This window comes from Tamandua tetradactyla, chromosome 20, assembly GCF_023851605.1.
Source record: "Tamandua tetradactyla isolate mTamTet1 chromosome 20, mTamTet1.pri, whole genome shotgun sequence".
NCBI classification, from domain to species: domain Eukaryota; kingdom Metazoa; phylum Chordata; class Mammalia; order Pilosa; family Myrmecophagidae; genus Tamandua; species Tamandua tetradactyla.
In genome coordinates this window covers 58139557-58211299 of record NC_135346.1, presented here as the reverse complement: position 1 = coordinate 58211299, position 71743 = coordinate 58139557, and the positions used below count along the sequence as shown (strand labels likewise).

General features: G+C 48.3%; 1 long non-coding RNA gene and 1 pseudogene across 1 annotated transcript; both read right to left on the bottom strand.

Annotated features, from left to right (window-relative positions):
• Positions 1-47094: 47094 nt before the first annotated feature.
• Positions 47095-68380, bottom strand: LOC143664625 (uncharacterized). Its single transcript, XR_013166551.1, has 3 exons — positions 68121-68380; positions 47747-47806; positions 47095-47382 (listed from the first exon to the last, which is right to left on the bottom strand). It is a non-coding gene; the product is annotated as an uncharacterized LOC143664625 (long non-coding RNA).
• On the bottom strand, positions 63980-64509 carry LOC143664624 (Golgi SNAP receptor complex member 2 pseudogene; annotated as a pseudogene).
• Positions 68381-71743: the final 3363 nt, after the last annotated feature.

Genomic DNA, 71743 nt, shown 5'->3' with positions numbered 1-71743 from the left:
ATCTGGTCACGGGTCTGCAGTGGCCAGCTACAGGCTACAACCCACCACCCCAGCTGCAATTCACAGAGTGAACTGGCGGTTGGGCCAGGTGGTACCCAACTCCAGAGGCCCTAAACGCAGGTGCGCCCCTGGGAGCCACCTGGTGGGTTCTAAGCATTAAGGTTTATCTGGAGACAGTGCATGCCCTGCTCCTGGGGGCGACTGCCCCGGAGTGCGGCCAGTGGGGAATGAAGGGGTGGGGTCTTTATGCCGCAGCCCCTGGGGTCCTTCATGGAGGCTTTCAGGTCCTGTGGAAATAATGTCCAAGTCCCCCAAAGCGGGTTCAGGCCTGGTGCACCTCCGGTTCCGAAACCCCTGGTAAGGCCAAGGGTTTTCTGTGAAGCTGTCCTTCTTTGCAGCTCAGAATGCCTCCTGTTCGTTTTGCTTGAGGGCAGTTTTAGGAAAAGGTTTCACTGCTGCCTAGAAAAGTACCTAATGCAAGATGGGTGGTGGTGGTGGGGGAAACATAAAAGCAAATCCACGTGGTCCTCTCTGCAAAGGGCTGCCGAGCCGGCGCACGCGCTGACACAGGCAGATAGATGACCCGCAATTACGCGCCAGGAGCCCCCGCTCCAGTCGGCCTGGCCCCTGCTCGCTCCCGCCTAGTCTCCAAGCAATCTCCGACTTTTTGTGCATCTAAAGCAGAGATTGTATACGATTTCTTTCTCTGGCAGGAGCGGCGTCCGGGAGGAGGTGGGGGGCCGTGGCGTGTTTATTTCTGAACAAAGGCAGGCGGAGAGGGAGCCGGAGCGCGGCCCTGCCCCCGCCGCCGGCTCCACGATTCCCTCCTGGATGCCCAGATCCTTTCTTGCGGCTGCAGAGGGGAGATTTTACTTGTGCGTGCCCTGCTCGGCCTCTACGCGGGGCCCGAGATGTGCGGGCTCCTCGGCCAGGCTCCCGCGCGCCCCGGCAGGTCCCGGCGGCGTCAGTGGAAAGTGGTTCCCCGCGCGCGGGCGGGCAGCCCAGGAGGCGTTTAAAAGGTGTGTGGGAATCGGACAAGGTGGCTGTCATCGCCCAGTTCCCTGACCCCCGAGGGACCCCTCTGAGGAGTCTCTCTCTAAACGAAGGCAGGATTTAAGGAGTCCAGTTCCAGCGAGGGGTCCCCTAATCCACCTGGAGGAGATGGCGGACCGTGGGTGTGAGAGGGGATGCCCGCTAGAGATTCAGCCTTCCTGGTGTCCAGCCACCCCATTCTCTCCCCAGCACCTGTTGGTTGCTATCTTAAAAGGAATGGACTGGGGTGCACCGGTGGTTCAGTGGTAGAATGCTCACCTTCCATGTGGGAGACCCGGGTTCGATTCTGGACCATGCACCTAAAAAAAAAAAAGGAATGGGCTGGCCTTAAGAGACAGCGCAAAGAGCCACAGTATGGAGCAATTTCCCAAATTCGGCCATCAGCTACCATTTGCAGGAGTTTTGTCACCTCTGTATACTACATTTACCTTTAAAAAGCAAACAAAAACAGGTAATACAATTACATAGCTCCAAAGTAAAACAAGATTCCAAGGTGAATGGGAGCCAGTATTTCTGCCACCCCAGCCTCTGCCAGCCAGCTCCCCACATCCTCCCACCCTGAAAGGCAAGGATGTTTATTAGCTTTTTGAAGACCTTTCCAGAATATCTTTACTGAAATGAAAGCAAGTATGAAGGCACACTGTTATTTTCCCTTTTGTGCAAAACACAGCATATCCTACAGGCTGCTCTGTGTTTTGTTTTTCTACTTAATGCTCCACTCTGCACAAATGGAATGACATATGCATAAGGGTATTCGCTGTACTACAACCGCGAAGATTGTAAATGACTCAGGTGTCCATTAACAGGGAGCTGGCTAAATCAACTATGGCATGTCCATACAATGGAATATTCATAGCCATATATATATAAAAACCAAGGGAGGATGATGAAGTACTCTACATTCTGATTTAGAAAGTCCTCCAATCTCCAACCTACATTAATTGAATGTGGGATAAATTCCCCAGAAATGGGACTGTGAGGTCAAAGATACTTGCCTTTGCAGTTTTGATAGATACTGTCCAATCTTTCATAGTTTCTGGATTTTTTAAGTCATAACTTGAAAGGCCTTTTTATTTACTTAGTTTTTTGAAAATACTATTTTTTAAAACTTAATAAATTTATTTTAAAGGGATCCCAGAAAAAGAAAAAACAAAACAATGTGAAAACGGCGTTGGACCAGTCGGCATCTTTCAATACCAGCAACACAAACCGATTCTAACAAACAGAAAGGGTGTTTGCAGCACGGAGAGTCCCCAGGGTGGCTCACATGCTTAGAGCCTGCAAACCCCGGAGGAGGCCCAAGATCTCTACACAGAACTGACCGAACAGATACCACTTGGCCTGGACTCTGTTGCTGCTGCCTCAGGAAGCCAGATGAGGCTGCTACTGCAGCCAGCACTGCCACCAACCATCCACAGACAGATTCTGGGTGGCCCTGCTCCTCTGTGACCCTGGCTAGTTGTGATAGGTGTGACTGACAGTGGACCCCGGCATCGGGAAGGCCCCAAGCGTGAACGTCCGGCATTTCAGCTTATGCAGAGGGAGGTGAGAGAGCCATCTCCAGACACAGGAAGGGATTCAGGTACTAGGGAGGCCTGAAAGAATAAAAGTCCTCCCAGAAGGCAGAGCTGCATCCCTGGAGAGACAGTGTGGGGGCAGGATGGGGGCACCAAATGTATCAAGCTGGGTAGAGAGAGGGTGGGGTGCTGCACCAAGGACAGGGGAATGAGCTGAGGGTAATAGGGACACAGAGTGGGTCAGGAGAAGCTGAGTACAGAGCTTGCACCTCCAAACTAAGCTCCAGAGGCATCTTCCTGGGACTGAAGGCGTGGGTGGGTACACCCGTGGCAGCAAGGGTCAGCAGGAGAGCTCGTGGGCTGTCTGCATGCACCTTATAAGTCCCCAGGGATACCTGGACCCCACTTTGGGGAACTTGAAGTGGGAATTTATTTTCCCTTTCGCCAGAGATTCCAGGCGAAAGCTGACCCTCATCCGCACGCGGCCCCTGGCAGCCACACTGCATCCCCGCAGCCTCTCCAGCGCCCCCAATTCCACACTCTTTCCTTTTGCTACTCTTTTCCTTGCTGCTCACCCTGCCTGATGGGAGTGTCCCAGGACCCTGCTTCTTCCAGGCAAAGTGGTAACTTGAGCGACCGGAGGAGGGATCTGTAGCCCCACTCCCCCACCCCCACCCCCAGCAGCCACCACCACTCTGGGCACGCGTGTTTCCTCCATTATTCAGGGCTCGCCCATCTCAACAAAACACACAGATCGGGGCTGAAACTGGCACGGTTTTCATCTGTAACTCCCAACCCTCCTCTTTTCTCATGATGCCTTTGCGTTTGATCTTCTGCAAATTTGCCTCTTTGTTCTGCAGACAGAATCATATTGCCAGGAGCTCCCGGGGTCCAAGGTGGCATAGAAGGCCAGGGAAATTCTCTTTAAGTTTAAAAAATAAAAAATAAAAAAAACACCCCCAGAGAAACAAGCAGGCCACCTCCATGTGGAAATGTCACAACTTACCATGAACAGCAGCTCAGAGCAAAGAACAAAGCAGGCCCCAAACCCAGTTGAGCCTGGTGGAGCGCCTGATAACTCTCTCCCTCCCTGGACCATTGGTTTCCTCTCCGTATTCCATATTCTAGACTTTCAAGTCAGTTAGTTATCATACCTGGCGCTGATGAGGCTGCAGAGACACAGGCAATAGCCGGGGGTAGCTCATGCTTCTAGAAATTTCCAGTGCCTGTTTACTTACTATTGGCTCAAGCAATGTCACTGAAGGTACCAGGCCTGAGGGAGCCAGGGGCTGAGCCCAGCTCAAATTACCTAAGCAGTGCGGCTATTGACTCACATCCTGAAGAGTGGGGGGTGGGGGGGGGTGGGGGGGTGTTGGGGGGTGTGGGGGGGGTAAAACTGCTTCAGTCGCTGCTGGATCCAGGGGTTCTAAAAATGTCTTCTGAAACAGCACCGTGCCCCTCCCCACTCAGAGCATGCATGCTTGCAGCCCCTTCCACTTGAAATGGAATCCCCTCCCACAGCTCTCCCCTCTCTTCATTCAAGTCCCTGCCTCAGAGAGTTCCCCCCTCCCTAAGCAATCACACTCTCTTGGCCACTAGGTCTCACCCCTACGCGTTATTTTTCTTCGAAGCACTTGCCACTTCCTGAAATTATTCTATTATTCACCTGTTTACAGCTATGTCTATTTGTTTTAGGGTCTGCTTCTCCCGGCCCGAGTGTCAGGTCCATGAGATAGGAACTTCGTCTTGCTCATGGCGGTCTCACCTAAACCGGGAACAGACCTGGCACATAGCCGGGCTTAACAAATTGATGCAGAAGGAATAAATGAGGGAACAATCTCCCTGTCTCCCCTGGCCTTGTTCTCTTTGAGTTGGCTCCATTCCCAAATGGGGTCACACTGTATAGTGACAAAACAGCTACAGGCGCTCATAAGTTGCATGGTCAATACTGCATCCTCGCTGATATTACGTCAACAATATGACATCATCCTTATTGCATCATGCTCACGCCCCTGGGTTCAATGGGAACAAAGGGCCCCTCCCCCAAATGTCCCAAACGTTGCAATTCATTGGCTCTGACTGAGTCGTGTGACCTTCCCTGAGCCAATCAGGCAAGCAGCGATACGATGCTCTGATTGGCCAGGGCTGAAGCCTAGTCTGCACCCTGGAAACAGCACTGGGAGGTGGTCATTTACCCAGGGGAAAATCCTAGAATCAAAGGAAGGGGCACAAGACACATCAGGCGTCGCTGCAAGCTCCTCAGACTGGCAAGGTTTTATACCAGGCCCTGGAGAGTCCAAGATAAATAACATTTTAATAAACAATTGCAGAACGAGGACGATTCAATCCTTATCCACTTAAGAAAGTGGAGCAGACAGAGCCGGCTTATCATAGAGCATGTTTGACTGAGGGAAGAGGGGGCTGTGGGGACACATGGTAGGGGAAACCCCGCGTCCTTCCACTGAGCTGGGTGGGGTGGGACGAGGAGGTTTTTGGTAGGTCAAAATGGACATAAGAGCTTGGGACCCCTTGAGCCAGTGTTCCATGAATTTGCTCCAAAGAAACAAATTCTATTGCTCAAGAATGGTCGCTGCACCATTATTTGTAATAGAAAAAAAAAAAAAAACTGGAAACAGCCCAAATGTTCCCCAATAGGGGACTGGTTAACTAAATTATGAAGCATCCACTTGATGAAATATTCCAGCGCCATTAAAAATGATCATTATGAAAACTACAGAGCAGCAGGGGAAAAGACGTGTGTTCTGCTGCGCAGGGTAGGCACGGAATACAAAACTGTGGCGTGGGAAGCACCCACTAGGAGCCCGGTCTTGCTCATGGAACGCGCAGACTCACGGGAACTGATTCCTGCCCCCCCGGGAAGCTTCTGGTCCAGTTGATGGGAAAAGGCATGAAATGTCAGCCGGGTGAGAAATGCAATAACAGAGGTAGAGGGACGAGTTACTCAGGGTCCAAGAAAGCTGCCTTGGGAAGTGCCCTTGGAGCCAGATTTTATGGGGAGTGACTACAGGGGTGGGAGCTATGTAAACAGGTGGGCATTTAAAAAGGGCTCTGAGGCAATACACAAAAAACAAAAATAGCGCCCTGGGGTAGAAATATGGGTGATTTTTCCCCTCTTTTTTTTTTCTGTGTTGTAATTGTTTTTATAATAAAGGCAAGCAGAAAACACAGCTCAGATAGGGGTGAATAATTTTTACCACCAACATCCAGATCTGTAAATCATCGATGATTTCATAAGCACTTTATCTCCTCAACTGAGCAAGGAAGTAGGGAGATATTTATTGAACATTTTGCATGTTGCTTGGCCCTGGGCTTTGCAGTGAAGGGAAGAGGCACTTAACATTTCTAGTGGGAAGAACAGGACATCCACTTAGGAGACAGTGAATATTTTTTAAAATATTAAAATAATAGTGCAAGATAATTTTGGTGCCCACAGGCACCCCGTAGAATAGACCTGGGTGAAACTACAGGAGCAGATACAGCCAGAGCAGACGAAGGATATGCATGCGGCAGTCTGCATGCGGTAGAAGAGACACTTCTAAGCCACAGATTGTGCTTGTCTTTGGGTAAGGGATAGGACGTCAAGCAAAAAGAACTAGGAAAAGTGGGCAAACATCAGTTCAGAAGGCAGATCAGGGCAGAGGTTGTGAAAAGGTTGCAGGCAGTGAAGGTCCTTGTCTTAGTTTCCTAGAGCTATCATAACAGAACCACAAGCTGGGCACGCTTAAAACAACAGAAATGTAGGTCTCGCAGCTCTGGAGGCTACAAATCAGAAATCAAGATGTCTGAAGTGCCATGCTGCCTCAGAAGTCTGGAGGGAAGACTCTCATTCATGTCTCTTTACTGGCTTCTGGAGACGGCCGGTGATCCTTGTGTTCCTTGGCTGGTGGCAGCATCACTTCAATCTCTGTCTCCGTCACATGGCTTGCTCTGTGTGTATGCGTCTGCGTGTGTGCGGAGTCCCTCTTCTTATAAGGAACCAGTCATACTGGACTAGGGTCCACTCTCATCCAGGTCAGCTTCATTTTAACTCAACACATCTCTAAAATCCCTGCTCCCAAATAAGGTCACCTTCAAGGGATGAGGATTAGAACTTGAACTTATCTTTTGAGGGGACATAAGTCAACCCATAATGTTCCCCCTTTGGGGGAGGTTCCAAGATGTAGGCTCAAAGGCCTTGGACAGGACCCAACAGCATAGAGAAAAGAGCATGGTGTCACATTAGGAGACCCCACCCCATGCCCAGATCTACCATTAGCCAGCTGTGTGTATCATTCAGAGCTCTTAGCTGCCAGTGGTCCAAATCCTGCTAAGAACCCGGCCAGTGAGGACAATGCTGCCAGCACCCTGACCCTGGCCATCATAGCTTGCATGGGACACAAGCCTGCCCACTGCTGCCAGCCACCCGGAAGATTCTCCCTCACCCTTCTCCTTTGCTCACTAGCTCCTGACCCAGGTCTGTGGTCGGAACATCTCACTAGCTGGGCGTGGGCACAGGCTCATAGCCCAAGCCCACTGAGGCAACCGTAAAGTTGCATGTCTGGCATAAGAGAAGACTTTCCCCAAACATGGGAAGGGATTCAGATACACAGTGACTGTCCAGCTCCATAGCCAGCCACTGACTCTCCTCTCCATCCCCTCATTTGAAAGATGCAGAGGGTGAGCCTAGAAGGCGGACTGAAGGTGCATATTTAATCTCACTTCCTTCCAACTCCATTCAAACTATATCCATTGGTTATTTTTTTTAAGCAGGCAGAAAATGTATTAAGTACACATGCAAAGAGGAGCATGCAGGCACTCTCACAAGAAAACAGAGGCAAGAGGCCCTGGCAATCTGCTTTAATTGCTTAGCTTTTCTTACCACCCCTCCCCCTTCCTTGTTCGGGGCTCTCTCTCTCCTACCTTCCCTCTGGATGGTGCCTGGCGGTAGGTAGTGCATTTGGGTGGGTCAGCTGCCACAGTGTGTTTTGCATGGGGGTAATCCCAGGCAAGATGTCTGTGCAGTTCAGCTCTTCCTGACCTTAATTAACCTTTCTTGCTCAAGGGTTTCTTCACGGTATCTTCTCTCCCTTCTAGGTCCCTGCTCTAGCCTGCCTCACCTTCCCCTCAGAGAGCTCTAGCCCTTTAATCGTAAGGGTTGTTGAGGAATGAAGGTCTCTCTTCTGTAGCTGCTTCCTGCTTGTCAGGGGGTGCAGGCCATTCCTGAATGGCCTAGAACTTTCTGGCTCTCTGGTTAGATTGAGAGGGGAGGAGTCAGGATGGGTGGTTGGAACAGCTGAAAACTCTTGCATCAGCATTAGTTTGCCACAACAGCCTTCTAGTCTGGAAGAAACAGACTTAGTGAGAAGCTTTAAAATGCAGGGGCTAGGGCTCATCGATAGCAAGAGGAGGACAGAAGCGAGTGGCCTCAGGAGAGATATTACCCATGAGAGACTGGGGAACAGGGAAGGGAGTGACCATCCTTCAATTCCAAGAGGGAATCCTAGCCGGGCAGCTCATTCCTACTCAACTAGGGAGCGAGAGGACGCATATTAACCACTGATTTTTTTTTTTATTATTAGCCACTGATTTTTAAGGACATAAACTTGTTAGAGAGATAAGAGGGGAGGAGATAGCAACAAAATTTTGAAAGTTGTAAATAAAGGGAGAACTGATAGCTGACTGAGTAAACTTGGGAAGATAGCATGGTATACCTTTTCATTCTTTAGAAGAGATCCAAATCTGTACACCTGGAAATGGGAATGAATGGGGGTTTACAAAAAAAAAAAAAAAGAGTGAAACAAAACTCTTGAAAAACAGCAAGACTCTAGATCCCTTCCCTTACTCCAAGCTGTTAGGTAACTGCCCCTGCTCTCCCCAGAAAAATCTGGGATTTACTCTCTAGAGTCAGGGAAATAAGGCACAGTTAAGATCTTAGGGACCGTGTAAATATATCTCAATGAAACAGCACTGAAAAAGAAAAAGATCTTAGGACCCATACTGAAAAGAGGGGATACAGAATACCAGAACTCCCTTCTTCTACTCAGTTCCAGAATGCTGGCAGTCAGACCTCTCCTCCAAAATTCCCTCTTCCAGGAATCTGATCAGCCCCAAATGAAAGTCCTCTAGATTCTGACACTAGCAGATTCTCAACAAATGGCCTGTTAAGATCTCAGAGCTTCCAATTAGCATTTTGCTATTAAATGGGGATTTGGGATTATCAGATATCCAGGGAACTCCTTGATCATAGAATAGAGTAGACAAACAGAGTGAGGGATGTAAAGAAACAAAGACCACACAAGGTGAAGAAAACTTTTAAAAATTGTTATCAATAACCTCAGAGAGATAAGAGGAGGTACTACATCAATGAAGCTCTAATAAAAGGAACATTCAGAGGACTAAAAGAGAGCATTTGGAAATTAAAAGCAGAAAGCACAGATTTTTTTTAAATGAATAGACTGATTAGAAGGGAAGTGTGAGGAAATCTCCCAGAAAACAGAGCAAAAAGACCTAGAAGAGGAAAATAGGAGAGAAAAAGTAGGAAAGTTGAAAGAATAATTCTAGAGGTCCAACATCTGAATAATAGGAGTTACTGAAAGAGAAGATAGAAATAACAAACAAGAGGATTCAAGAAAATTTCTCAGATATGAAGGACAGAAGCTTCCAGATTGAAAGGACTCACAACTGTGCACCCCAATGGATGAAAAAGGCCCCACCGCAAAGCACATCATTGTGAAATTTCAGAAGCCTGGGGACCAAACAGAGAGTTACAATGTAAGATGTAGAAAATGTAGATGTAGAGAAGAACAATCTCAGAATTCTGAAGGAAAATTCTTTCCAAACTAGAATTCTATACCCAGATAAACTATTCATCCTATGAGAGGAGAGGAAAAGACATTTGCAAGCAGGCAAGCTCTCAACAAATTTAACTCCCTTCTTCCAATCTTTCTCAGGAAACCACTGGAGAATGTGCTCCACAACAACAAGGGACAAGGAACCTCAGGACATCTGCTGAGCCCCAGGTATGGAGTCAACCAGTCCAGATTGGAGACAGTTTGAGAAGGACCAGTGCAGCAGGGGTCCATATCCCTCATTGCCTTTCCTACCAAAATGAACAGGGAGGCACAGTGAAAATCAGCAGAACCACTCCTCCTACTGACAAACTCTGGAATGATGCAAGTACATGGCTGAGATTGAGGGAGGCAAAGAATTATGTTTCTAACGTGAATGGCCAGGCTGAAGCTGGACCTCTTGACAAGAGTCCTTTCATGTGCGATCTCACAGAGCACCATGCAGAAGAAAACACAAGTTAAGGATCTCTCCTCTATGCATGCACCCCTCAGTATGTACAGACTCTCTGGCAGTGCCACTGAGCAGTGAGCAAAAGTAATGATCTCCCTTCTCTTAAAGAGCAGAAACATAAAACGTATTAGATCATTTCAAATCATTCTAAGTGTTTTGGAAAAAAATCAAACAGGTTAATGGGTCCAGAGTGGCTGAGGAGGTTAGGCCAGCCTTTCTGAAGGGGTAACATTTGAGCTGAGACCTGCATGAATAAGATGAGCCAACTGTGCAAAGAACTGGGTAGAAGTGATAACAGATGGGGGAACAGCATGTGCAAAGGCCCTGAGATGGGAATGAGCTTGGCATGTTGAGGAAGCCAAGTGGAGAGAGAGGACGAAAGCAGTAAGGGATGAGTTAGGAGGAGGGTGAGATAGGGGCTGGACCAAGTTAGACACTGGGGGCCATGGTGAATGAGTCTTCAGGGGAGTTTTAAGCAGGAGGATGCCTCGACCTTATTTACTTAATGCCACTATCAATGTCTTTGGGCAGAGATGGCTAACTGTCTTCCAATATCTGTTCTCCCTTTCTTCCTTCCTATGGAGCTCTGAACAGAGGGCTTAGCTAAACAACAAACAAACAAACTACATTTCCCAGCCTTCCCTGCAGTTAAATGTGGTGGTGGCAATAAATTCTGGCCAGTGTGAGCAAACGTGTGTGGGACTTTTGGGAAGTCTCCTTTAAAAGAAGGGGATGGCACCTCCCTAACACAAGGTGTTAATAATAGGGTAGTATATGGGAAACCTGTATTTTATCATGATTTTTCTGTAAACCCATAACATCTCTACTTTAAAGAAAAAAATGTAAAAAAAAAAAAAAAGTGGGATGTACCCTCTCTACTGTTCCACTTTTCTCCTCCCAACCTGACAAGATGACTAGAAGTTCAGCGGTCATTTTGGATCACAAGGTCAAATCGAAGCCATGTGCATGAAGGGACAGCAGACAAATAGAAGGAACCTGGGTGATGACCACAAATGGCTGTATCAGCTCTGGACTGCCAAGCTCCAGATTTATTTAATACGAGAAAATAAACCCATCTGAGAATGAGCCATCTCCTTTCAGCTCACCTTGAGTCATCGCCAGGTAGGGCTGAGGTCTCACATCTGACCCTTGGAATCACTGATAGTTTGGAGGTGCGGGCTTCCCTTCCACTCAGGCTGCAGGCACCTCAAACACTCCTGCTACCTTCTCAATCTCAGAGTGTAAGATATGAGGCTTCTGCAGGGAGGAAAGGACTTCCCAGAAAAGGGCATCCTTGCTAAGGCAGGGACTCCGTTCTCGTTGAGGCTTCTCTCTCCTGGCTCCATGTGGAGTGAGAGTAGTAAATGAGTAAAACGACAAGTGTTTTTCCATGTTTAAACTTTTGTATCTTGATCCCTCACTTGGCAACCGGAAACCCAGACTGTGTGTGTGTTTTTTTTTAAACACACATAGAACTCAGCTTCCAGAGCTGCAATTTGAGCACTCCAAGCTTCACCAGAATCATTTGAGGGTTGGCTCATTAAAAATGCAGATTCCCAGGCCTCTCCCCGCCCCCCCCCCCCCGGATTCTGAATCAGGAGACGGACAGAGCTCCTGGCGTTCCCTCCCAGCCTCCAGGCCTGGCCCGTCCACCGCATAGCTCAGGCTCATTTCTGGACATCTTCCTCCCCTAACAGCGGATGCTGCAGGTTCCACCTCCAAAACCGCCCAGGCTCTGAGTTTTGGGGGCTGTCACTTCCCATCTATTCTTCTCCATTCCAGAAGAGCATCCTGGGGGGTGTGAGGGGGATTGTGTTGTTTTGTTTTTTATCATATCAATCAGAACATGGAATTCCCCACTTTGAAACTCTCCAATGACTTCCTGTTACACTTGGAAAGAATTCCAAACTCAGTGTGGTGGTCCTACCCTTCCCCTGACATCCTTGCTCCCGCGGCTTGGGTCACTTCTTCTTTATACATTTTTATTGCAAATCTTCACACACATACATTCCATACATGGTGCACAATCAGTGACTCACAATATCATCACACAGTTGTGTATTCATCACCAGGATCATTTTTTAGAACATTTGCATCACTTTAGAAAAAGAAATAAAAGGAAAAAAGAAAAAAACTCAAACATCCCATACCCCTTACCCCTCCCTCTCATTGACTGCTGGTATTTCAATCTACCCAATTTATTTTGCCATTTATCCCCCCTACTATTTATTTATCTGTTTTCTTTGGATGTGTATGGTGGGGGTCACATTTCATTCTTTTTCCATGAGAGGATCCCCTTATTGCAGCACCATTTGTTGAATTTTTGTTTGGTTTAGTTTTTCATTTGTTTGCTAGGAAAGTGAATAGGCCAGGAATAGAACCCAGGTCTCCTCATGGCAGGCGAAATTTCTACCACTGAACTACCCTCGCACCTCCGCTATTATTTCATTTTTAATCCATTTATTTTACTCATCTGTCCATACCTTGGATAAAAGGAGCATCAGACACAAGGTTTTCACAATCACACAGTCATACCATAAAAGTTATATCTTTATACAACCATCTTCAAGAATCAAGGCTACTGGAACACAGCTCTACAGCTTCAGGTACTTCCCATCAGCCTCTCCAATACACCATAAACTAAAAAGGGGATCTCTATATAATGTGTAAGAATAACCTCCAGGATAACCTCTCGACTCTGTTTGGAATCGCTCAGCCACTGACGCTTTATTTTGTCTCATTTCTCTCTTCTCCCTTTTGGTCCAGAAGGTTTTCTCAGTCCCTTGGTTCCGGGTTCCTGCTCTTGCCCGGAGTTCTGTCCCACGTTGCCAGGGAGGTTTACACCCTGGGAGTCATGTCCCACGTAGGTGGGGAGGGAAGTGAGCTCATCTGCCGAGAAGCCACGTCGGCTTCAGTCACTTCTTTCTGTCCCTGGAAACTTCTGAAGTCTGTTCCCACCTTGGGGTCTCTGCCCTGGCTGCTGCCTCTGGCTGAAAGACTCTCCTCCACTTTCTCATCACAGTTCAGGTCTCACCCGGGCACCACCCTTCCTTCCAGAAGCCACTCCTCTCCTGTACCTCAGTTGTATTGTCTGTTCTGCAATTGGCACTAACCAAATGCTACATGTTCATCAATTGGCTCATCTGTCTATTCTCCTCCTTCCCCCACAGGAAGATAAGCAGGACCCGAGCAGGTGCATCCATCCCAGATCCCCTCAGCTCAGAGTGACACCTAGTAGGGACTTTATAAATATTTGCTAAATGGATGAACAAGGATGTGCAACACCTTTCCACCCCCGTCTCAATAAATCCCTGCAGCAGGGGACTGCGGGGGTTGGGGGGGCTCAGAGGTGAGGCCCCAGCTGACCACTCGTCGGAGGTGGGGGAGGACCCGTGCGTGGCGCTTCCCTCCCTTTAGCTCCCAGCCCAGGTGCCTCCTCCCAGCCTCCCTCCCTAAGGAGGCAGCTCTCCCTGTCCCCTCCCCGTGTGGACAGACCTGCATGCCCAAGTAGTAAAAAAGGATTCTTTGAACTGCTGCCTGGCCCGGATTCTGCCTGCTCTTTCCATTCAGAAGATGTTTTTTTCTTTCTCCCCAAGCTCCTCCTGGTGCTAAATCATTCTTCCCAATTAACAGGAATGCTCATTACCAACCCAACCACCTCCCATTAAGCAAGAAATGTGTCTCTCCTGCGGAAGCTCCCCTCTGCACCCCACATCACTCCCTGGACGTGGAGGGTGGGGGCGGGGCTTGGCAGCAAGGGTTGGGGTCTGTTTCCAAGGAGCCCATCAAAGCGGCTGCAGGCGCCGGTCCCACACCCCACCTCAGCCACCAGCTCAAATGCTACGCAGGATGCCTTCGCATCCGAGACGGTTTTGTGTTCCTGCCTCCAGAAAGAAGTCTGCAGGTCGGATTTGTGGCTGTGTTTTAAGAAGGTGATTAGGGCAGTGACATTTGTAAAGCAGCAGGAGACTGGGACTCATTTACCGACGGAAATTCTCTCAGAACTCCGTCCTTCCACATCCCTTCATGTGGATGAGAGCTTTTACAACAGCCCGTGGATGACCTGGGCCTCCGGTCTGTTCTCAGGCCTCCGGGGCTCTCGGCTGCCCAGCCAGGGACTTAGAGCCGGCCTTGAACCTCAACAGGTGTGTGCAATGCCTCCACTCACGCAGCGCCTGTAATCGGCTGCTCACGAGGCAGTCTTTAGGGAAAGGGAAAGTGATTAGAAACCTGGAATGAGATGGACTGTCCTACAGAATGTGTGTAATAGATATTAAATAACAACGGCAATAATTTTGCCTGCATCTGACGAGTTGTCTTAAGGAGGTGTCAGAAGCCCGATTACAGACCGAACGGTGAAAAAAGTAACATTCGGCCGCTTTAAAAATCCCTCTTTGGCTCATTAGTGGGGTGTGTGCCTCAGAGAAGGGGAGCTTTCCTTCAACTCTGGAATGTCTAGCCCTGCAGCAGCCCCACCAGCTCACTTCTGGGTCCAGGCAGAATTCCTGAGACTTTCTCCTAAGGGCCAAGGGGAGCCCTTGAGATCCCAGTGGAGGGAAAGCGCCTATTTAATCTACAGGAGTGTGTGTCTCGTTATTCATTTATTTATCAAGCTCCCACCATGGGTGGGGCACCCTTCTCCAGGCTGCGGACTCACGGGGAAGACGAAAGCCATAAGTTCCCTGCCTTTTCGGAGGTCGGGGGGCTGTAGGGGAGATGAAAACAAACCAGCCCAAAGATACTACAGATAAGTGGCATGGAGAAAAGCTAAGCAGAAGGTGGTTATTTGCTGGCTGCCGAAATGCAATATACCAGAAACGGAATGGCTTTTAAAAAGGGGAATTTAATGAGTTGCTAGTTTACAGTTCTACGGCAGAGAAAATGTCTCAATTAAAACAAGTCTATAGAAATGTCCCATCAAGGCATCCAGGGAAAGATACCTTGGTTCAAGAAGGCCGATGACATTCAACGTTTCTCTCTCAGCTGGAAGGGCACATGGCGAACGTGGCGGCATCTGCTGGCTTTCTCGTGGCTCTACAAAAAGGGACTCTCTCCAAAATGTTTCTTCTTTTACAGGATTCCAGCAAGCAACTCCACCTTCAGTGGGTGGAGACACACCTCCATGGAAATCATCTAATCAAAAGTTACCACCCACAGTTGGGTGGGTCACATCTCCATGGAAACAATCAAAATGCTCCCACCTAGCAATATTGAATGAGGATTAAAGGGCATGGCTTTTCTGGGGTCCACCACAGATTCAAACCAGCACAGTGGTCATGGAGAAAGACAGCGGGTAGGAGGCCACTTTGGCTGGCACGTTCAAAACACGCCCCACTAAGTCACTTGACCTCAAAGTACAGACCAAAACCAGCAGTTTCAGCATCCCTGATATTTGTCAGAAATGTGAATTCCTAAGCTACACCCAGGCCTGAGGATGGATGGAGAACTGTGGGGCAGGGTAGGGGTGTGGGAAGAGAGATAAAGTTCAGGTGGACAGCTAGGCAGCCAGCTAGCTGTGGGCAACCATTCCAGCCTCACTCAGAATGGTTTTGCATCTCTGAGCCTCCTGTTTAAATGGGATTCCTCAGGTGTAATTCCTCAGGCTGATATTTGCAAAGCACCCGATGTAAAGTAGCCGCTCCCATCTGTAGTAGCTGAGACGGAGGCGGCAAATTTCAAGCCACCCTCATGGTTCACTTTACAGGGTGTCTTGAGCACCTGTTAACCACAGGAAGGAAGGAAGATGACATGATTTCCATCTGGGTTGATCCTCGTGGACGGGAGGTATTTCTGGAGAACAATACAGAGAGCAACGCACAGCACAGCAATGCACACACAGCCCCGATGCACGGACCAGGACAGGGTCACCGCAGGCTTGTCATTGCTCTCTGCCCAATTTCCTGCCTGGCATTCTCTTCTTGGAAGCAGCATTCCAATTTTCCTGCTCTCTCAGACACTGTGGAGCTCCTCTCCCCTGGCTGCAGGAACACACAGGGGACCAGGCCTGGCCATTGACCCTGTGCCAGCCCTCCCGCAGGCCAAGAGATGGGCTTGGGGATGGGCTGTTGAGCATTAGCCCCACGGCTTTGGCTGACCCATTGGACAAAGGTTTCTCTTTCCACCAGGCTTGCTAAACCAGGGGTGGGGGGCCCAGGACTGCTGGAGCCATCTTGCCACTGCTTGGGGTGGGTCTCCTGAGAATGGCGCACAGAGGATGGCAGAACTTAACCCATTGTAATTGGGTTTCTGTCACTGGCAACCAAAGAGTCCTGACAGATGCAGAGGGTTCCATGTGGAGGGATAGAACTTGTGCCTCCGTGAAGGTTCTGAGTCAGTGGTTGGGAGACACGAGGGTATAGATTGGGTGTGGTGGTTTGAAGATGTTATGTACCCCAGAAAAAGACCATGTTCTTTTAATCCACTCCTGTGGTGCAGCCCTATTTAGGTGGCACATTTGGATTAGATTATTTCAGTTGAAATGTGAGCCACCCCATTCAAGGTGGGCCTTAATCCTCTCACTGGAGTCCTTTCTAAGAGGATAAAGGACGCACAGTAAAAGCTCAGAGAAATCCCAGAGAAGCTAAGAGACAAGGGCACACCCACCAGAGAAGCTGAGAGAGGGAGCCAATGAAGGCAAAAGCTGAAAACAACGAAACCCTGGAGAGAAGGACAAGCCATGTGCCTTGCCATGACAGAGGAGTCCCAAATGCTGGCTGCATGTCTTCAGAGTCCAGGTATCGTCCTGTTGATGCCTTGAATCGGACATTTTCATGGCCTAAGAACTGCAAGTTATTAGTTAGTAAATCCCCATTGTAAAAGCCAACCCACTTCTGGTACATTGCATTCCGTCAGCTTTAGCAAACTAAAACATTGGAGAACGGTAAGAAGTAAGATTGTGTATTGCTATGGGCAAGTGTTCGTTGCTTCTCCAACATCCATTCCTTCCCCCCTCCCTTCCTCACAGAATCCCACATTTTCCCAGCCACGCATTTGGAAGGAATTGACCCCATGTGCAGCTAGAGTGGTGGGCCCAGTTTAGCTTAGCCGGTCAGGCTTTCCCAGCTCCCACGCACTCGTTTCAGCATGACCAGGAGGAATGAGAGCCAATTCTGGGGCTTTAATTCAATTCTGGAAATCTTTCCTGCTGGGCATTAACAAAGAAGCATGTGGCCTTGGAAGCCTCTGGTAGCTAGCTGTCTTCCAACCACAAGGAGAGAGAGTCTGCTGAGAGTGGAGCCTGTTCAAAGGCAGAGTCAATAAACAGAAGGACCGATCATGTGGTTGGAGTCCTGGATCAAGCTGCACCTGAAGGAGGAGCTACCCCTGACTCTGGACTTAAGTCAGTGTGGCTCCATTTTCCATCATGTGTAACAAAAGAATCCTGCCTACCTCAGAGGGGATGCAAGGCAAGGCTTTATCCAGCTTTCCACCAGAGGCAGAGGCCAGCACTCCACCCCTTTAGTTTGTACCTTGCATCCTCCAAGAAAGCATTTTGTTTTTCTAAAATTCTCAAACTCTCAGAATGCAGGGGGCCTCTCTAGGAGCTTGGAACTGAGACTCCTGGACGGGCCCGGGATTGATGGAAGGCTGCAGTGCAGCTGGAGTGAGCCAGGGGCCCCAGATGCCCTGGAGAAGCTAATAACTCCCCCTGGATCCTCTTCTGGATCAGCCTGATCTGGGCAAGGACAGCCATCAATCCCACTTACCAGACCTCTTATTTCATCTTTTAGCCAGCTGTCTGGGTGTCACTCCGTCCTTAACACAGAGTTATGAGAGATTGAGTGACCGGGCCTGGGCCAGCTAAAGAATTCCTGGGTCCGAGGCTGTCCATTCATCAGGGATAAATCTCAGTGGCTTCAGGGGATAGGGTAGAAAATGATTTATTGGACCCAGGGAAGGGGGGCTTTGCTGTCAGCCACCAAAATGTCAAAGTCTAGGAGAGGGGCTTGGTGACGCGGGGTGAAGAGAAGACTCTGCCTTCCTGACTTCTGCAAGAAGAACCACCTCCAGGAAGCTATGGTCATACTTTCAGTCAAGTCATCAGTTTCTTTGGTAATCACGTGGCTTCCAAGGCAGGGGAACCCTGGAAGGTAAGGAGCCCAACACTCCCCCAAAGAAATCCAAAGAATGTTTTTACAAAGTTGCATTGGGATGTGTCACCACCTGGCTTAAAACCCCTCCCTCAATGGCCACTCCTTACAGTTAAAACAAAATCCCAACTCCTGACCCACGCTTATAAAACCCTTCTTTATCAAACCTTCACCTCATCTGCCATAGCCCCATCACCCTTTCCTCAGCCCCTGCCTGGTCTTAAAACACTTGCTCACTTCTGCCTCAGGACCTTTGCATCACTTCCCCCTGCCCCTGGACACACGTCCCCCGGGGTTCTGCATGGCTGGGCACCTCTCTGAGTTCAGGGCTTTCAGAAAGACCTACCTGGATCCCCCAATACAGTGGCCCTCGTCAGGCTCCCACGGTCACCTGGCCCTGTTTCATCCCCTTCCTCGTGCTCAGCATTTACCAAAATAACCTTATTCCTTCCTTTCACTGGAGGTCCTGAGGGCAGGGCTTTGTCTGTCTTAGCCATTGCTAGGTCTCCAGCCAGCACGTGACGCATTGCTGGCACATTGTAGATACCCAATAACTAGAGGTTGAATAAATAAACTACTGTCAAGCTGCATCCCAGGTATGGGAGGTAAGCAGCTGCTACAGAGCTGAGCTCCAGGACAAGGCATGTCAGTGGGGGGAGTGGGGAGCTGCTAGCCAGTACTGGGCACTTCTGTCCCCGGTACTGTGGGACAAAGGCTCTGCAGTGTGGCCACAATCAAGACCCCTCTGTGAGACCGAGGACGGGCTCTGTCGGTTCTGGGAGGGATGGCCAGTGTGTCTCGCACTGGAGGTTGCCATGCAAACGCTTCTCTGTGCACAGCCAAGCTCCCCCACCTCTTAAAGTTAGAGACAGAGATGTGGAGATATGAAAAGGTTGTGGGAGTCGATGAAGTATTGACCCATGGCTATGGTGCCCTCGGCCCGGGGTAAGGAAGGGCTTTCCGGTCACCTCCACTTGCCCTCTGCTTTCTCGCGTGACTCACTCCTCCAACCCCTCACTTCTAGCTTTGCTCCTCTCCAACCTGATTCCATCCATGTGGCTGGGGGCAGTCTGCACAGGAGGCTATGAGAGAGAAGGGACAAGAGCCATGCTGCGGTCATCCCAGGAATCTGTCCCCAACAGGGTGGCCAGTGTAGAAGTCACAGGTGAGGAGTTGACAATAAGCACATATCGAGCACTTACTGTATGTCTGTCAGACTCAGACAACCGAGCGCTCCCCCAAGGGAAGGTGTTATTAGGATCCCATTTTATGGACGTAAAAACAAAGGCTCAGGGAGGTGATGTGACATTTCTGGAAACCCACAGCTAGTAGGAGGCAGTTCCCAGATTTTATCCTTGGGGGACTGAACCCAGAATTCAACCTCTGAACCACACTGTCATCCCCGTAATTCTAAATGAACAAATGCTGCAACATCTGTGAATTGAATGGTTGCTGGGTGCCAGGCATGTCCTTAAAATTATCATTTCAGATTGGGAAGCCAAGGGGTTGAAGGGGTAGTGCCACATACCCAACGGGACCCTGAGCTGGTAGCAAGGGGTGAGCCTAGGGGCAGGGTGGCCTCCAGCCCAGCCTCTCCAGGACGACCTCCTTACACATCTGTACCATCCCAGCAGTTCCCAGGGTTGAAGGAAAGGCAACGTCCCCTTTCTCTAAGCCCCAAGGGGCCAGGCCCTGGGGAGGGCTTCGAGGATACCCAACGACCTGACTACAACAAATGCTGGCAAAGGGAGGCTGCAAGACACTCTGGGACCACAGTCACCAAAGGCAGATCCGGGGGGCAGGCTGGGTCTCCTTCCATCGCTCACACGGGCAAGGGCCTGAACTTCCCTGGGCCTCAGTTTCCTCATCTGAAATGTAGAATAACTCTTCTACCCCCTCCCACCCTGCCCTGCCCACGCACAGAAGACTTCGCTGCTGTGTGGGAAAGTGCCCCCTACACGTTTGGCTTTACCGTGAAGATGCTGATTCAGCATAAGCAAGCCCAGCCTTAAGGAACACGTGCTGGGCAGACTCAGAAAAGTTAGAGTCAGTATTTACTGTCTTCCTCCCCCTCCAACTAGATCCTCTTAAACGCCTTTCAAATGGAGAGGAAATTATAAAACTTTAATTTAAATGCAGTTTTCTAGGAATGTGCCAACTGTAGGCAGTGGCTTAGAGCTGAGCAGGTATCCCAGAGCCAAAAATAGGCCAGACTGGGGATTGCCCTTTGGCTTGCTGTGAGGACCTCTCCCTGAGGCCTCTGTTTTGGCTCTCTCCCTCTGTCTACTTGCTCTGCCTTTAGCTATTGCCAGGGAACACGCGGCAGAGCACAGGGGTGGGCTGGGGTACGTATCTCATGGTGCTTTTAGGCCACGTGGGCAAGACAACCTGGCACAGGGAAAACTTAGCTCTCCTTCTTAATTCCAGACGGATGGCCCATGCTTCTCTGATAATGGCTCCCCCATGCAGCTCATTAAAGCTATAAAACTAATCCAGCAATATCTCTGTGTTGGCATTAGTCAGCTACTGCTGCAATGATGCTGCGAAACAAACAACCCTTAACTCTTCATGACTTAAAACCACCAACATTTATTTTTCTTGTCTATACTCTGAGGGTTGGCCGAGGTGGCCCCCCTTTGGGCCACAGCTCTGGTTCAGGTTTGTTCCATGTGTCTTGCATTCAGTGACTCCCCAGGGACTGCTCTTCTCACAGTGGCTGGAAGAACCATTCTAAGCCACACAAACATTTAAAGCCACAGCTCGCGTCCTATCCCCTAACATTCCAGTGGCCACAGTGAGTCACATGACCAAGCCTAACATCAAGGGGGGAGGGGGAAGGGGAGTACCCTCGGCTCATTCTTGTGGGAGCCACGGCAAAGTCATGTGGCACCCTCGAAGTCTAAGCCCCTATGTTAAATCAAAAGCAGAGGAACCGAAAAATAAAAACAAATAGTCCCCTGGCAGAGGGCATGACTGTATAATTCCATTACAGGGAAGGAGTAGTTCCAAACAGGCTGGAGTAAATTTAAGCAGATTACTGCCTTCAAGTCCATTTTCCTTTGGGGGAACTCACCCCTCTGCTATCTGGAGAGGAGGCTTTGCTTATAATTTGGGTGCGGCTGGCCCCACTTCCAGATCTAGAAAACCTGACACCCCACCGCATGGCCACAGTTGATTAAAGGATAGGCATGTGACCTAATTCAGGCCAACAAGAGATGCTGCATCCCATAAAAGAATCCCCAAAATTCCTCCCTTTCTCATTGAAAAGAACAAAGAAACATCGAGTTCGAGGAGCTTCTAGCAACCAGTTTATGACCCTGGGGGGAATCAGCGTCAGGATGAAGTGTGAAAAATACTGCAGGGAATCAAAAAGAAATCAGATCTTTGGAGAGATGTAACTTAGCTTGATCAAACATGACCTGAAACCTGATCTATCACTTGACTTTTCACCTACATGAACAACTACATTCCCCTTTTAAGACTCGCTGAGTTTTCTTCCCCATCATTTGCCACCCGAAGATTCCTACGTGATAGAGATATCAGAGAGGAGACAGAAGAAGAGAACTGAAGTCCCTAGCTCTCATCGTCCCCCCACACACCACTGTATAAGCCCTAAACTGGACCTCAGAGCATCACTGGGATTTTGGTCAGATCTGCTTTGCATACTCGGGGCTAGCCCGCTCCCCTGACCTGTCTGCTGTCCCAAACAGTCACCCTCCTCATGGAAATCTGTTTTCCTTCTGCCTGCAGCCCTCCAGTCTTTAGCTGGCCCCAAAGCCCAGGGAGTCTGGAGCCGCTGCTTCATACATCAAAGAAGCTTTTGCGTGGAGGGAAAAATGTAGGTCATTTTTCAATGTGTATGGTTATCTTCAAGCAACCCTGAATGCCAGAAGCCGGACTGGGGAGGCAGGGGTTGATAAATGGGGATTTGTCTCAGAAGGAGCTCGCTGCCTCTGCCTCCTCTCCCCTCCCAAGGTGGGGTTAAGATTGGGAGGGGGGGGAGTGAAATCTGGAAAAATGCCATATGCGGGGATCCCCACCCTCACCCACACACACTATAAGCAGCCATGAGCTTGCCTGTCTCTGGCCCCGGAGCACTGTCCCCAGCCTTTAGCCACCGAGATAAAGAGAGAACTTTCCTTCTCCTTGTAGTCATCATCGCTGTTTCAAAACATCTTGCTCGGTGAAACACAGGCTCAAAAAGGCCAGGCCATTAACTTATTTATTCCGAACGCCTCAGCCATCCCCGGCTGCTGGGGAAGTCAAAATGCAAATCTGTGCCCAAAGAAAAATCGAGAAAATTAGTGCCGGGTGACAAGGAGAAGGCTAACCGTCCTGGCTCCGGGCTAGGCAGACCCGTGGAGCCCTCGCAGCCGCCGGCTCCTCCTCCCCGCTCAGCCCCACCCGGAACGGGCTGGGCGCTCCGTCCGCTCCTGCCCCTCCTCGCCGGGGGCCCTGCCCGGGCCCTCCCCGCGCCGCCCCCCGCGCGGCCCCGCAGCGCCCCCTTCAGGCCAGAGTCGGCCCAGGGCTGTGACTCCTTGAGGGGCAGGGGGGAGGGGCGGGGAAGGGAGGTGGGGGGGACAAAGACAAACGCCCACCGACGGATTAGGAGGCCACCGGCGAATTTCCACCAGTGACCTCAAGGTCGGATTCGAACCCAGGTCTCCCGAGATGCGCGTGAAGAAAATGCCTAAATTAAAATGCTAATTACTGTCCTCAGCAATCCCTTACCAGACAGTCGCGCTCGCTTGTATCTATTAACACCTTCCGGCCGCAGCCCCCGCCCCACCACCCCCACCCCCACCCCTGCTCACCGGGAGACAAGGGTGATTTAAAGATTCAGGTGCCAGGGAAAATAAAGCTGCAACTACGCCATGGAGCTCAGCCAGCCTAGGTATCACCCCACCTCTCTGGAAGATGACATGAGGAGAAGCCCCACCCATCCACCCAAGGGCTGCAAACGGGGGTCGGGTCCCCAGGTGGAGCCTTTGGGCTTGGCTAGGCAGGACATGGTGAAACCAGCCAGACCAACCTGGTAAGGCAGGTTTTCTGTTTTAAACTACCTGCAGAGGTATTTGGGCTCACACAGCACTCCCGCGTTTTCTTAGTTAAACATCGGGGTTTGGAGAGGGCAGGCGATGAAGCTGCGAAATCTAGGCACCAGAGACCTATGTGAGAGTCTGTCCCGGACATTTAAGGCTCTTCCACCATCCCTGGACTCCGATCCTACCCCCAAGATTCAGATTGGAGGGACAGGAGGGTTTGCTGCTAGGGAAAGCATGGCCCTTGGGCTGTCTGCTCCTTGGAGAGCCACAGGACCCTGGCCTCATGGTTTCTCTCACGTCACACTGACCTCCAGGAATAAGGTAGAGCTGGTCTCAGGGGAGTCCTGGGGGCCTTGGCAATGTCCCTGGAGGTTCTGCCCTGGTTAAGGGATTAGGTGGCCAGCAGTAAAGAGGGAGGGGATAAAAAAGGAGCGGGGAATACAGAGTAGAAGAGAATTCCAGAATGACAGAGAAAGAGCCCTGTGCCGGCACTCTCCTCTTTGTTCACTGAGGACCCCAACCCAGTGAGGGCAGCGGCAGATTCAAACGCTCCTTCCTGGCCTCACAGTCCAACCCCACGGAGGGACGACTTCCAGGGGCTTTGAGGGCACCCAGCACCCCGTTATGTTACTGTCCCGCTTACATAACCTTCACTTCTGAGAAGAGCTTGTCTGGAATCCCTGCGCTCATGCGAGCTGGGACTGGGTCTGCCTGGCATTCCCCAAAATATGGCTCCTGGCACACAGAAGGAGCCCCGTGATTGCTGACTGAGCTCTGAACAAATAAATTACTGGCAGGATGTGAACAGTGTCATACCCGGTGAGGGGTGTCCTGGGGCCAGCTCCTCCGGGGAACCAGTTGTTAGAGATTTAAGATTGGCAAGCCAGCTGATAACCGGTAGCCAGCCGTGGTGGGGGTATTTATACCACAGCACCACAATCATCAGATGCAACGAATCAGGGCTTTTTGTCCTACCTTCCCCACCCCAGTCCACCTCCCACCAAAAGCAAACCTTCCAAATGCAGGAAAAGTTCAAATACTCCCTGCATTTTATCCCCTCACTCCATTTGCTTTGATGCACATGCACAGCCCCTTACAGTTTTAGCGAGCCCCAGCACACACCCCCTACCTACCTCATAAGGCCAGGCCCCCTGACCCGCTTCCAGAGACCGTACCTGAAGGGTTAATTCCCCCTTTGCTTCTCACTCCCTTCCTCTCAAAGCACCACCTGCCAGCCCCAGGTTCTGGCCCCAGGCGGGGTACAAACACCCCCAGTGATGAATGGCCCCGAGAGAGCAGCTGATGGCAGCCTTCCCCTCCCTCCACCACCTGTTCTGTCCCAGCTGGAGGGAGGGGAGCTGGAGGAGGGGCCTTCCGTCTGAGTAGGAGTCATCCATCCTAAGTAATTAGCTGCCAAAGAAAACGCAGACCTGCCATATGGGAGCAGAGGTCCCCCCCAACCCGCCCAGCTTCTCCAAACTCCTCCTGCCCCAGGCTTGCCTCTGGAGGCCACTGGGACAGTCAAACTAAGGAAGCTGGGAAGCCATCTGCCAGGGCCCAGATGAAAGGCTAAGACACTCCTTTCAAGGCTGCAGCTGTCAGGTCCTGCCCTCACCCAGCCCACATCTTCTCGCCAAGGCCGGGGCTCTGGGCCTCTCAACCGTCCCCTCTTAGCAGGGGAATGTGAGGTGTGCTGGCAGACATCATTGGATGCCTGGCCAGTGTCCATTTCCCTCTTACCTGATGTTGTTCAGCTTGACTCTTGGCAGCCCCGTGTCCTCTGCCTGTGATTTGGTTAGGGGCGGTCAGTGGATGTGGTTCAGTGACAGCCAATGACACATGAAGGGAGGTCAAAGGTTTCTTTGCTCCTATGAGAGAATCAGGGGAGAGTTGCTATTCTATCTCTGGTCATTATGGCATCTGGATGCAACTCCTGGAGCTGCAGCAGCCATACTATGACCATGAGGTGTGCTAGAGAGTGGGCGGGGCTGAAATACCAACAAGGGCAGAGCAGAGGCAGGAAAAGGGTAGAGATCTCTGACAACATCACTGGAACTCTGATTTCCTATGCCTGGAGCTTCCCTCCTGCAATCTGAGATAATAAAGATCCATTTGGACTTGGATTAGTTACCTGCAGCCAAAGTCCTGCTGACTGATGGAGAGTGAAGGCTGAACATCATGTCCCTGAGTCAGGATCTGATCTTGGACCCTGTAGGTAACTGGGTTTTGATCTTGTGCCTGACACCCACGCCCCATCCTCTTCTCATTTGGGTGATTTCCCTTGTAGCAGGTGCTGGAGGTGCCCCCACCAGAATATAGACCAGCCCAGCGTCCAACCACTAGCCTGACTGCCAATACCTGCATTTCTTTGCCTGAGGACCTTTCTCTGTTGCCTGCCTAGCCAGGGGCAGCCTCCAACCAAATCTGATGGAAATTGATGTATAAATACTTGCTCCCAGATTTCCAGGATTAAGCTCTAGTGGCTTAACTTTGCTTGAGAAAAAGTAACTTTCCTTGAGAACATTTGTTTATTGACTGCTCCCCAGTCCCCTTTTACCTCCCAAATAAACTACTTTCACCTAAAACCCTGTCTCAAGGTTTGCTTCTGGGGAAACCCAAAGTCAGTCTGCCTCCTTCCAGTGCATTACTGATGCCTGTTGTGTGCGGGACCCTGTTCCAGGACCTGCAGAGACAACAGGAAACAGGACGTACTGGCTCCCTGCCTTGGGGTCTCATGTTCACATGCCTGGAATAGGGATGGCAGGCAACAAACAAGCAAATAATATAATTTAGATGGTCTGAAACACAATATTAAAAATAGAACAGATGATGGTAGTGACAGGGGAGGGTTTGCTTTTGATGGCGAGAAGAGGAAGGAGAGGATCTCTCCAAGGCCCAGCCAGGCAAAGAGCTATGGGAAGGGGATTCCAGACAGTAAGTGCAAAGGTCAGGAAGCAGGAGTGAGCGTGGCAGGTCTCATGAAGAAATACAAGCCAGGGAGGCAGAGGGCTGGTAAGCCAAGAGGAGGCGGAGGTGCAGAGCATCTCAGTTTGCCAGGGCTGCTGTGACAAATACCACACACTGGTTGCCCTAAAGACGGAAATTTATTGACTCTTGTTTGGGGAAGTCTAGAGGTTCAGAATCAAAGGCCAAGCTTTCTCCCAGAATCTGTAGCATTCCAGTACTGGCTAGCCACCATCCTTGAGGTTCCTTGCATGCATCTCTGCCTCCTGTCACATGGCCATCTCTCTTTCCTTGTGTCTGCTCTTCTGGGTTCTGCTGACTTCTTTCTCTGGTTTCAGGCTTCTGTCTATTAGGACTCCAATACATGGAGTACAGTCCACTGTGATTGAGTTCGACCACACCTACAAAGGATCCTAGGAAATCCTATTCGTAGATGAATGCATACCTCAACTGATACAACATTTTCAAAGGGTCCTTTTTATAATGGGTTCACACCCACAGGAGCACAGATCAAAATTAAGAGCATGTCTTTGGTTGGGGGATGTGACTCAATCTACCACAGTGAGGTAGACGGCTCCACAGGGGGCATGAAAAAGAGTTCAGAGGTGGGGGAGTCCACTGCAGGGCTGTCAGCCGGGGGACAACTAACCCAATCCAAGGCCCCAGGGTGCTGGCTGGATTCATGTAAGAGTGGATTAGAGGGTCCAGGTGGGGAGATGCTGGTACCTGGATCTCCTCTGCGTTTTGTAGGGAAGGGAAGCTTCCATTTGACAACCTGTTCCCTCCGTCTAGGACCAGACTCTGGGCCATGTGTGCTGTTCCCCCATCCCCGTCCAGGGCTGGGGTGAACCCCAGACCAGTGCCTGAATCCTTGCTAGCTCTGGACACTCACAGAGTGCACACTGCCCCCACCCCCACCCCCATGCCAGGGATCCCCCTTGCGCTCATGGTTGGGTATCACCCATGGACTCCCAGCCCCCGCCCTTGCCCCCACCCACCCACCCCCCTGCCTAGTTACCCCCTGCCCCACTTATAAGCAGGTATCATTGCAGATCCCAGCTCCTCTCCTCCAGGCCTCCCCATCCCAGCCCCAAGACAGGATGAGCCATGCTCACAGAGCCCTGCCATGCCCTCAGTCCTTGAAGGGCCTGGGAGGGAACAGCCCCTGCCAGGGCCAACAGCCCTGATCATTCAGTGGTGCTGTGGGCTCGTGCAGCAACTCTCCTTGAGTTTCTTAGAACACACTGCCCACGTTACTTTCCATTCGCTATCTGTTGTGAAACCCTTGAGAGGGCTGAAGGCTTAGCCCTAGTTTACCGCGGGCTGTGCAGGCAGAAAGTTTGCACATTGTTCTGGAGCACAGAGTATTAGAGCCTGCGGTGACGGGATTCTGAAGTAGCGTCACAACGACAAATCGGCACTGTTAGGGAAAGACCGGGACGCTTTCTATGGAAACAAGCTGAGAGTTCAGAGCTGTGCATCTCTGCCGTGAAACACACCGTGCTGCAGGCCCACGGGGCTGAATGCGGCGGGGAGGCAGGAGGAGAGCTTCCTCTCAGTCTCCCCCGGGCGGTGAACCCAAGGAGAACTCAGAAAACGTTCTGCTCCTTGAGGAGAACTCAAGGGGAACCAGGAACCATGTTCTGGGTCCAGGGCAGGAGCAAGGATAGAGAGCAAAGGAAGGAGAGAGAGAACAGGGATGTTTCACCTCTCTCTGCTTCAACTTCCATATGTGTAGAATGGGGAATATAATTCCCATCTCACAGGGCAGCTGGGGAGATCATGGATATGAGCTCATTTAGGGAGTCTGGGGCATAGACTCCTCGATATCCCCCAATGTCCATTCTCCCCTCCCTCTGATTTTTAGCTGGGCCTATGGCTAGCTGGAATGAAGACTCTCTTCCCAGCCTCTCTTGCAGCCGTTCTGGCCACATGATTAAGTTCCAACCAGAAGGCTTTGAGCACAAATATAGTGTGCAATTCTGGGAAGTGTCCTTAAAGGAAGGACACACCCTTCTTTGTCTCTTTGCAGCCATCTTAGACCATGAAGTGGAAGCTACTTGAAGAAAAAAAAGATGGTTGAGGGCGGGCCATAGTGGCTCAGTGGCAGAGTTCTTGCCTGCCATGCCAGAGACCCGGGTTCGATTCCCGGTGCCTGCTCATGCAAAACAAAAAGAAAAAAAAAAACTGGTTGAGCAGCAGGAAGGAATGATCCCTGCTGACTTTAGGAAGCCCCCTTCTCGCGATGGAGCCACAGAGAAATAAACCTCCACTCTGGTGAAGGCACCGTTTCATCTTTGCATGTTTTCTGTCACTCACAGCTGAACCTAATCTTCGTCCCTTTGGACTAGACCCTAGATCTGTCTGTGCCCCAAGCCCAAGCCCATCCCCCTCACCCCACGTCTCTACTGAGTCCTGACTGGGTGGGTGCTGCTTGAGAGGTGCCAAAGACAAGCCCAACAAAGACAGGGGGACCGTGGCTGGGACAGCCCCTCCATGGCTGGCGCTGATGCCTGGTCCACGCAGGGTTTTCAGGGATGGGCTGGAGGTTATGGGGGTTGAGGGGGACAAGAGAAGAGCTCGTAGGAGGGAAAAGCTGAGGACACACGGGCTGGCTGGCTTAAATCTAGCATGTGGGAAAGGAGGCCGTGAATCCGCGACAAGAGGTCTAGCGAGTGGCGCCCTGGATCCAGAACACAGACAGGCAAGGGCTCGTCCTTTCCCACACCCGCTGGTGGGCCACGGAGTGGATGTCTGTGTTTCTGCAGCGCAGCCACGGTCCATCCTTTTCCGTGCTTACAGCGCCCCATTTTCCCCCCTGGGAAGGGCCCCCATCCCCGCTTCTGGGACTTGCCACGTGTGTGACTCAGGCCTGGCCAGGCAGAGCGCGTCTATTTCCCCGGCCCATCTTGATTGGTCAGGGATGAGCATGTGACCCAGGCAGAGCCAATGAGCTGCTGAGTCGGGAACGGAAAGTCCAGCCCCTCTCCTGCCCCCTGGCTTTGAACCTTGGGGGTGTATGCAGCCTCAGGACTAGGCTAACGTGGAGATGCACCGCCGGGATCGAGAGACAGAGCAGGGAGTTGGATCCAGGCCTGAAGCCCATCACCCCCAGACAGAGACATTATAAATACATTTCTTCTCATCACCATCCAGAAATACTTGCCTATGCACATTCTAGCCTGTCTGACTGAAATGCTGTTCCTTCTCCAGCTGGCAAAATCCCCTTTTAATGTCTTATGGCCAGTTTCAACTGTCCCTCCCCTGCAAAAGCCAGCTTTGGCCCCCTGCCCCAATTGAGCATGGATCACACTGAATGCTAACCATTCCTGGTCTCCACCACCCTTATGGGGTCCCACCAGGCCAGGACCCCCGTCTCCTTCCACCTGGCATCCAGCACCCACCAACCAGTAGAAGCTCACTCAATGCTGGTTGAATAAATAAATGAATGACTGCAGAGAAGCAAGCTAATCGTTCATCAAGTTTATGGATGACATGAAATTGGGAGCAGTTTCTAGCCAGAGGTTAGAATCATAAAGCAGATTGGCTTTTGCAAATGAGAACATGGCAAAGCAGTATCGGAATTGGATGACGTTCATTAAGTAACTGGTTTGAAGAAGTCGTAGCCGGGAGTATGTGAGAGCGACGGATGTAACGGTTCTTGTGTACGTCCCAAGATGAGATGCGGGTGGCAGGCTGGACGCAGAGAGAAAAGAGTTGGCCAGCAAGTATGAGGCTTAAAACAGGTCTCCCCGTTGAAGTAGATTCGTGGGCTTGTAGCAAGCGAGACTCTGGTGAGTCCTTCTGCCTCAAGCCACTCCTAAGTGTGTATTTGGGGAGACATAAAAGATGACGATGAAGCAAGAAAAAAAAGCATATAAAATAGTTAAAGGAAAGACAAATCAGATTTCTGAAGTCAAGTAAAAATAAAACAAAACTGGGGTTACTGCATCCGGAGGGAAAAAAGAGAGCTAAGAAACTTCCCCAATTTGACTTTAATAAGGGAAGCCATCCATCCCCTACCCCCACCCCCCCGGAGTGGGGAAGGCATCCCGGCTCTCTCCTGGAGGGTCCCTTTGCCTCAGAAAGAGAGCGAAGAGCAGGAGGTGGTATCCGCTGCCTCCCTGCCCCCACTGCAGCCTTCCAAGCTGCTGGCCCCCCTGCTGTTTATGCTTTTATCGTTTGCAATGAAAGACGATGATGTGTGTGTGCTGTATTGATTGTGCCTCTTAGATTTTTATGTCATTGTGGAAAGCGGCAATTATGATCGCCGGCTCTGGAGGGTGCAAACAGCCCCTGGAGAGGATGTGGCAGAGCCAGGAAGCCTCAGGAGGCAGCCCTTGGGGACTGGGCTCAGTTGCTGGAGGTGGGGGAATGAAGGGACGGCAGGAACCTGGTCTTTTGAGTCTGAGGAGGGGCAAGCATTCCTAATCACTGGGACCCTTTAGCCTAGGCTATAAACACTTAAGAGCCTGTGGTATGCCAGATGATTGAGTGATTGCAACACGCCCCTCTGAAAGCCCTCCGGTGGCTTCTCTTTTGCATTTAGAATAAAATCCATTCTGCTTACCAAGATATATACCGTCTGCTCCCTGCCTACCCCTCTGATCTCACCCCCCCCCCCCCATGTCTCCCCTCCTTACTTCCCTCCAGCCATCTGGCCTTCTTCCTGGTCTGCCTGCCCAAACTTGACCCTGCTTCAAAACCTTTGCACTGGTTGTTCCCTCTGCCAGGAATGCTTGTTCCCTATACAAGTACCTGCACTTGTCCTAATCAGATCTCAGCTCACACATCACTTCCTCACAGAGCACTGTGCTGAAGACTCCACAGTCATGTCTGCATCCGCCTCTGTAACATCACCTTCTTTCCTTCTTATCACTTTTCCCCCACTTATAAAATGATAATCTGTCTCTCCTATGAAAATGTAAATATAAGAAGAATAGGAATATTTATGTCTTGTTCGCTGCTTTGCCACCAGCGCCTAGAGAAGTTTCAGGCACACCACACAAGTATAATGAATATGGATAAATATTATTAGTTCTAGTTAACTATAGAGGAAACTGAGGTTTAGAGAGTGTGTTAGTTAGGACTTGTTCTTACCTGTAAGTACCAGATTATCCACCTACTATCCAGAGGTGGGCGCTTACTGACATTGGTCCAACTGGTCCGTGACATTCTCATAGGCCAAGAAGCTTTCCATCTTTCTGCCCAGCTTTTCTTAGCACATTGTCCTTAGCTTGTCCCTCTTGGTCACAAGGTGGCAGCTGCTGCTCCTGACATCACATTGGCATTCAAAGCAGGAAAAAGGGGAGAAGGTAAAATTCTGACGTAGCTGAGTTGATCCCCCCTTCTTACTGGGCCTTTTCCATTCACAGAACACCCTTCAGCAGACTTCTGCTTCCAGCTCATCAGCCAAATCTTAACTGAACTCTCTAGGCTCCATGGTAGAGGAAGGGCAAAGGAAGAGTGAGTTGAATTGAGCCAACCTCAGTGACAACCACAGAGAGGTTAGGTGACTTGCTTATGGCTGCCACACAGCTATAAGCAGCAGAACCAGGGTTTGGGCCCATGTCTGATTCCAGGGTCCATGCCCTATTCCCCTGGTTCTTCCTTCCTGGCATCTAGGTCAGAGGGAAAAAGCACTAGAGCAGAACCAGAAATGCCTTCAGTTCTTTAGCCTAACATTGCAGGTCTGTCTAAGCTGCCCTTTGTGGATCATCTCCCAGTGTTCCTCTCTCTCTCTCTCCCACAACACACACCAGAACTCCGGCCACAACAGTCTACCCAGGGCTTCCTAATCCCACCTGATCTTTCTTCCTCTCTCCCTTTATGCATGTTGTTCTTTGCCCAGAGCCCCTGATAACCTCATACAATCTGCTCATCCTTCAAGACCAGCTCAAATGTTACCTCCTTTAAAGCTTCCCCTTTTCTCACTCATTTATTTGGCACTTACAGTGTGCCCATGACAGTTCTAGACGCTAGGGACCCAGCAGCTAACAAGGAAGGCAAGTTCCTGCCCTCATAGAGCTGACATTTGAGAAGAGGAGATGAATAATAACCAAGCCACAAAATAAACAATGTATTTTATAAAGACTGAGTGTTGTGACAAAAACAATACAGGGTGATGTGCTAGAGAGCAATTGAGGGGCTATGGCAGGGAGAACAATGATGTTCCCCCAAGATAGTCACATCTAAATCCCTGGAACCCATGAATCTGTTAGATTGTATGGCAAAGGGGAATTAAAGTTGCTGATCAGCTGGCCCTGAGCTGGGCCTAACATAATAACAAGATCCTAACATTGGTTCGATTGCACAGTGGCATCTTTACAGGCTGAGGAATGCTCTTTCTCCCCAGTTTTTCTTAGCTCATGACTCTTAGCCTGACCCTCATGGTTACAAGGTAGCTGCTGTTGCTCCTGACATCACTCTGGCATTCAAAGCAGGAAGGAGGTCCAAGGATCCTTGTTGGTGGAAGGGGGAGGAAGAGAGAGAGAGAGAGAGAGAGAGCATCAGCAGCAGGACTCAGCCCAACATCTCTGGCTTTGAAGATGGAGGAATGGGGCCACAAGTCAACAAATGTGGGTAGTCTCTAGAAGCTGGAAAAGGCAAGGAAATGAGTTCTCACCTAGCGACTCCAGAAGAAATGCAGCCCTGCCTAACACTTTGATTTTAGCCCAGTAAAATCTTCCAACCTCCAGAACTGTAAGGTAATAAATGTGTGTCTTTTAAACTGCTAGATTTGTGGTCTTTTGTTTCGGCAGCAATGGGACACTAATACAAGGATGTTACTTTGTTGGAGAGAAGGCTCAGAGAAGGTTTCTCTGAGACGGTAACAATGAAAGTGAGATCTGAATCTTTTTACATCCTTCTATAGTCACATTATTACTGTCTTTATAAGAACCTCAAAAATAGAAATCTTACTCGATTTAGCTTTGTAGACCCAATAACTGGAGATCCAGCAGGGTCCAAGTCTCAGTAATTTTTATCCTCACGGCATTTTTTTGTTTCATTTTGTTAATTTTTAAAATGCTGTAAAATTGAACTTTCTGTGTGTATGTGTTTAGTCTATGAATTTCAAAAACATGTATAGATTCATGTACTCATCACATATGGGATAAAAAACAGTTCCATCACCCCATTCAATCCCCGCATGCTATCCCTAACCCCTAACCCCTAACAACTAATGACCTATTCTCCATCACTGTAGCTTTGTATTTTCAAGAATGTCACCTAAACAGAATCCCACAGCACGTAACCTTTGGAGACTGGCTTCCTTCACTCAGCCAAATGCCTTTGAAATTCACCCAAGTGTTTGCATGTAACAATAGTTTGTTCCTTTTTACTGCAGTTTATTCATTCACCCACTGAAAAACATTTGGGTTGGGTTGTTCCCAGTTATTGGCAATTGCCAATAGACATTCATGTTTATAAACATTCATGTTCATGCTTTGTTTTGTTTTTTAACATTTGTTCCCCCTATTATTTATTCCATCATGTTCTACTCGTCTGTTGACAAGGTAGATAAAAAGAGCATCAGACACAAGGTTTTCACAATCACACAGTCACATTGTGGAAGCTCTATCATTATACAATCATCCTCAAGACACATGGCTATTGGAACACAGCTCTACATTTTCAGGCAGTTCCCTCCACCCTCTCCATTACATCTTGAATAACAAGGTGATATCTATTTAATGCGTAAGAATTACCTCCAGGATAACCTCTCAACTCTGGAATCTCTCAGCCATTGACACTTTGTCTCATTTCCCTCTTCCCCCTTTTGGTCGAGAAAGTTTTCTCAATCCCTTGATGCTGGGTCTCAGCTCATTCTAGGATTTCTGTCCCACGTTGCCAAGAAGGTCCACACCCCTGGGAGTCATGTCCGACGTAGACAGGGGGAGGGTGGTGAGTTTGCTTGTTGTGTTGGCTTAAGAGAGAGGCCACATCTGAGCCATAAAAGAGGTTCTCTTGGGGGTGACTCTTAGGCCTAATTTTAAATAAGCTTGACCTATCCTTTGTGGGATTAAGTTTTATATGACATGTTCATGTTTCCGTGTGAACATAATTTTTCATGCCTCTATACCTGGGAGCGAGATTGCTAAGTCATATAGTAAGTCCATGTCTAATTTTATAAGAAACTGTCAAATTATATTCCAGAGTAGCTGTATCATTTTATATCCCCACCAGCATCATGTGAGAGATCCAGTTGCTCTTCATCCTTGGCAACACTTGCTATTGTCAGCATTTAAAATTTTAGCCATTCTAATAGATGGAGAGTGGGATTTCATTGTGATTTCTATTTGCGTTTCTCTAATGGCTGACAATGTTGAACATCTTTTCATGGGCTTCTTGGCCATCCCACGATCCTCTTTGGTGAAGCATCTGTTCAAGTCTTTTGCCCAGTTCTTAATTGGCCATTTTCTTACTGCTGAGTTTTGAGTGTTCTTTATATATGTTGGTTACTAATTCTTCATTGGATGTGTGATTTCCAAATGTTTTCTCCAAATCTGTAGCTTGCCTTTTCATTCTTTTAACAGTCTTTCTCAGAGCAAAAATTTTAATTTGGATGAAGTCTAGTTCATCCTCTCATAGATTGTGCTTTTGGTATCATGTCTTTGCCTAATCCCAGGTCACAAAGATTTTCTCCAATATTTTCTTCCAAGAGTTTCAGGGTTTTATATTTTGTATATAGATTTATGAATTATTTTGAGTTAATTTTTATATGAAATAGAAGCTTTATATCAGATTCATTTTTTTGCCTAAAATAGAATCATTCCATTTTAATATCCATTGTGCTTTTTATTATATTTCTTCATGCAGTTTTTTAGTGATTGCTTTAGGGATTATATCAGACTTACTTAACTTTTCCCAAGTTACTCAGAATTAATATTTTATCACTTCGTGTGGAATATAGAAACCTTACCACAGAAGGTTCTTTTCCCCACCCCCTTTTATGTTATATATATCTTCTATTTTGTATTTACATCCATCAGAAAAACACCAGATATTTTTTAAAGAACTCCATAGAAGAATAGTCTATTATTTTTGTCCAACTATGTACCATTTCTGCTTCTCCTCGTTCATTCCTGCCAGTCCAAGTTTCTTTTGGTATTATCTCCCTTCTGTCTGAAGAATGTGTAGGTCTCTCATCCACAAATTCTCTTAATTTTCCTATATCTGAGAATGACTTTTATTTCACCTTCATTCCCAAAGGATATTTTCTCTATAAAAAAGAATTCTGGATGATCATGAAGATGAATATGCAACTATGTGATGATATTGTGAATTACTGATTATATATGTAGAATGGAATGATAATTAAAAAAATAAAATTAAAAAAACTTAAGAAAAAAAAAGAATTCTGGGTTGGCAGTTCTTTCCTTAAGCAGTTAAAAAATGTTGTTCCACTTCCTTCTGGTTTTTGTGGTTTCTACTAAGAAAGGCACAGTCATTGGAACCATTTTCCCTTAGAGGTAACGTGGCAGTTTTCTCTGGTTGCTTTCAAGATATTTTCTTTGTCTTTAGTTTTCAGCCATTTGAATATGATGTACCTGGGTCAAGATTTATTTGTGTTTGTCCTGTTTGGGATTTGCTGAGCTTCTTAAAGTTTTGTCTTTCAGCAAATTGGGATAGTTTTCCACCATTTTTTAAAACTTTGTTATTGTATAATATAACATATATACATAGAGGGAAGTGCCTGAAACTGTAGAGCTGTGCTCCAGTAGCCATGTTTCTTGAAGATGATTGTATAATGATATAGCTTTCACAATGTGACTGTGTGATTGTGAAAACCTTGTGTCTGGTGCTCCTTTTATCTACCTTATGGACAGATGAATAAAAATATGGATTAAAAATAAACAAATAATAAGGGGAACAAATGTTAAAATAAATTGAGTAGATTGAAATACTAGTGATCAATGAAAGGAGTGGTAAGGGGTATAGAAAAAAAATAGGGGAAACAAAAGTTAAAAGATATTGGGTAGATGGAAATACTAGTGGGCAATGAGAGGAAGGGCTAGGGGTATGGTATTACGAATTTTTTCTTTTTTCTTTTTATTTCTTCTGCTGGAGTGATGCAGATGTTCTAAAAAATGATCATGGTGATGAGTCTACTACTATGTGATGATATTGTGAGCCGCTGATTGTATGCCATGAACGGAATGTTTGTATGTTAAGAATGCTTGTGTTTGTATGTTGTTTGGTTTTGTCAATAAAAGAAAAAAGTAAACATAACATATATACAAAGCAAAGAAAAAAGAAAGCAGTAGATTTCAAAGCACTCTTCAACAAGCAGTTACAGGACAGATCCCAGAGTTTGTCATGGGCTCCTATACCATCCTCTCAGATTTTTCCTCTGAGCTGCTGCAGAATATAGGAGGCCAAAAGGAATAAATTTTTTTTTCATCATCACAATCAATTTTTTTTCTTTTTTGTGAAAAATAACATATGTAACAAAAAAAAGCAATACATTTCAAAGCACAGCACAAAATTAGTTGTAGAACAGATTTCAGAGTTTGATAACTACCATTTTTTTCAAATATTTTTTTCTAGACCCCTTTTTTTCTCTCCTCTTCTCCTTCTGAGACTCCAATGGTTATGTCCCGCAGGTTCCTGAAACTGTTCGCTTTTTAGAAAGTCATTTTTCTCTCTGTCCCTCAGATTAGATAGCTTTCGTTGATCCATCTTCAAGTTTACCAACTATTTCCTCAATCATTTCCATTCTGCTATTGAGTCCTTGGAGTGAATTTACTTCAGTTCTTATATTTTTTCCACTCTGATATTCCATTTAGTTCTTCTTTCTATCTTCTGTTTCTTTGCTGATGCTCTCTGTGCATTTAAGAGTGTTCACTCTTGCATGTTGAAGCATTTTGACAAGAGCTGCCTTACAGTCCTTATCTGATAATTCCAGCAAGTGTGTCATTTCAGCATTGGCATCTATTGATTGTCTTTTATCATGTGAGTTGATATTTTCCTGGTTCTTTGTATGCTGAGGAATTTTGGTCTGTATCTTGGACTTTTGTTGATATTATAAGACTCTTGGTCTTGTTTAAATACTACAGGGAATGTTGATAGTTCCTCTTAGCAGGTGATTGACCCAGTAGGGTTCAGCTCACAAGTGCATAGCAGCCTTCTTTGGGTTATGGTTTCAATGTCAGTTCAATTTTCAAAGATTTTGCAGTGGTATTTGAAGTTGCACGTATACCAGCCTATGGCCAATCTGGGATTTAGGTGGTGGTTTATTCCACAGTTCAGTTCTCAAGTCTATGTATGCCAACAAGAGTCAGATCCATTTATATATGGTTTGGGGGAGACCCCAGGATGTCATAAGCTCTTCCTCTCTTTGCTCTCCCCTACACTCTCCAGTTCACTGAAGTTCCCCTTTTCCATCCACTCCTTGAAAGAGCACGTGCTGGGCCCAAGCAGCAGAAGGGCAGAGAGAGGAAAGGAGCAGCGATCCACACCCCCATCCCACCCCAGACACTGGGCCCTTCTGCTTAGAGGGGAAGTTTCCCCTTCCTCAGAATTGTAGGCTCCTGCCTGGACTCACTGCGGCTGCCACATGATTGATTGAGGGCCGGGGTATGAGAGAAAGAAGAAAAGGGACCAGAAAAAGAGAAAAGAGAGAAAAAGCAGGAGATCTCTGTACTCTCTCAGCAAATCAGGAGAACTCTTACTTGGTACAGAGCCGGAGGGCTTTTCTTGAAGCTCTTTCCATATCTGGGGCTGTGTGGAATGCAGGGGATATCAGAGGGGAAAAAATATAGTTACCACCACCCACTCAGTAGCACTGTGATATCTGGTCTTCTTTCAGGCTTCAAATAGCTGATTCGTGCATTCTGTCCAGGTGGTAAGCTGCATTCAGTGGAAGAGACAGGTGGAGTATGCTTACTTCATCCTGGTTGGCACCGGAACCTCCCCCATAATTTTCTAATGAATGCAATGCATGTATTCATTGGTGTCAAAGGTATTTAGTGAGCACCTATTATGTCAGGCATTGGAGAAGAGTGTTTATGCATCAGGCTTATGACCAGGCACCTCAGAATTTGAACCCCTCTTTCCTGCTGCGCGATGTTAGGCAAAAATCCAAACATCTGCAGCGTTCAGTTTCCTTGACCATAAAACAAAAGGAATCACAGTAGTTTTGCAAGGATGGGATATGATAATATCCATAAAACTCTTTATCACGGGACCCAGCACATAGTAAGCGTCCAAGAAATGATAGCTACTCTTTTGGTGTCATGATTATCATTTCTCTTGCTTCAGACTGGGTCCTGAAGTTGCAGAGCCCAGAGGTGGACTCTGCCTATAGTAGGCAAAAAGGAAAGATAATACTGGGTTGAGGGGAGGTTCACACCTGAGCTCACTCTGGACCCCACAGCAAGAGACAAGCCACAAGAGACAAGCCGCCCTTTGGGCTTCCACTGTGGAAGGCAGGAGCCATCACTGCCCTCCTGTGAAGACCACACCCAAAGGGGAACTTTCCAGAAGGAGGGAAATGGGGACAAACAAGCAAGGGAAGTGATGATGCTGGAAAGCCCTTCTCTCCCCGCCCCACCCCCAAATTAAAAACTCTTCCTCTTACTACTTATAAGGTCACAGATAATTAACCTAAACTTCTCTGCACCTCAGCTTTCTCACCTATAAATTAAGGATAATAATAGTATGAACTGAGGATTTCATCCAGTAACAGTAGAAAAGGACCATAACTCAAGACCAGGCACTGAGCTCGTGCTCAGTATAAAATATCATTATTGAGTGGGGCTGCTCATTCAATCCTCACAACTCCTGGATGTCACTGACCCGATTTCCAGGTAGAGAAATTTTTAGGGGTGGAGTGATTTGGCCAAGGGTGCACCAGGTCTAAGCCGGGTGGGACTGCTTTTAAAGCTGATTTCCTTCCCCACAATCCTGACTGGTCATCGAGATGGGAGGACATCAGAGCATTGCCAAAGGTGGGCTGGGCACCCAGGATGCGCAGCAGACAGAACTGCAGTAGGGGTGGCATTTGGGGATGGGGTCTTGTACACAGAAGAAGGTGGGAGACTCCTCCACCCGGAACCCTGCAAATGTTAGAAGCCGGGATGCTGCACACGGAGTGCGTTCGCTCACTTGTGCAAAGCGTATCTATCCTCAGCACATGTCTTGCTGTGTGCTTTTCTCATAAAAAAAAATTTTTTTTTTAAATCAGCTATTTGGACAAGCCTGTCAAGATGAAAAGTCTGTTTGAAAACCCACTAGTGAGTGCTCCCACCAGCATCAGGGGTCAGGGAGCTGGGAGGGAGTTCCCACAGGCCCTGTGGGTCTCGGGGGGCTGGTCCCCTCTCAAGGATTCGGGGGGGGCCAAGGCTGGGCTGTCAGCGGGACAAGAAGGCTGGGACAGGGGAAGCCGAGGACCGAACGGGACCCACGTGGGACAGGAGGTGCTGGTGCCGCAGAGGGCCCCTCATTTTCTTCCTTTTTATTGCCTTTTCCTTTTTTGTTTGTTTGTTTTTTCCACTTAAGAAAAAGCTGCAACAAGGACAGTGCATGCAATGGCAAGAATTGATTGTGTCATTCTGACCTTTGAGGAAAGAAGGGGAAAAAAATCAAATTATTGGACAGGGTCCTTTTAAGGAACTGCTGCTTTATTTTCTTATATTTTTGTCAATAACCGGTTTTGTTTTTTCCTTAAACAAGTGCTGCACTTTATAAATGAATTTTGCTTGGGCAAGACAAACACAGCCTTTGCATGCTTTCACTTCCTTCTAAAAACAAAGTGAGGGACTAAGATGGAGACATGGGCCCTAAGCACACACCAAAGACAGTTGGCTTTGGAATGACAACCAGTGTCCAGGGGGAGATGAGGGAGAGAGGAGAAGGGACAGAGCAGCGGAACTGTGGAGAAGGGGCCCACCCAAGACCAGGACGGGTTCCCAGGCCTGTTAGGATGCAGAATCACCTGGGGAGACCTCTTTAAAAAACCCAGATTGCCACCCACCCTTGAAAAGTCTGATTCAGTTGTCTGGAGTGGGTGCTTGACCTCAGAGGGTTTTTTGTTGTTGTTTTTTCTCTTTAAAAAAATGTATATATATTTGTTGAGAAATCTTCACACCCGGGCTTTTTAAAGCCCAGGTGGCTGGGTAGTAAAGTGACGGACAGGATCAGATTTGCAGCTGCTCACAGCCTGGCCTTCCGGCCATCCCCGCTGGGTGACTTTGGGTCTCATCCCACCCCACCCCAAGTGCCCCGGACTCCTCAGGATGCAACAGCCTCGCCCCTGTGCTTCCCCTGCCCGCAGTTCTGTGGTGGCTTTTCTTCTGGCAAAATCCCATTCAGCCTTAAAACCCTGGGCAAAGGGCAGGCCGTAGTGGCTCAGCAGGCAGAGTTCTTGTCTGCCATGCGGGAAACCCGGGTTCAATTCCTAGTGCCTGCCCATGTGGAAAAAAAAAAAAAGAACACTGGACAAGGCTTGTCCGTTCATACATGTGCTCACTCACTCATTCATTCATTCATTCAGTTATTTATGGAAAGTGTGTTTATTCAGCATCTGTATATGGCAGGCACTGTGCCAGGCGTAGAGATGAGAGAGGGACGCTCCTTGCCATCCAGAGCCCACGGTCCGGCCAGTGGGCTGGGGGTTAGAACTCTGACTCCTCTGTGCCTCGCACACGGGGAGCGGGTGTGGGGCAGGGTTGGGCCTCAGCAGGCCCCCTAGCTGGGTGAAACAGGGAGCCTGGGCTGTGGCTAAAGCAGGACACACCGGTCCCTTCTGAAAGGGGCTCCAGCCAGAGTCTGCTTTGCAGAATGCAGCCCAGTGTTGGCAACCAGTTTTTCCAGCGAGGCCAGAAACCCAGATCCTTATTTGAATCTCCTGGTTTCTAAATGACCACTCTCTCGGAGGAGTGTGTGTGTGTGTGTGTGTGTGTGTGTGTGTGTGTGTGTGTGTGTACAGGGAGTGTGGTTTATTTAAAAGCCAGCCTCCAAGGCAGCCACACAAAACCCTCCTGCTGGCGCCCTCTGCTGCTAGGTCTCGGCATTTCAAAGCCTTCGTGGATCCAAGTGCGGAGCGCGCAGCCTGTCTACCGCCGGGTCTGTCGACCCCGGGTGGGGTGAGGGGGCGGGAAGAGCTAGAATGTCCCCACCTTTCAAGGAGACCACTGTTGGTGGGTGATGCACTGTCCAGACAACCTGCCCCAGGAACCGCGCTCCCTGGGCCTCCGGCTCGGCTCAGACGCTTCCCTGGGATCACTCACCCCCACCCTTTGCCCCCCTTTTCCTCTCCCCGTCCGGCCCCCTCCAACTCCGCCGCTGCCGCCGCCCCAGGATGCAGGGCCGAGCCAAGCCGGTTCTCTTTCCTCCGCAGCAGCGTCTCCCAGGAATTGCGCGTCACCCTGGTGCCTCTGCGGACTTAAATAATAAATTGCCGCAGAGGGAGGGAAATTAAGCAATGCAGGGTGGGGAGGCGGAGGGTGCAGACGGAAAATCTGATGAGGAGTCGGCGAAGTGAAAAGCCGCGGGCGAGTGGCCCTAGGCCGCGGGGCTGCAGGGGGCAGACGGGGGACCGGCCTCACCCCACTGCATCCCCAGCTGTCAGGAGGAAGCTGCGAGTCCTGGAGAGGAGCTGCACTGCAGCCTCCATCCTTCTCGCCCAGGGATCGGGTTCGGTCCTTACGCCGCTCAAAACAAGAAGAAGCCCCAGGTCTGGCCCCCACCTCCTCTGCACGCCCTACACTCAGGCCATCGCAGACCCCTTTCCGCCTTGCTCACACACACTTAGCAGCCATGACCTCTCTCTGCTTCGCCCCCCGCATGGCACACCCGAGTGCTAATGGCGCTTCCTTGCACCCTTTGCCTTGCCTGCTTCGCCCGGTTCCCGCGTTCACTGGTGACGGGAGAGGGAGCCCAGGAGGGTGCAAGGTTAACACTTACGCCATAAGCAACTAGCTCAGAGGGGTGTGTGGTGGGTCAGAGCCGGCTTCTCCCCTCAGTCCCCGCTAGGAAAAGACCCCTCCCCCCCAGGCTGGGAGACCCCCAGTGAGAGGCCGCCGGCTCTGCCCTCTGCCGGCTGACAGGGGTGGGGGACGCTAGCCTGGGCCTGCGTGGAGTTTGGGGATCCCTCACTTGTGAGGGGAGGCCTGGGGAGCAGCGAGGTCCGCGGAGAAGCCCCCCCCCCACACACACACACACACACAGCCACCTTAAGAGACCTTTCTGGGAGGGCTCTGGACAGACAGGCTTGGGACAACTCAGAGGGTCCGGCAAGAAAGAATATTTGCCTTGGAATGAGATAGGCCATAGGGAGACCCCAACACACGAGGCAGACACCGGTGGTGGAGGAGGGCACGCCTCGAGGGATGAACCTGGAGACCTTGGGGTGGGGGGTGGAGGAGCCATGTGAGGGGTCAGAGACTCCTGGGGGCTCGAGATGGAAACTAAAGTCAGCTTTAGAACACCTGAAGACCATTCAGGTACACCTGAGTTTGTGACCCCGGAGCCCCTGCACGTGACTGTCCCAGAGATCTCCATAGGCAGGTGCTCCAGGGGGTCTCCACTGTGTGCTCCCCGCTGGGCTCGGTTCTGGAGCCGGGGAGGCGACCCGGGCTGCAACAGGCCGGGTGCCTGTCCTTGGGAGCTGTCATCCCAGGAGGAGAAAACGATCGGTCCAAAAGTTAAAAGTAATTGCATAAATTAATTTCGGATGGTGATAAATGCCTCTAAAAAAAGCTAATTTTAATTTCGAAAACCCGGCATCCTCCGATAGTGCTTCGGGGACTGCTTTGGAGGGAAAGCTTCCCTGAGAAGGGGACACGGGATTAAGTATCAGATGAGGGGGAGGGACTGTTCTGTGAAGGTCAGAAGAGAAGGCATTCCAGACGGAGGGGACACGGGGCTGAGAGGCCCGAGGTGGGACTCAGCTTAGTGTGAGAACAGGTGGCTGCAGCGAGGTGGGTGTAGGGGTTGTGGGGCGGGGCGGTGGATGGGGCGGGATTGTGGCGGGGTCGGGGAGGGGCTGACGGCGGGGCCTGGCGGCGAAGGGGGCGGGGCTGTGGGTGGGGCGGGCCCGGGTGTGAAGGGGCGGGGTCTGGTTGGAAGGGGGCGTGGCTGTGAAGGGGCGGGGTGGGTTGTAGAGGAGGCGGGGCGAGGCCGGTCCTGGGAGGTGGGAGTGCGCGGTGGGAATCCGCCTTTCGTTTTTGGTGTCCTGGAAGCCCGAGGCGGGGGCGAAGTTAAGCAGGGAAAAGACGTGACCTGGTTTACTTCCTTTAACAAATGACCCTGGCTACAGGGGAGACTGCAGTCACCCGAGGTAGGCTGTAGCGGGGTCCCTGGCGCTGCGGCGCCCACCCCGGCTCCTGGCCTCCCCCGCCCAGGCTGCAGTCCCTGGCCCGCTCCCCGGCAGGATTTCACCCGCCGAGTACTCAGGCCTCAGCCAAGACTTAATTCCTCAACACCGCATGACAAATAGTACAGGAACTTAATTTGCTGAGAATGGAACGTTTCCAGCAACAAGTTCTGGCTTCTTTTCTCTCTTTTCGCTTTCTCTCCAAATAGCATTCCCTTTTGTCCTTTTACCGTTTCTGACTTGCCTTTCCTCTTTTTCTCTTCTCCCCTGACTCATTCACTGCTTCCCCGCCCCAAATTAACACTTGTTCTTTCTCTCCAGTGAATGAATGAGCACTTTTCTTCATGTGCTGTGTGCTAAGCACATACTTGTCTAATATCTGTGACAATTGTCACAGGGCTCTGTCGATTGCGGTTGCAGAATCCCAAGCCAAACTGGCTCTGAACGGGCTGGCTTATGTAACTGGAAAGCCTATGGGTAGGCTTTCTCTACCTTCAGGCATAGCTGGACCCAGCAGTGCAAACCATGTTCCCAGGGCCCTATTTCTTTCAGTTTCTCAGTTCTACTTTCCTCTGAATTGCTTTCATTCTCAGACAAACCCAACCCTCCATGCTCCCTGCTCAGCTACCAGTGCAGTGTCGGTTCCTCTTTGCCAAAAGTTCCAACCAAGGGCCCGGGTTACAGTCTTGCTGGCCGGGCCTGTGTCACCTACCAACCTCTGCCTGAACCATTGGGACATGGAATTTTTCCGAAGGAGAGTCAGGGAGAGACTGGGCAGGCTGAGATACCAGAGCCTGCCTCTCTGTTTTTCTGTTTTCATTTCTATTGTGGCAACATATATGCAACGTAGCATTTCCTATTTTAACCGCTTTCACGTACACAATTCAGTGGTGTTAATTACATTCAGAATACTGTGCTGCCACCACCATCATCCATGAACAAAATTTTTCCATCACTCCAAATGGAAATGAGCCCACCTCGAAAGCTCAGACTGCTTAGGGAACTTGCCCAAAGTCCCCAGAGAGTTGAGTCTTGCTGCCCGTCTGCTGGCTCCTCACCCAGCGTCTGCACCAGGTGGTGCTAACTTAGCCCTGACCTCCTCTGGGCCTCTCCTCCAGCTCTCAGCTCTCCCCGGCTTCCCCTATTCACCCCCTCCTGCCTCCTCCTCACTCCCATTCCTTCCCAACCTGTGCCTCCTCCTACCTGCACTGCTCACCCAACAGGGGGCTCCAGAGTCTTAGGAAGATGGTGTCTCTGCTCCCCACTCACTTGCCAGCAAGGCTGGTGGGTCCCGAGGAGGGAGAGTGAGAAAGCTGGGCCCTGGGCTCGCCAGGTGGACACATCCAGGTGCATGCTGGCGTCCATCCATGAGGCCCCAGGAGAGGAAAAGCCTGCCATGGCTGCTTTCGTGGCCTCTGTAGGAGCAGCCTCCATCAATGCCATGAATTAAGCCATAGATTGTAGGTGTGCGTATTTAGGCCACCAACCCATGTGTGCCCAAATCGCAACTTTATTTTCCTATTGTGCGGATCTGAAGCTGTTGTGTACCCCAGGAAAACCATGTTATTTAATCCTCATACAATATTGTTCAGTGGGATCTTTTTTATTATTTCCGTGAAGATGTGACCCACCCAATTGTGAGTGGTAACCTTTTGATTAGGTGATTTCCATGGAGATGTGTCTCCACCCATTCAAGGTGGGGTTGCTCTGACTCTTTAAGAGTGAACAATTTTGGAAAAGGCCTCAGTGTTGATATTCTAGCAAGCAGTGGGGACAACCAAGTCAATAGGACAAGCTCTCAATCTTGGGATTTGTCCCTGTGAAACTTATTCCTGCAAAGGATAGGCTAAACCTACTAAAAATTAGGCCTCAGATCACCCCCAGAGAACCTCTTTTGTTGCTCAGATGTGACCTCTCTCTCTAAGCCAACTCAGCATGTGAACGTACTGCCCTCCCCCCAAGGTGGGACATGACTCCCAGGGGTGTAAATCTCCCTGGCAACATGGGACAGAAAGCCTGGGATAAGCCAGGACCTGGTATCAAGATGGGGAAGAGGGAAATGAGACAAAATAAAGTTTCAATGGCTGAGAGACTTCAGAGTTGAGAGGTTATCCTGGAGGTTAACTTATGCACTATATAGATATCACCTTTTTAGGTTCTGTGTGTACTGGAGTGATAGAGGGAAGCACCTGAAACTGTTGAGCTGTGTTCCAGTAGCCTAGATTCTCAAAGGCAATTGTATAAAGATATAATGTTTACAATGTGATTGTGAGAATATTGTGTCTGGTGCTCCTTATATCCAGGGTATGGACAGATGAGTAAAAAATATGGATAAAAATAAATAAATAAATAAATAATACAGGGGACAAAGGGTAAAATAAATTGGGTAGATGGAAACACTAGTGGTCAATAAGAGGGAGGGGTGAGGGGTATGGTATGTATGAGCTTTTTCTTTTTCTTTCTTTTGCTGGAGTGATGCAAATGTTCAAACAATGATCATGGTGATGAATACACAACTATGTGATGATATTGTGAGCCACTGATTGTACACCATGTATGGAATGTTTTTATGTCAAGAATATCTGTTTGCATGTTAAGTTTTTTACAATAAAACTATTAAGACAAACAAACAAACAAAAAGCTTCAGGGCTAACAAAGCCCACACAGCCAGGAACCTTTGCAGATGGGTAAGGAAATGCCCCAGGGAAGGCTTATGAAATGGGGAGAGAAAGCTAGCAGAGGTTGTCACGTGCCTTCCCAGCTGGCAGAGGTGTCCACAAGCCGAAGTCCAAAGCAGACCCCAGCCGCATGCCTTCCCAGCTGGCAGAGCTGTTCCGGACAGCATCAGCCTTTCTTGTGTGAAGGTAACCTTGTTAGTGCCTTCATTTGGGCATTTTCACAGCCTAAGAACTGTAAACTTGCAACTTAATAAATTCCCTTTTTAAAAGCCATTCCGTTCCTGGTATATTGCATTCCAGCCGCTTTAGCAAACGAAAACACCTAGTATCTGTATTTATCTTCTTTTTTAATAGACCTTATTTTGCAGAGCAGTTTGTAGGTTTATAGAAAAATTATGCTGAAAATAACGTTTCCGTACACCACCCCTGTCCGGCCACCACACCCACCCAGTTTTCCCTATTAACATTTTGCATTCATGTGGTACATCTGTTGCAATGGATAAACCAATATTATTAGAATTATATTATTAACTAAAGCCCGTAGTTTACATTAGGGTTGACTCTTTGTGTTGCATGGTTTTATGGGGGGTTGCTTTTTTCCTTTTTGTTTTATATATTGTGGTTGATTGAATTGTGTCCCCCAGTTTGGACAGGTACTGGGCCCCAGTCCACATTCTAGTGGACATGAAACCATTTCAGTTAAGTGAGTGTGGACCCATTCCAGATAACTGAAGTCCTTTAGAAGCAGAACAAAAGTCAGACAGAGAGAGAGAAGCTGCAGGAAGCAGCCCGAAGTCAGACGTCAACAGAACCCAGAAAAGAAAGAACATTCCACGTGCATTGCCATGTGACGGAAGAGTCAAGAAACCCCCAAGACTGCCAGACACCCAATCCCAGGAGGCAGCAAGCCTGCCAGTGTCTGAAACCATCAGCCAAGAAATTCCTTTTGTTCAGACAATCCATTATGGTATTTGTTTTAGCAGCTAGGAAACCAAACATATATACAAGCTGAAATGCGATGGAAGAGTTTTGGTAATAGTGGGCTGGTGATGGCAGCACAATATTGTAAGTGCAATTGATACCACCGAGTATATATTTGCAAGTGGTTAAAATGGGAAATTATCTGTATTCTTTATTTCAAGCCCCCATTTTCTGCTCAGCAGCAGAACCTACGTCTTGACCAATTCAGCTGTTGTGATTTAAGCTTGCTTGATTCCGGACTCCCCTCCACATCTCCTTTTCCTGGATTCCAGGAAAGGCGGTGGTGTCACAAGGTCAGGGGAGGCAGCAGATGGGTCCTGGGTTGATGTCGCCCCTGCTGGCACCCCCGAGGCATGCGCCGAGACATCTGGTTCTTGGCTGTCACCTCCTGTCCACACTGGCAGTTGATGACATGTCCGTGTCCCCATCTGGTCCCTGCTTATAAGGGCCAAGCCAATTTGGCCTGTCGCCTCCCCTCATTACAAGTGGAGGGACCCATTCAGGCCCTCCTTGGGAGACTTGGCTGCTCCCCCACAGCGCTCTGTGATTGGGGAAACTTGGGGAGGGCTCTCAGGAGGGGGTGGGCAGCAGTTCCTTGTTCCTGGGCTTCTGAGCCCCTTGGCACCTCCCTGTCGGCTACCCACCCCACTCCAGAGTGCAGGGTACCTGGGCCCCTCATCCCACCCAGGAAACGAAGCTCCAATGCCCTCTGCCATCGAATCCCAAATCCATCTCAGGGGCTAAGCATCCAGGGATGAGCCCCACCCCAATCTCCAAAGGCTATCAGCATCCAGCTCACTTGTTTCATTCCTTGCGCTTGTCTCTTTTCCAGCCAGACAGAATTTTCAATTGCGTCTACCTGTGGGGAGGTTATATGAAAAAGCATGCAGGTTAGATAGTCTTTCAGATGTGCTGTAGGATGGGGCCTGGCCCTTGAAAGCTGAAAAGCTACAATTTAACATTTTCTGTTTCTCTGCGCTTCTCTGCTTCCCTCCTTTCCTCAAGGCCAGGGTCTAGCTGATGTGGGGTGGTGGGGTGCCTATTAGGATAAAGAGGGGTTTGCAGGGCTCGGGGGCAGCAGGAAGCAGGAGCTCCAGCCCAGCAGCGGTGAGCAAGGCCGAAGCAAAGGCTGGGCTTGAAGCTGGAGGAAGGAAACGGCCCAGCCAGGGCTGTCTCTCATTTTTGAGGTTTATTTCCCCTGTTGCTCGCTGTCGGCGTTCAGTAATGCTTTGTTAAGTTCATCTTCAACAAAGCTGTGCTCAGGGCACCCAAGAAAACCATGATTCGCCTGTGAACCAGGATGGGAAAAGGGCAGCAATCGCTGCAGAGGCCTGAGGGGTGGGGAATAGAGAACAGAATAAGAGACCCCCACCCCAGGAAGTGAGTGAAACTCAGGGAAACAGCAGTTCAGGGTGAACTAAAGGAACAGGAGTCCCTTGCAAGGGGTTCCCAGTTCAGAGGAAGGCCTCGCAGCTTCAGATGACGGACTGGCTGCTTTGGCACGTCAGGAGGTGTGAACTTGGTCCCTGGCAGACACCTGGACTCTGAGCCCCTTAGAAATGGGTCAAGGGTCATTCAGTTCCAATGTACCAAACCGCATCTCCAACTGCATTTAAGCACAAGAGGAAATACGTGGACTCACATAACCGAAAAGGCCACGAGCCTCTGAGGGCCCTCCTTGGACAATTTTTTTTTCACTTAAGTAAAAAATCACTTTAACCGTTTTAAGCGGACAATTCCTTGCCATTGATTACATTGACAATACAGTGTAACCTTCACTATTATTTCCAAACTATTTTCATCACCCCCAACCCAAACTCATGCTCAGTTAGCAATGGGTCCCCATCCCCCTTCCCCTCACCCCCGATAACCACAATTCTGCTTTCCGTCTCTATGAATGTATTTATTCTAAGTATTTCATATACGAGATAGCATACAATATTTGTCCTCTTGTATCTGGCTTATTTCACTCGAATGAAGGTTCATCTGTGTTGTAGCAAGTGCCAGCACTTCATTTCTTTCTCCAACTGAATAATATTCTATTGCACAGATACACCACAGTTCATTTATCCTTTCATCTACTGATGGGCATTTGGGTGGCTCCTACCTGTGGCTGTTGTGAATAATGCCGTGATGAACATTACCATACAAATATCTGTCCGAGTCCCTGCTTTCAGGTCTTTGGGGTATAGAACCAGGAGTGGAATTGTGAGGCCGTGTGGTAATTCTGTGTTTACATTTCTGAGGAACCATCAAACTGCTTTCCACATCAGCCACATCATTTTACATTCTCAGCGATAATGTTCGACGGTTCCTATTTCTTCCCAGCCTCACCAACATGTATTTTCGGTTTTGCTTTGTTTAATTATTGTCATCCCAGAGGGTGTGAAGTGGTATCTCATCGTTTCGTAGTTTTCTTTGGCATTTCTTTGTTGGCTAATGATGTTGATCTTTTCATGTATTTAGTGGCCATTTGAATACCTTCTTTGGAGAACTGTCCATTTATCCTTGGGTCATTTTTTAAATGGATTGTTTGTCTTTTTGTTGTTGAGCTGCAAAAGTTCTTTGCATATTCTGGATATTAAACTTTTAAATTTTTTCTGAATATTTTCCGCCACTCTGTAAGTTGTTGTTGCACTTTCTTGATAATGTCCTTTGATGCACAGAAGTTTTTCATTTTGATAAAGCCCATGTGCTGGTTTGAAAGGATAATGCAACCCTAGAAAAGCCATGTTTTCGTCCTAATCAAATATTGTGGAGGCAGCCGTTTCTTTTAAACCCTATTCTGTATTTTATGTTGGAAAACTGGGAGATGTGACTCACTCAGCTGTGGGTATTAACTTTTGATTAGAGGGAGATGTGACTCCACCCATTCCAGGTGGGTCTTGATTAGTTTGCGGGAATCCTTTAAAAGAAGCAAGCATTTCTGAAAGAGACATGAAGCAGAGAGTCCTTGCCCGCCAGAGACCTTTGGAGATGAAGGAATATGACTCCAGAGAAACTTCACAAAAGAAGAAGCCTGGAGAGAAAGCTAGCAGATGTCACCATGTTCGCCACATGCCTTTCCAGTTGAGAGAAACCCTGAACTTCCTTGGCCTTTCTTAAGTGAACGTACCCTCTTGTTGGTGCCTTAATTTGGACATTTTTATAGACTTGCTTTAATTGGACGTCTTCTCAGCCTTAGAACTGTAAACTTGTAACTTATTAAATTCCCCTTTTTAAAAAGCCATTCCATTTCTGGTATATTGCATTCCAGCAGCTAGCAAACCAGAACAGCCCATTTAATCATTTTTTCCATTTGTTGCTTATGCCTTTTATGCAAAATCTAAAAACCCATTGCAGACCTCAATGTTCCGAAGATATTTCTCCATATTTTCTTATAAGTTTTATAGTATTACATTTAAGTCATTGGTCCATGTTGAATTAATTTTCATATATGATGATAGGTAAGGGTCCACATTCATTCTTTTGTATGATATAGAATTCTTGGTTGACAATTCTTTTTAAAAACAACTTTAGACATATCATCTCACTGTCTTCTGCCCCTGGCAGTTTCTGATGAGAAATATACAGTTAATCTTATTGGGGATCCCTTGTATTTAATAAGTTGCTTCTCTCTTGCTGTTTTCAAAATCCTCTTTGTCTTTGGATATTAACATTTTCCTATAATGCATCTTGGTTAAATCTCTTGTAGTTTGTTGAGCTTCCACGATGAAGGAAGATTTCATCAGATTTGGAAAACTTTCACTCATTATTTCTTCAAATACTTTTTCTGCCCCCTTTTCTCTTGTTCTTCTGGAACTACCTATGTTGGTATGCTTGATGGGGTCTGTTCTGGTTTGCTAGCTGCTGGAATGCAATGTACCAGAAATGCAATGGCTTTTAAAAAGGGGAATTTAATAAGTTGGTAGTTTATAGTTCTAAGACTGAGAAAATGTCCCAGTTAAAGCAAGTCTATAGAAATGTCCAGCCTAAGGCATACGGGGAAAGATACCTTGATTCAAAAAGGCCAAGGAAGTTCAGGGTTTCTCTCTCAAGTGGAAAGGCACATGGCGAACACGGTCAGGGTTTTTCGCTCATCTGAAAAGGCACGTGGCAAACACAGCGTCATCTGTTAGCTTCCTCTCCTGGCTTCCTGTTTCATGAGGCTCCCCGGGAGGCATTTTCCTTCTTCATCTCCAAAGGTCGCTGGCTGGTGGACTCTCTGCTTCTCATGGCTACATCATTCTGCTCTCTCAGAATCTCCTGGCTTTCTCTCTTGTCATTCTCTTTTATAGGATTCCAGTAAACTAATCAAGACTCACCCAAATGGGTGGAGACATGCTTCCACCTAAATCACATCTCCAGGGAGATGATCTCATTACAGTTTCAAACATACAATACAGAATAGGGGTTAGAAGAAACGGCTGCCTTTACAAAATGGGATCAGGATTAAAACATGGCTTTTCTAGGGGACATACATCCTTTCCAACCAGCACAGTGTCCCTCAGATCCCTTAGACTCTGTTAATCTTTCTTCATTATCTTTTCTCCTTTCTGCTGCTCAAACTGGGTAAATTCAACTATTTTGTCTTCAAGTTTGCTGATTCTGTCTTCTGCCTGTTAAAATTTGCTTCTGAATCCATCTAGTGAGTTTTTTAAAATATATTTTTATTATAAACAATTAAAAAACATACAAACATTCTTGTCATTGTTACAATCAGTGGCTCACAATATCATCACATAGTTGTGTATTCATCACCATAATCATTTTTTTGAATATTTGCATCTCTCCAGCAAAAGAAAGAAAAAACTCATACATGTCATGCCCTTTCATTGACTGCTAGTATTTCAATCTATTTTATTTTATTTTATTTATTTATTTATTTTGACATGGGCAGGCACCGGGAATCGAACCCAGGTCCTCTGGCATGGCAGGCAAGCATTCTTGCCTGCTGAGCCACTGTGGCCCGCCCTCAATCTATTTTGTAATTCAATTTATTTTAACCTTTGTTCACCCTATTATTTATTTATTTATTATCTGTATTTTTTACTCATCTGTCCATACCATAGATAAAAGGAGCATCAGACACAAGTTTTCACAATCACACAGTTATATCATTATACAATCATCTTCAAGAAACATGGCTACTGGAACACAGCTCCACAATTTCAGGTACTTCCTTCTAGCCACTCCAATACACCATAAACTAAAAAGGAGATATCTATATAATGTATAAGAATAACCTCCAGGATAACCGCTTGACTCTGAAATCTCTCAGCCTTCACTTTATTTTGTCTTATTTCCTCTCTTCCCCCTTTCGGTCAAGAAGGTTTTCTCAATCCCTGATGCTGAGTCCCAGCTCATTCTAGGATTTCTGTCCCATGTTGCCAGGGAGGTTTACACCCCTGGGAGTCATGTCCCATGTAGAGAGGGGGAAGGGCAGTGAGTTTGCTTGCCGTGTTGGCTGAGAGAAAGAGGCCATATATGAGCAACAAAAGAGATTCTCTGGAGGTGATTCTTAGGGCTAATTTTAAGTAGGCTTAGTCTGTCCTTTGCAAGGATAAGTTTCATAGGGACAAACCCCAAGATTGAAGGCTAGGCCTATTGATTTGGCTCTTCCCGCTGCTTGTGATAATATCAGGAATTCTCCAAATGAGGAAATTGAATTTTTCCCCCTTTCTCGCAATTCCCCCAAGGGGACTTTGCAAATACTTCTTTATTTGCTGTTCAAATCACTCTTGGATTTATCAGGACATCACACTAACCTGGACAAACCTACAAAATCTCATGCCCTATTCAAGGTTCCATGTATCTATTGAGTTTTTAATTTCAATTATTCTTTGCAGTTTCAAATTTTGGTTCCTTTTTATCATTTCTCTTTATTTTTTTTCAAAGAGTGCTTTCCTAATTTCCTTTAGTTCTTTGTATATGGATTCCTTTAGCTCATGGGACATATTTAAAACAGTTGATTTAAAGTCTTTGACTAATAATATATGTGCATCCTCAGGGATGGTTTCTGGCCATTTGCTTTTTTCCTGTGAATGGGCCATACATTCCTGTTCCTTTGTGTGTTTCATCCTTTTTTTGTTGTTGAGAACTGGACATTTCAAATACTACATTATCGTCACTCTGGAAATCTAGTTCTCACATTCCTCTGGGATTACAAGGGTGCTGTTTGTGGAGGGCTGGAGACACCAATTTGTGACTTTTCCAAACTATGTTTTGACCCAGATGGGAAATGGGAAGAGAAAAAGTAGATACTGCCTCCTCAATACTCCTCTGTTGCTTTTGCCCTGGGGTGGGGGCTTGGAACAGTGGCCACCCTCACAGCCAACCCCCCAGCCATCTGCAACAGCTGAGCGAAAGCAGGGATCAGCGCTCAGACCACACGCCTGGGGTTTTGAAGTCCTGGGTCCTACAGCCCACCGTTGCCCCAGCAAGAAGGTTTTCTCAATCCCTGATGCTGAGTCCCAGCTCATTCTAGGATTTCTGTCCCATGTTGCCAGGGAGGTTTACACCCCTGGGAGTCGTGTCCCATGTAGAGAGGGGGAAGGCAGTGAGTTTGCTTGCCATGTTGGCTGAGAGAAAGAGGCCATATATGAGCAACAAAAGAGGTTCTCTGGAGGTGATTCTTAAGCCTAATTTTAAGTAGACTTGACCTATCCTTTGCAAGAATAAGTTTCATAGGGACAAACCCCAAGATTGAGGGCTAGGCCTATTGATTTGGTTGTCCGTGCTGCTTGTGATAATATCAGTAATTCTCCAAATAAGGAAATTGAATTTTTCCCCCTTTCTCGCAATAAAATCTGCACCAGGAGCCCGGGCTGCAGCCCCATGCTGCCGGCCATGCGGCTGGGGGCTGAGGGATGCTAGACACTGCAGGATGGAAATTTACCCCAATCCTCCCCCTCTTCCCTGCATGCTGCAGAGGGTTCCACTCGACTCCTGAGTTTCAAAACAGTTGATTCAGACATTCCTGCCAGTTCAGTAGTTGTCTTGGTGGAAGGACTGATCCTTGGAGCTTCCTACTCCACCATCTTCCCACAAGCCTCCTCCGTCATGAGGACTTCTGCAGGATCTATGGGGAAGAAGGTGCTTAGCTGCCAGGAAGTGGCCTCTGGTGGCAAGAGTCTACCTGAGACAAGTCAACCCAGAGGACAGCAGAGATGAGAATGGAAAGATCTTCCAGCCTCTCTCCTGGAGGGTCCTGGAGGCCAGAGGTGCCCTGAGCTCACACCACCAGCTGTTGAAGTTCCTTCAAAAGCACCTCCTCCTGTAATCCTTGCAACGGGGCTCCCCAGAAGGTTCTGGAATCTGGAAGTCTTTCTTCCAAGACAGAGAGCCTAGACCCCACCATGCCACAGCTTCTTCCACATCCTTAATTATCCCTGAGGCCCTGTCCCATGGAAGACAGGGTCCAAGCAGGGAGCCTCAGCCTATACCCCATGGGCTTTGGGGTTGTCACTAATACTCAGTAGGGCCCCCCATGTCCTTGTGCTGCCACCGGGGAGCAGAGCCCCGGGGAACCCTCCTTGCCATGCCCCCTACCTCCTGCCCTATGCTGGCACCATCCATAGCCTTGGGTTTTGCCTTTACCTCCTCTCCTGCTGGCCAGCTACCCGGCCAGCCTCCTGGTGCCCCTCTGGTGGCCACCCTCCCTTACTTGATGCCCCCACTCTCCAGCCCACGCCTATGTCCCCAGCATCAGGTCCAGGCTCCTGCCTGGTGACCCTCTGCCTGGGTCACTGGAACTCTGCACACCACCCATTGCGGGGTCAGGACTGGGGGCCCTCTCAGGGCCAGGCCTCCCACCCCGTCTTCTGCTCTGATGTCCTGTCGATCAAGTCTTGATGGTCTGCGCTCTGCTACCCACCTCCTTGCCAAGACAGCCCCAAGCATTTGCCTTTGCACACTTCCTCTCGCAATCACTGGGAGGCGGACAGCTGTCCCCGGGCTGCTGGGGCATGGGGAGGGGCAGGTACTGGGCAGGGACCCTGCAGCTGGAGACACTTAGAGCAACATTGAGGCTGTGTCTCTTCCAGCTGAAGAGTCACCCCCTGCCCCCCACCCCAGCGAGTTCACACGCCCAGGAAGAGGACAGGATTGTTCATCGTTGTGAAGCTAGAAGGTACACAAGTGCTCGCCCAGGGAGCTCTGGGTGACCAAGACACAGGTAAAAGGGGGCACCGGGTAGCAATTCCAGGAGCAGTATCAAGACTCAGGCGAATCAACACCAGCAGAGCTCAGGATATACCACGAGGGGGAAAAAATCGAGAAACCAGGCGATACAGCACAAAGCTTTTGCAGAAAGAAAAACAATCCACACGAGAGTCCTACCTCTTGTAGGCCATATTTATATATTTGGAAAATCAAGGGGGAAAAAAATCTTAATAGTTGTTATTTCTGGGGAAGGTTAGAAGAGGCTGGAATTGGGGCTGGGGGTTCTGAGGGAGCTTTCTCTGTAATGCTTTTATCGTTTCAAAAATTCTTGCATGACACAATTCGTTGTAACCGAAGAAAGACATGAAATTCCAGCAGCTGGCCCACGTGCCCCTTTTTTGCTTGCGTCTTCCTCAGGGACCCTTCTGGCTTCCCCTGTCCTCTCCCCACTCCCTTACTAATGCTCTCCCACCTGGCTCCCCCACATTTCAGGCTTCCTTCCGTCCCATCCCTCTCTTTAGACCCAGAGCTGGAGGCTGTTAGATCTTCCATTTAAAACTCCTCATCCATTCCCACACTGGGGAATTTCTTACTCCCTTTCAGATGTAACTGTCTGTCACCAATAATAGTCTTTTTTCGATTTCATTTCCTTCAGCTCTTGCCAGCCACTCCAAGAGCCTCCTTCCCATCCTCCCCGCTCCCAGCCCCAAGTCAAGGGGGAAAAAAAAATACATTTTTGCCTTTACTATGATGTATGCGATCCCATAAAATAGTGAAACAGATATGAAAGGTTGAGAGAAGGTAGATAAATGGCTCCTATTATTCTACCAATCAAATGAAATACCTCTCCACGTCCTCATTTGAATGATAATAAAACTCGCTGAGGCTACGGCTCACTATTGTCATCCCTGGCAGCAGCCGGCCTGCCCAGCCATGGGCCAAGGTAACCTTGGGGCGTCCTTTGCAGTCTGCAGGGGCCCACAACCCCATCTCCTCACCTCTCTCCTTCCCCCCGCAAAGGGCTGTCCCCCCCACCCCACCCCCACATCGTCCCTTCCCTGCCCTGCCACCCCTACCCCTAGGCTCACCCACTGGACAGTTCCATGCTTGTGTGCCTGGTACCCACCCCCTATAAGGCCCACAGGGCAGAGCCAGGTGTCTGTATCAAAAATCAGGGACTTCCGCAGTACCCTCTCTCTCTGCTGCAGCATTTCATCAGCCTTCAAGGCTCAGCCTTCCTCCGAAGGCCCTGACTGGCCACCCAGATCGCTGGCCCTCCCGGGCACGCCCCCAGCATTTGCCTCACACCTCACTGGTGAGACCGGAGCCCCGTGGCTTGCTCTATCTTTCTAAGTCTGCTCAACTCTACCATCCTGGAAGCTAGGAGCCAAGTGGGATTGGCTTTGCAGAGCCCTCACTGCCTCGGCCTGGGCTCTGAGTTTCATTCATTCACCCTCGTGTAATAAACATGCATGGAGCCCCCACGATATCCAGACACTGGGACAGTGGAACAGCAGGTGGGAAACCCTTCCGAGGGCTGCCCCCTACTCCCCACTGCCCCGTAGATGCTGGGTCACTATCTCCCCACCCCAAATCCTGCATTGTTTGCAGCCCTTGGAGCTTACAGGTCTCTTTCCCATGCCTTTCCAGTACTGCTGTAAGTCCTTGCCTGCCAAACCCCTTCCTCCCCCCATGCGCGCGCGCGCGCACACACACACACACACACACACACACACACACACACACACACACACACACCTGCTTCTACAGGAGACAACTGTGGCTTTTCCCTTCCCTGATTTCCTCCACTCTTCTGGGAACAGGGCCTTGAGGACACGCCCCACACTGTCACAGGCAGTGCAGTGGCTTGGAGCTATATATCCCAGGAAAACATGTTCTTAATCCATTGCTGTAGGTGTGAACCCAGTGGAAATAGGGCTTTTTGATGAGGTAACATCGACAAAGGCATGGCCGACTGAACAGGCTTGGGCTTTAATCTGGATTACTGGAGTCCTTTATAAGCAGAGTGACAAATCAGATGGAGAGAGAAGCGACAGGGAGCAGGCCGATGTCAGAAGTCAATGAAACCCAGAGGAGAAAGGGGAAGAGGCTGTCTGTTACTCAGTGTTCTCTAGAGAAACCGAACCAACAGGAGAGAGCCGTTTATATGAAATTTATAAATGGGCCTCATGTCACCGTGGGAACGGAAGAGTCCAAAATCTGTAGGGCAGGCTGTGCAGCTGGAAGCTCGGATGAGGGATCTGGACTAGTTCCTCAGAGGAGACTCGCTGGCTGAAGAAGCAGAGAAAGAGTCTCTCTTCTTCCTTAAAAGCCTTCAACTGATTGAATTATCTCATTGAGGGAGACACACCTGAGTTGATCACAGATGTAATCAGCCACAGATGCACAGATGTGACTTAATACACCAGCCTTCTGGTTCATCAACCAGCCGTGAAATAGTCTGGCAGTAATGGTCAGGCTAGTTCTTTCCTGACCAGTCAACTGGGCATCATCACTTGGCCAAGGTGACACCAGAACCAACCATCACAGGCCACCTTGTGCAGTGCCTTGTGACAGGAAAGCCAAGGAACCTCCAAAGAATTGCCAGCCTGCCAGAAGATACCAACTCTGGGAGGACGCCAACCTTCTAGCCTCTGAAACAGCGAGCCAATAAAGTCCTGCTGTTAAGCCAGCCCATCATATGGCATTTGTTTTGGCAGCCAGGAAATGGAGACAGTCTTAGTGGTTTGTCTGTCATGGGCTCACATCACTTATCCTTGGCCCAGCCTCTTCGCCCTCTTCGAATCTTTGGCCAAATGTGACTGGTGCATTCTTTGGGCTGGGAACACCCTGAAAAGACCCTCCTTCCGAAGCTGGTACTACTTCAGGGGCTCCAGACCTGCCCTGATTTCTTCCCTTTCTTTCAAGTAAATTCTCCTTTGCTTACAGTGGCCAGAGTAATTTCTGGTGCATGTCACTCAAGGACTGTCAGAGGTAGGGACAGTGCCCCAAATTGGCTTCTGGGGCCTTGGGACTCTGCCTCTGTCTTCTCGCCAAACTATGACTACTCCTTCAATCGCACACCTCCCCTGCGTGAGGACAGGGTCCCGTCTGCGTCTGTCTCCTTCCTGTCCTGTCTTCCCAGCATCAGCAACAGCTGGAGGCAGTCGATGACAGTGAATGAAATGGGGGTAATTAATAGTCTCCATTTAGACAGAAGGCACATGAGCTCCAGAGGGGCCATGACTTGCCCAAACCCAGGGCGCCTCCCTCTGTACCCTTTGCCCCCAAGTACCAGACGGTCCCTTTCCCAGCATTTCCTCAAGCCAATAGAAATAGAGTATAGAGGAAGAGTTCTCCAGAGCCAGGCTGGTTGCTGAAGCCTCACGGTCCTCGGAGAAGGGATATATCAAGTATGGCATGCAGGGTTCTCTGGTTTCAAGCAGCAGAAACTTTCCCAGAATGTATGGGAAAGGTGTCCCCAGCTCATTGAATCGACAGCAAGACTGGAAATCCGGACCTGGAAAGGGTGTTGCTGGGGCTGCTCAGTCTGCTTCCACCAACGTTTGATTCTTGTGCCAGTCCTGAACTCAGGGCTCCAGGCCCAGGACGGAGGTGTGCCCATGAGCCGAGCTCTAAGCACGCAGTCCCCCTAATACAGGCAAACCTCGGAGATATTGTGGGTTCAGTTCCAGGCAACGACAATATTGCAATAAAGCAAGTCACATGAATTTTTTGGTTTCCTAGTGCATATAAAGGTTATGTTTACACTACACTGTAGTCTGTTAAGTGTGCAATAGCATTATTTGAAAAAAGAACAAAAACAATGTACATACTGCTTTAGTGTCCTTGGCTGTTCCATGCAATGGCTTTTGGCTTAAACAATGGGCATTTATTAGCTTATGGTTTTGAAGTCAGGGGAAAAAGTCCAAATCAAGGCCATGTTTTCTTCCTGAAGACTGGCATTCTGGGGCTGGCGGGCAGCAATCCTTGCTCCTGGGCTCCTCTGTCCCATGGCAATGCATACAGTGGCCTCTCCTGGCTGCTCCCTTCTCTTCTGGGTTCTACTGAATTTCAGCTTCCTGCTTCCCGAGGCTTTCTTCTGTCCCCATCTGAATTTCAATCCACTTCTAAAGGACTGCAGAAATAGGATTACGACCCACCCTGATTTAGCTGGGCCACACCTTAACGGAAGTAACCTCATTAAAATGTCCTGTTTACAGTGGGTTCACTGTAAATGGATTACTTAAGAATGGATTAAGTTTAAGAACGTGTTTTTCCTGGGGTACAGACTGCTCCAAACCACCACACACCCCTTAATTAGAATGTTGACACAAAGACATGAAATGAGCACATATTGTCCGAAAAATGGCACCAATAGACTTGCATGAAGTAAGGTAGTCACAAACCTTCAATTTATAAAAAGCTCAGTTTCTGCAGAGTGCAATAAAATACAGCATGCCTGTGCCTTGATGCACAACCCCCCTAAACTGCACATGATGGGGGAGGATGATTCCCTAAAGGAAGCAGGGGTACTGCTACCTCAAACAGGGGAATGGATTTGGGGCAGCAGAAGCCCAGCAAGCGATCACTCCCGGACTCTGTCATTCCCAGTTCCAGCCCACCTCCGCATTGATAGGACTGCTTTGAGGCTGGGGGCTGCAACCTGGCACCCGCTGCTCAAACGCACAGCAGGACAAGGCAAAGAATCACAGGATGGGGAGTGGAGAGATCCTTGGCAAGGATGAAGCTGTAACTTTGCATCTGGAGAAACTGAGGCCCATGGAGAGGCTGTGACAGAGCCAAGGTCCCACCGACAACATCTTGGGGTCGAACCTTAGTAGGGGCCCTCAGCCTTCCCCAAGGGAAGCGGTGGCACGAACTGCCGGCAGGAGCTGGGAGCCATGTGGGTTCATCAGGCCGCCGCAGCTCTCCGCCTCTCCGTCTCAGCCTCTATACAAGGAGGCCACTTCACTGGGTTATTGTAAGGCGTAAACAGATATTAAATGTCTATGCTCACATGACAGTACTTAGAATGGAAATGAAGACATTTGTCCACATCAAAGTTCATAGCTTTATTCATAATCACCCACAACTGGAAATAGCCCAAATGGTCCATTGACTGGCGAATGGAGAAACAAACTGTGGTTCCACCCTGCCATGGAGCACTTACTCAGCAATAAAAGGAACAAACTGCCAGTATTCCCAGCAGCATAGATGGATCTCGAAAGCTTCATGCCGCGCAGCAGGAGCCGGACTCAGAAGACGACATCAGTAAGATTCCATATATGTGAAGGTTAAAAAAAAATATTCCATATTTATGAAGCTAAACTAATCTAACTGACGATGATGGAAAGCAGATGGATGGTTATCTGAGGGGTGGGGTGGACAGAAATTAAAATGGAAGGGCCATGGGGCATCTTCTGGGTGATTGAAATATTCTGTTTGTACGAGTGCCTGAACCAGGTATAGACATTTGCAAAATTCATCAAAGTATGTATTTAAAGTGGGTACCTTATATTGTTGGTAAATTATACCTCGATAAAGTTGACTTTAGATGGCGGAGTTCTACAGAGAGGGTGGGGTTTAACAAATGAGTAAAGTGCTTGATCATTATATTGATATTTCTTTTAGTCTCCAGCACCTTAAAGCAGCTAGAAGTAAAAATCTAAAATTGTGGAATTGTAACCCATACCAAACTCTGAAATCTGTTCTACAACTAATTGTTGCTCTGTGCTTTGAAATTTATTGCGTTTTTGTATATGCATTATTTTTCACAACAAAGCAAAAAAAAAGGAGAGAAGGAGTATAACAGAGAAGATAGAATTTAACAAATGAATATGACTGCTGTATCATTATATTGATATTTCTTTTGGTCTCCAGTGTCTTGGAGCAGCTAGAAGAAGAAGCTAAAATTGTAGAACTGTAACCCATAATAAACTTTAAAATCTATTCTATAACTATGTGTTAAAATGTACTTGGAAATTTATTGCTTTTTTGTATATATGTTATAGTTCACAATTAAAAAACATTTAAAAAATAAAGTTGACTTGATAAAAACGACTTAGCCTGTTTCCTTCATTCATCTTCGGATGCCGGTACCAACCCCCTTGGAAGGATCAGCCCAAGATGAAGGAAGGGGCAGGGAGGGCCACCTTGGGTTCCATTTGGAAGCTGTCTGTGCCCCTCCCCACCCCACCATCCAAGTCACATCTGACCTAGCTGTTCTCACTTCTGCTGTATCAATCAAGACTCTTCGGGATGCAGATGATAGCAACCAAACTCGAACCAGCTTAGGCAAAAACATGAAAGGGAAATTGATTTGCTTGTGCCCCTGAGGAGAGCAGGGACCATCAGATGTGGTGTACGTGCCCCAGCAAAACATGTTCTTAAATTGAATTCATTCCTGTGGGTGTGGGCCCATTGTAAGCAGGACCTTTTGATGAGGTTACTCGAGACCAGATGTGACCCACCTCAATCAGTGTGGGTGCTTAATAAACAGAGTAAAATTCAGACAGAGAGAGAGAAAGCCACAAAGGGACGGACAGAAGCTGAACATTCACGGAACCCAGAGGAGAAGGGAGAGACCAGAAGATGCCACCATGTGCCTTGCCATGTGACAAGCTAAGGACCTAGCAGCCAGCCCCAGAATGCCAGTGTTCAGGAAGAAAGGATCACCTTGAGAATGCCTTGATTTGGACTTTCTCTTAACCTCAAAACCATTAGTAAATAATTCTCATTGTTTGAGCGAACCCATTGTACAGTATGTGCTGGAGCAGCCTAGGAAACTAAACCACGTGGCTAGATCTAGGGGTTCAAATGCAATCACCCCTCTCCTAATTGTGTGTTTCTGTGTCAGCTTCACTCAAGGACTAGGGGCAGGAAGTTAGCCATCAGCAGCTTCTGAAGCCCACATAGAGGGGATCTTCTCTGTCCTGGCAAAGACCCAGGAACAGATCCTATTTACCCAGTTCTCCACCACAAAGGGGTTGGAACATACTGCCCAACCAGGCTTGGGTGCTGTATCCATTCCTCTTGAAGTACATGGACTTCAAGGAGGGTGGGACAGGATTTTCCCCAAAGGAAAATCCAGGTGCCATTGCCAGAAGATGACGGAATATATGGAAACCAGACAGAAACAGCAGGAGTCCAACACCTGTCTTTCTTGAGTCAGGGCTGCTTTTCCTCATCTTGTCATAGATATATCAGAAATCAAAAACCTGGAAGAGACTAAATGTTAATGGATTAAACTCCCCAATCAAAAGACATAGACTGGCAGAATGGATTTTAAAACAAGACCCATCTATATGCTGTCTATACTCAAAGGACAGGAGGGCAAGGACACAAACGGACATTTGCACACCAATGTTTATAGCAGCATTATTTACACTTACCAAGAGATAGAAACAGCCAAAATGTCCACCCACGGACGGGTGGCTAAACAAACTGTGGTATATATGTACGATGGAATATTATGCAGCTTTAAGACAGAATAAAGTTATGAGGTATGTAACAACATGGATGGACCTTAAGGACATTATGCTGAGTGTGATTAGCCAAAAACGAAAGGACAAATACTGTATGGTCTCACTGATATGAACTGACGTTAGTGAATAAACTTGGAATATTTCGTTGGTAACAGAGACCATCAGGACATAGAAATAGGGTAAGATATTGGGTAACTGGAGCTGAAGGGATACAGATTGTGCAACAGGACTGAATATAAAAACTCAGAAATGGACAGCACAACACTACCTAACTGTAATACAATTATGTTAAAACACTGAATGAAGCTGCATGTGAGAATGATAGAGGGAGGAGGGCTGGAGGCATAAATGAAATCACAAAGAAAGATAGATGATAAAGACTGAGATGGTATAATCTAGGAATGCCTAGAGTGTATAATGATAATAATTAAATGTACAAATTTAAAAATGGTACAAAATTTATATTTTGACTAGTGCATCTCCTACTATAACTTATGTAGATAGTTGCTTGAACAACATAAGTACATGGAACCTTGGGTAGGACATTGGATTTTATTGGTTTGTCCATAGTGATGCCCTGATGAATTCCAAAGTGATTTGATCAGTGAGTGGAAAAGTATTTGCAAAGTCTCCTTTGGGGAATGGTGAGAACAGGGGAAAATTCAAGCTCCCCAAGTTGAATTCTTTTTTTTTTCAGAAAGAAATACACCCAGTAATTTTAATGCGGAAAATCTTACTCGTTATCAGCAACAGCTTCAAGTCTCTGTTTCCTCTAGTAGCTGCTTCCAGGGAAGGATGACAAATATGAGCAGTTAGTCATCTACATGTCATTTTCTTTTTTGGAGGGGGGGTAGCTATATGCAATAGTGTGTGAATTAACCTACAATAATGGGTGCAGGAAAAGGCGGCCTCTTTTCTTCTCCTCCTCTTTACTCTGCTCCTGTCCATTCATCAGGAGCCAGAAAAGACCGGATTGTGGCAGGGTATGGACTGTTCTGTTGCAGGGCTCACCTAAGAGCCTTCCAGGGGCACATCAGCTCTGTGGACAAATTCACCGATGCTCTTCGTCTCCTCCCCCTTCTTTCTTTATCCCTTACCCTTACATTCCTTCCTCCTCCAATGAGAGTGAGAGAGAGGCAGGGAGGAACATATATATACTTCTTTCAATCCCTAAGCACTGCCCATTGTAGCAACTCTAGCTCCTCTTCCAGGAGTCACAGAAAACAGAGCAGGTCTGAAACGCCCATGAGGTACAAATTGTAGTTCCTTTCATCGTAGTTCCTTTCAAGTGGTCTTCACAGTTAAGACAAGCGTACTTGTCCTTGGCCCCTCGCTCCCATCAAGCATACACTCACACACACTCTCACACCATGGGAACAGCGCTCAGCTGCAGGCTGGCCGGCTCACGTCAGGTACTGCACCACGAGGAACATGAGCACGCAGGTGAGCAGCATTCTGCCGATCATGAAGTACTTGTCCTGGAAAGCCCGCTTCTCGATGAGCCGCATCATGGTGTTGGACAAGCCCAGCATGTTGGCAATGTCAAGGATCTTCTTCTGAGTCCCCTTTAAGGTCAGTCTCTGGGCCCTCAGTCCCTCCAGGAGACTGTGCCCGCCTCCAATGAGGTTATCCATGCCGTGGTGGATTTCCTGGTGGGAGGAGTTAAACTGCAGTGATTCATCCATTGGTATGGTGGTGTCAGAGTCGTTAGTGGTGAAGGTGCGAGCCAGAAGCTCCTCTCGTTGTCGCTCCTGCTGTTCCCTTGCATAGCCCTTGTGCTGAAAGTTTCTGAGGGCACTCTGCAGGTGCTGGACATCATATTTTAACTGGTCAACATGAAGTGCGGTGACTGCTTGTCTGCCGTCTCCAGGCATCCCATTTGAGACTGGATCTCGTGGACCTGCTTGTGCGTTTGCTGATACAGCGGCTCCATGGCGCCGGCTCGGTCCGCCCAGCCTCCGGCTTTCCCCAAGTTGAATTCTTGATATTCTCACAAGCAGTGCGAACAACCAAAGCTATAGGCTGAGCCCCCAGTCTTGGAGCTTGTTCACATGAAACCTAACCCCACAAAGGATAGGTCAAGTCTACTTAAAATTAGACCTAAGAGTTACCCCCAAGAGAACCTCTTTTCTTGCTCAGATATGGCCTCTGTCTCCAGCCAATACAACAAACAAACTCACTACTCTCCCCCTGTCTATGTGGGACATGACTCCCAGGGGTATGGACCTTCCTGGCAACGTGGGACAGAAATCCTAGAATGAGCTAAGACCCAGCATCAAGGGATCGAGAAAACCTTCTTGACCAAAAGGCAGAAGAGTGAAATGAGACAAAGTGTCAATGGCTGAGAGATTCCAAATAGAGTCGAGAGGTTATCCTGGAGGTTATTCTTATGCATTAAGTAGATATCACCTTGTTATCCAAGATGTAATGGAGAGGCTGGAGGGAATTGCCTGAACATGTAGAGCTGTGTTCCGGTAGCCATGTTTCTTGATGATGATTGTATAATGATATAGCTTTCACAATGTGACTGTGTGATTGTCAAAACCTTGTGTCTGATGCTCCTTTTATCTACTATGTCAACAGACGAGTAGAACATATGGAATAAAAATAAATAATAGGGGGAACAAATGTTAAAATAAATTCAGTTTGAAATGCTAGTGATCAATGAAAGGGAGGGGTAAGGGATATGGTATGTAAATTTTTTTTTCTTTTTCTGTTTTTGTTTTATTTTTCTGTTGTCTTTTTATTTCTTTTACTGAATTGATGCAAATGTTCTAAGAAATGATCATGATGATGAAGATGCAACTACATGATGATATTGTGAGTTGCTGATTATATATGTAGAACAGAATGAGCATATATTAAGGATATTTGCATTTCTTTCTTGTAATTTTTTTAATTCATAAAAAATTATTTTAAAAAACACTGGCAGAGAATGGATGGGAAGTAAGAATTAAACTCAATATTCTAGAATCCCATGGAAAACAGGATATTCTGATTCCAACAAATTATCCTAATAGAAATAGTACAGACATCTCCAAGGACCCAACCCCTTATCTCTGCAGCCCCCCACTGGCTCCTTCTTCCCAATGGGGCATCAGATGCCATCTTCATCTTATTTCTCTTGCCACAGGATTTCCACTGACCTAAACATCTTGTCCCACTTTTTAAAACAGCATCTATTGTTTGAAAACTAAATCTGTTCCTGACATCCCAAGGGCTCTCTCATTTAGTTTTGCTCTTAGGGGAATATCATATTGGGCCTTTTTTTCAGGACCATGTCTTAGTTTGTTAAACTGCTGGAATGTAATATACCAGAAATTAGATGGCTTTTTAAAAGGGAATTTAATAAGTTGCAAGTTTACAGTTCTAAGGCCATAAAAATATCCAAATTAAGATACCTTAACTCAAGGAAAGCTGATGGGTCAGGAACACCTCTGTCAGCTGGGAAGTCACATGGCTGGCATCTGCTCATCTCTTGCTCCTGAGCTCTGGTGCTTTCAGCCTCTGCTCCTGTAGGGGCTCCTCCCTTTGCTTCTCCAAGGCTGGCTTTCATCTCTTGGCTTCCCTTGGCTCCTCCAGGTTCTGGCTTCTTAACATCTCATGGCGATAGCTGCTGGGCTCCAAGCATCTCCAAACATCTCCAAGTGTCGGCATCTGTGTCTACTCTGCTCTCTCCAAAATGTTTCCTCTTTTAAAGGACTCTAGTAAACTAATCAAGACCCACCTGGAAGGAGTGGAGTCACATCTTTCTCTAAGCAAAAGGTCACACCCACAAGTGAACGTTTCACATCTCCGTGGAGATAATCTGATCAAAACTTCCAACCTACAAGATTGAATCAGGATTAAAAGAAAGAGCTGCTCCACAAGATAGGGTCAGGATTAAAACATGGCTTCTCAGGGATGCCGAAGAGAATCAAACTGGCACAGACCATGGTCATGGATCTCTTGAGCACCAGTGAATTTTCTCAGACTTTGCTATTGGGGATAGATTCTGCCCTCCCACCCCCTGGCTACCAAGAGTCTTATTTGGGGGCTGTTCTAGTTTACAAGCTGCCAGAATGCAATATACCAGAAATGGAACAAAGGGGAATTTATTAAGTTGCAAGTTTACAGTTTTAAGGCTGTGAAAACATCCAAATTAAGGCAAAGCCATAGAAATGTCCAATCTAAGGTATCCAGGGGAAGATACCTTAGTTCAAGAAGGCCGATGACATTCAGGGTTTCTCTCTCAACTGGAAAGGCACATGGCAAACATGGAGACATCTGCTAGCTTTCTCTCCAGGCTTCTTGCTTCATGAAGCTCCTCCAGGGGTATTTTCCTTCTTCATCTTAAAAGGTCTCTGGCTGTGTGGCTCTCGTGGCTCCAGTGGCTCTTTCTAAAATGGTTCCCTCTTAAAGGGTTCCAGTAAGTAACCCTGCCTTGAATGGGTGGAGACATAGCTCCATGGAAACTATCTAATCAAAGGTTACCACCCACAATTGGATGGGTCATATCTCCATGGAAAATCAAAAAGCTTCCACCCAGCCACACTGAATGAGAGTTAAAGGACATGGATTTTCTGGGGTACACCATAGATTCAAACCAGCACAGGGACACACAGAACTTTTTCAATTTAATAAATATTTATTGAGTATCTGCTATTCTAGGCATTGGAAACAAGATGAAATAGTTGCCCCATGTCCATGTCTCTTCCTTCCTAATCTTTATATTTGTCATTTATTGTCTTGTGCTAGGACCCCAAAACAATGCTGAATAGCAGCACCAAGAATCAGCATCCTCGTTGTAATCCTGCTACTATTGTTTCAACATTGAGTATAAGGTTTGTTCTGCCTGTGTGGTAGATGCCCTTTATCAGGTTAAAGAAATCCCCTTTTAGTTCTAGTTGCTAAGAAACTGTGATTATTTTTAGTCATGAATTGATGTTGAAATCTATCAAATGCTCGTTCTAGGTCATATTTTACTAGGATTTGTAAACCAAAAGTTACACTAAACTGAGCTAAAGTCAAGAGATACAGGAACCTAGAGGAACAAGAGGGGAGAATCGGGGACAACCAGGAAAAGAAAGGAATATTTGAGTAGCTCCTTCAAGGATGAGCAGAAACTGACCAGGTAGTCAGTGAGGGATGACATTGGGTATGTGTGCGGGGTGGTAGATAATGCAAGCAAGAGTCTCAGGGAACTGAAACTAGTCTGGTATGGTCCTTTCATGTGACACTCCTCCTCTGGTTTGCAGACACCAGCCCACGGTGGGGACAGGGCACACCTCAGCCCCATGAGAACTGTGGCAGGAGCATCCAACCTGGGGACTCAACAGTGAAGTCAGCACAGATGGCAAAAATCAAGACAACTGTCAGGATTACCCTTGAAAATTGCTTAAATGGCCCATAAAAAAACATACGTGGGTTTTATGTCTAAAATCCCATAAGAATTTTTAAGTATTTCTGCTTGCCTGCCAGGCTGACTGCGTTGCATTTCTGCATTAAGTTTTACCTTTAACTTCAATGCTCATTCATAGAGCTGCTGGTTGCGGGGATGGTTACCTGAGATGGATTCTCAAGTCAGCCAGAAGTTGGACCATGTAGGACGACCATGTGCCAGGCGTGACATCCTCATCAGCACGGTTCAGTGGCCAGCGCTGGTAATTGATCTCCCTCTGGCCCAGTGTGGAGACCATCTCCCGTGGTCTTCTCCCACCTTCAGCCTCTTGGTCTCCAAGTCTGGCTGAAGGTGGTCCTGACGCCTCTGGTAGCCTCCATCCCCAGCCACAGGCACAGGTCCATGACCAATGAGCAAAAGGTGTCTTTCCAAACCTGGCTGACCCATGCAGGACCTCACTCTCTGCCTTTGTGTATGGCCAACACTATCTCAGCTGTGACCTCACAGACCTGGGCTTCTGGCCTTGACCATGACCCTCCTGGCTTCATCGCCACTGACCTCTCAGAGCTCATCTCCTTCTCATGTGCCATGTTGCAGCCACCCTGTCCTCCTCCTTCAACACCCTAAGCTCATTCCTACCCCAGGACCTTTTCACTGGCTGTTGCCTTTGACCACATGCCTTTCCTTCTCACCATTCAGTTCACATGTTACCTCCTCTAAGTGGCCTTCCCTCAGTGCCCCCCTTCCTAAAGGAGCACCGCCATCCAGTCATCCTGGATCACATCCCCCTATTTCTTCTGACCACTTATCAACATGAATTACCATCTTAGGTATTTCTTTTCCTATTTATTATCTGGCTCACCCTCCCACAAAAGAAGCCCTTGATAAGCTTGCTCACCTCTTCCCTACCCAGTGCCTAGCATAGGGCCTGACACAGAGTAGGCACGTAATAAATGTGTAATGGTGGAGTATCACTGCTCCCTATTGCTGATCTACCTCATGACTGCCTAACCCAGCTCTGGGTGTGTCTTTTCCTTGCACACACACACACACACACACACACACACACACACACACACACACAACAAAGGGCACTGCCTGCCTTGCATTGAGGCCCCAATGCCTTCCAGGAAGCCATCCCTGAATTCAAGTCTCCCCTCTCGGACTGGGCCCTGCCCCCCAGGACCTGCCCCTCCCACCCCAGAGAACAGCTGAAATCCAGAGCTGTTGGTGCACCTATCTGCTCTTTCTGCCTCAGGGCCCAGGTAGAAGGCAGGATGGCAGCTCTGGGGTGAGCAGGCAGAGGCAGCTGCAGCATCCCCAGCTGAGCAGTTAAGACCTGCTCAGTGCCTCCCTGCCCGCCTCTCGGCCCCGTGTGGGCCTCTGGGCAAGTGTCCCCTGGTGGCACCTCTCTCCCCATTCATCCCCATTAGCTGCTGTCCACATTGGGCCAGAGGGAGATCAATTACCAGCGCTGGCCACTGAACCGTGCTGATGAGGATGTACGCTCGCCCCACTGCTGGTAGGGACTGCAGGGAGAGGCAGGAGAAGCAGGAGGTGGGGAGGGGCGATGGGGGGGTTCTCCTGCTCTCAGGGGAACTGCTCTAAAGGCATGGGGCACCTGCCCCCACCCCCCAGGGACTGTGGAAGAGGCCTCCCTGGGGCCGGAGACGGAGACACCCCAGGAACCATGGCTCTCAAGCTGTGCGTGTGGCCCGAGGAAAGAGCCTGGCTGGGGGCTCAGGGTTCAGGGGAGCAGGCTGACACTGTTGAGAAGGGCTTTCCCAGGCCCGGTCAGTCCTGGAGCCCTGTGCCTCTCATCCCTCTGCGCCACAGCTCAGGTCCACTCCACCAAGAATGCCCTCCCTGCATCCAGCCCACGCCGGGAACCAGCTCAAATATCTCGTCTGCCACACTCCCGGACCACCTTCACCCTTTGGGCCTCTCTCTGTGTGCTTCTCTGTGATTCTGACTGTACCAGAGCATGTGGAAAAGATGCTCAAACTCACTCATAATAAAAGCAATGCAAATGAAAATGTTCAGAAAAAACGATTTCCTTCTATCAGGTTCTATCAGGTCGGCAAAAGGTGGATAAAACTAGGGCTGGTTCTCCTGCTGGGAGGGGGTGGGGGAGATACCGCCTTACATTATTCCTGGAAATGTAAATCGGCGTGACCTCTGCAGAGGGCAATTTGGCAACATCTAGGTAAATTTAAAATGCACGTGCCCTCTAACCCAGCAATTCTCTTCCAAGAATTTCTCTTAGGGAGATATGAGTCCAAATATGTAAGTATAAAAGTGCTGACTGTGGTGGTGGGGGGGGGGGTTGTCAGAGCCAAAACCTGAAAGCATCCTACATGTCCATAAGGAGAGGCTGGGCGAATAAATCACATCACATCCACTCAACGGGCATCACCCAGCTGCCTCATCTGTGGAGGGGGATCAGCCTAGCACCCACTCCAGTTATTCTAGGCAGAGGCGAGTTAACATAAAGTACTTAGAGCAGTGCCCAGCCCATACCATGTAATAAATTCATGATATTATTGGTTTGGGCAAACATAAGAGAGTATGCATAAAGGTCTCCAGTTATGCAGGTATGTAAATTTTGCTCTGATTCCCTGTGTTTTGTTTGTTTTTGAGGAGTTATGCTTTTTTCTTCTTCTAGTTTTTAATTTAGGATTACAGTTTAATTGTAGCAAAAAGGGTACATATCAGAACCGGCCAAAGGAAGGCAGGCATAGGGCGAGGTCTTAGAGGGTCTAAATGTGCAGCTTTGGTTGTCCTCTCCCATTGTAATCAGAACTGTGCTGACGCCAGAGCCAAGCCTGGGCGTCTCCCCACGAGAAAGAATTCAAGGGTGAGGAAGCAAGTAGCAGTAAACAGTGAAGTTTATTGAAAGGTTAGTACACACTAGAGAAATTAGCGCAGACATGCTCAGAGAGAGGCATGTTCTGAGTGGTATGGGTTGAGCTTGTTTTATAGGGAGGTTTTACTAGCAGTGATTTTCCATTTCGACCTTTGAATGCCAAGTGTCATCTTTGTTTCTCTCTTTGTCTCAGGAAGAGATAACTATCGGGTGCTCCTGGAGCTCTGTCAGGTACTAAAAGTTTGTTTGGGGCCCCTGGTTTAAAAATCTTCATGACCCCAGGCTTTCTGTTATTAACTAAGAATCCCTTTTGGGCCCATGATTTTAAAAGATTTATGGTTTGGGGGAGTTTCTAGGCTTTAGGGGAAATATTTGTTCTAAAGTTTTTGCAGTTGTGCATTAACTCCTTCTGAGCTGGATGAGAAGCCAGAGACCACCGTCTCAATGCCCTATTCGATCCTGCCTCACCAGGAAGTCAGACGAGCCACCCTCCTGCCTCATCAAGGTGTGACAGTGTTGCCCTGTCACAGGGATCCTCACCCATGCTGTCCTGAGTTTTTATTGAAGTTTCAAAGCTTGACTGAGTGACTCTGGGACCACGTGATTGGACGCAATTTCCAACTCCCTCCACTCTGCAGAGGTTGGGCCGACAGCACTGGAGCTCAGAGCCCCAACCCTCTAATCCTGTGATTGGTCTTTTGGGGCATGGCCAGCCTCGTCCTAAAAGTATCCCGGGCCTGGCCCCAACCTAGAGTCATCTCAGTAGCATAAATGGGGGGGGTACCGTGAATGAGAAAGACATTCTTATCACTTGGGAAATCTTTTTTTTTTTAATCTTTTGTATTTTAATGCAATTTTATTGATTATATATTATATATTCACATGCCATGTAGTCATCCAAAGGATGCAATCCGTGGTTCA